This window comes from Perca fluviatilis, chromosome 9 (assembly GCF_010015445.1).
Source record: "Perca fluviatilis chromosome 9, GENO_Pfluv_1.0, whole genome shotgun sequence".
Lineage (NCBI taxonomy): Eukaryota > Metazoa > Chordata > Actinopteri > Perciformes > Percidae > Perca > Perca fluviatilis.
The window spans coordinates 39886352-39955897 of record NC_053120.1 but is presented as its reverse complement, the minus strand read 5'-3'; the positions used below and the strand labels follow the sequence as shown (position 1 = coordinate 39955897).

Sequence of the window (69546 nt, the reverse complement as noted above, 5' to 3'; positions counted from 1 at the left end):
CATTATGAATCAAAAGTGAGCCACACTTCAGCTCTGAAATTATCTTTCCTGTTCCCCTGATCAAATTGAATTACATTGCAATTTGGAAATAAGAGGAATATCTGAATGTTTAGCTATAACTATACTACTACTACTACCACCTTGGTGTGATGAAAAAAAGAAATGATATTCAGTATAAAACTGCTCCCAAAAGGTTTTTGTACAACTAGATGGTCTTTCCTCTGATCCTGAGCAGCCTCTGTTTGTTTCTGCTCATTAATAATGTTAATGACCCCAAATAACCTTACCTGATTAAAGGAATAGTTCAGATATTTTGAAGTGGGTTGTATGAGGTACTACTTATCCATAGTCAGTATTACCTACAGTAGATGACGGTCGGAACACCCCTAGTTTGGAGAAAAAGACTGGAGTACAGAGCTGAGCAATGTACTGCTGGGGACGGATCACCTTAAATAATCTATGTGCTATATTTAGAATATTTTCCCTACTTTACCTTGCCGCCAGACAGCCCTTTCTGACAAGGATGGATGCTCTTTTCAAAGTCACCAGACTCATTTGGCAAAAAAAAAAAACCTTTGGTGTTCTAAAAGGGTGAGGAGGTAACAAAACTAACTAACCAACCAACCTATGGTGGCAGCTGTAAACCAGTAACTCCCTATTCTGTGAGCTAAAACTACTGTTTTTGTCAAAGGAGTCTGGTGGCTTTGAAGAGAGCGATACAACAGCTTCAGTTCCCTGTCACAAAGGGCTGTCTGACAGCAAGGTAAAGCTGTGAAAATATTCTAAATATAGCATACCCCAAACTGGTACTGCTTTTTTAGGTGGGTCTTTTTTAAGGTGGCTAGAATACATCTTGCTGCTGCCCCTGTCCATGGATAGGTACCTCATACAACTCCATTTCAAAAGATCCAAACTACCCCTTTAAATTACTTTTGGTGAAATCAAACAACCTTTGGTAAAAAAAAAAAAAATGTCAAAGAAATGTTTCTTAAACATACAGCTTTGTTATTTATGCAGAGGTACTCGTGTGTAATGTACTTTTGTGACCGCTGCAAAACTCACTGGAGCGTTTGCTGTCACCAGGATACAAACGTCGATGTCCAGACGAGGAGGAGGAGGCGGAGGAGATGAAGCCGGAGGGAAAGGAGACAGACGTGTAAAACAAATCCTCATTAACGGTCACTTTTCTGACCTGACGCAAATAGAGCGCTGGCTTGTAAATATGGATTTTTTGTGACCGCTGGGTTCACCATTTCAATATTCAATACAAGTGGTGGGTCCAATGTAGATATACGTATAGTGTCTCTAATTAACCCTTGTGTTAAACCTTGTGTTATCTTCCCGTAAACCTTTTCCCGACGTTTTTGACGCCTTTTTTTTTTTTTTGCTTTTTCCAACGTTTTAAATTGTTAAATTTTTTTCTACACATTTATACATTCTACATTCACTTATTTCTAAGTCCCATATTTTCTGATATAAAACAAAAATTGAAAACGGGTCAATGTGACCCAAAGTCAACACAAGGGTTTAAAAAAAAAAAAAAAAACATCTCACAACTTCACCTCCTGTGAATTCTTCCATTTAATGCACACTCCCTTTCTTCTTGTTGTGGTGTTTAATAAAGATGTTCAAACCCATACCTGTTGCCTTTTTATTTAATTTGATAGATATCTTTATTGTTTTTGCCTCACGACAGAAAATGTGAATATTTCTTTTAGATTTAAAATCTCTGGTCCAACAATCAATTCAATTCATTTCACAAGCCAAAGAAAGAAACCCCAAAGGTTCTACTCCCAATACTACCAAATGGATTAAAAGATGTAGACTGTCACATTAGAGAAGCTCTAACCAGCAAATACTTAGTTTTACTTGGTAACTGATATAAACAATTAACTGCTTACCAACATTTTCTACTGCTCAGCCACTCATTTCAGCACCAGACACACAAAACAAAGCACAGTTCCATCCTTAAGAGGTGGGTGAGCATCGCCATGCCAACTGCATCTCTTCTTCCCTCAATTCAGACAGAGCGGCCCGTTGCTTCAGAGGGAGAAGAAGGCGCTGGCTTGGTGGCAGAGATCTGTTGCATAGTTTGTGTCGGTACCTTGGCACCTTCTTTCTTAAACGTCCCGGCGTTCAGCTGGATCCTCCCTGCACAGACGTCACTGCGTAGATGTCGTCCCGACGCTGCGCTGTGATCGGGATCTGCTGCCGGATGTCGGCTAAATACTGCAGGTCTGGGAACAGGTGGCACATACAGATACACACAGGTTTAGTGGAGTGCTGCAACTAACCATTACTTTTATTATCGATTAATCTCTTAAATATTTTTGCGGTTAATTGATTAGTGATTCGAAGGGCTGGGCAATATATCAATATTATATTAGTCTATAACCCGTCGTTCCACTTTTGGGATTGCTCCGTTGCTTCCGGAAATTCCGCCGGATGTCCGTTACCTTCCTCTTTCTCTGTGTTGGCGTTCTAACCTCCGGTGGATTTGTGAGGACTATGGTTAACTGCTCCTCAGATCTCTCACGATTGTGATTGGTTTAAAGAAATGCCAATAAACCAGAGCAGGTTTTTCTCCCATCCTGGAATGCTGTGTGGACTAGCCAGACCCTCCTCCGCAGCGCTGTGGAGTAAGGTCTGGCGATGCAAAACGTATATATTGATATCGTGATATTAGACGAGATATCGATATTTTGCATATTGTAATATGACACAAGTGACTGTCTCAGTTCTATTATTTGCCTTTTTACTGATGATTATCACAAATCTCATTGTGTAAATATATTGTCAACCCTACAATATCGTCACAATATCGGTATTGAAGTATTTGGTCAAAAATATTGTGATATTTGATTTTCTCCAAATTGCCCAGCCCTAGTTGTTTGGGCTCTAAAATGTCAGAAAATGGTGAAGAATGTGGATCAGTGTTTCCCACAGCCCAAGATGACGTCCTCAAATGTCCTGCTTTGTCCACAACTCAAAGATATTCAGTTAACTGTCACAGAGGAGAGAAGACACTAGAAAATATTAATAATTAATTAATAATAAGATTTATTTTCAGATATCATGCATAACATGAACAAATGGATGACAGGGTTTCCCCCAGTGTATTGCAAGCCTGGTGACTCACCAGGCCTAAGTTGCCCCCCAGCAGGACTATCTTGCTTGGAGGCGTCTCTCCTCCTCTCTCCCTCCTGTCTTGCGGGCTCTTTACACACACACGAGATCCAACCCCCCCCCGTTCCACTTCATCGTATGGTACAGTAATGCATACACTCACATTCCTGGACTTATGTGGTACTCAAAGCTTGAGCTAACTTTCTGTGTCCTGAGTCTAATACACACTCAGATTCCTGAACGTATAAGGTAATCAAAGCTTGAGCTAACTAACTGTGTGTTCCCAAGTCTATACATCTAGAAAATAGAAATATTTCTACAGCGGCTCGGTTGGAAACTTTTAATATTCTCAATTCTCCAGTAAGCTTTTAGTACTGATTTAATGTAATCTGTTTTATATATATATATTTTTTTAATTCTGTTTCACGATTCCATCCATTCCATTAACGCTGCTGTTAGTCTGGGAGTGGCCGGCACCGGGCCCTCGTCACAAAAAGACACTTGCCACTGGACTACAACAACTTTTCTGGGGGAAACCCTGTGATGATGTGGCACAGAGAGCAAATCAATGTTATTTTGCAACAACAAAGAGGCCAGAACATGGCTCAGTCCTGCAGTTGGAACTCTTTTGATCAATACTGTCTGCAGAAACAAGCAAACGGTTCTTCCACTCACCGATGTCAGCATAAATCACAGCCTCCTCTGGTCCAGCCTTGGAGATAACTTCTCCCCTGCAACGACACACTGCAACAATCACAAGTCTGCAAAACGTAACGCCGGAAAATCTTCACAGAAAACAAAAGAAAAGCTTTCAATATGACACCAATATCCATGGAAAAAGACTGCTTGTTAGTAGAAGGTCATCAAGTACATTTACTAAACTACTGTTCCTAATTTTGAGATTCTTACTATTACTACTCCACTACATCTCAAAGGGAAAAACTGTACTTTTAACTCCACTCTATTTACTTGACAAATTAAGATTTTATGAATAAAACATATGATCATTTATTAAATGGTATAGATTAGACTACTAAACATTTAAAGTAGTTAAACTTAGCTTCACCTTAACCAGTAAAATGTCAATTACATGTGAATGTACACGTTCTGCATAAAGAATGCTACTTTTCTTAGCGCTTTGGATATTTTTAGTACATCTTGCTGATAACCCGTCTATACTTTTTTTTTTTTTTTTTAAATGCAGGACTTTGACTTGTAATGGAGTATTGAATAAGCATTATGAATAATGTTACATTCCAGATTCCATTTTGTTTTATTTGTTTCCTATATTGCAACACTGTTTTCCTATCCGTGTGAACAGACCTCGGGACAATCCTTCTGCCCCTCCTGACCCGTTCCTATCTTACTACATGTCATCATGTCATTAGAGAATATGTATATCCTCGTGTGTCTCATTAAACCTTTAGAACATTGCGAACCAAACCCTGCTTTGTTCTCTGAGATCTTGCCACTGCTCTCAGAATCAACTCACAGGGGTCAAGCCAGTGTTGTGTCAAAATGTGATAAAATCTGGTTTATAATTAAATTATGGGCAAATATGCGATGTGTGTCAATGTGGTATAGACCGGTTACTTCACCAGAAAGACTGACCTGAGAAGTATCCAATTGGATTCTCAAACAGCATGTCCTGAAAACGGTTACTGGTGGATTTCTTTTGGACGACACTAGACAAAGGGATCTTCAGTAAGCATTCCGGAACTTACTCTGTTGTTTTGTGTGTTGAACTCTTTTTGAGCACATTAAACTCTTTTTACATCTGATTCTGACTCTGTGAATTTTTCTAAGACCTTTTGGGATTTTGTCATACTTTGAAGAGAAACAGGAAGCCGTTGGCGTTCAGGTCCGAGCCATTAATCGGGCGTGGGCGTCGGATCTATAATTTACTACGCTACAACACCAGTAGATGGTAGGATTCCAACCACAAAACAATCCTGCTCGGATTGTTTCACAACATAAAGGATCAAAATACTTTTGAGTGACACAAGTCATCTATCGCTTTCCTTTCACTGACTTATGGCTCCCTCGCTACCCCAGCGTCACTAACTGGTGTTCCCTCTGATTCCATTCACACAGTCACACCCAGTATGAGCTGGCCAGAGCGTGCAGAAGGTAATATGTTACTGCTTGGTACTGTACCATGGGTTTACAACAGTGCTGTGACCCCAGGCCACGTATGAAGAGGTTTCATCTCTGGCAGGAGACGCCGTGGCCACGTACACTTGGTTATCAATCGCCCTAAGAAGGAGACAATGAGACCATGATCAAAACATACAGCAGTAAATTGTTGCTTTATTTAGTTATTGTTGCTCCTGTAGACCAGGGGGCTGCAACTTGCCGCTCCCTAGCCCCCTCTCCAGTGGCTCCAGTTAGTTTTAAACATTTTAGTTTTCATTTATCATTGTTGTAGGGCTGAAGGGATTCTTACATTCTTCATTTACGTAAAATTTAAGTCAACTAAAAAGTGTGTCATAGCCTACGGCCTGGCGCCTTCTCCTGTAAGTTTTGCCGAACCTCAACAGCGGTCCTGAGTTTCCATAGACTAGCTATTATACTATTAAAGACATTTCAAGAACAAATACACTGCATTTGCTAAAAAGTATGTGGCTGGGGATTAGAGTGATTTCAGAACTGCTACAGAAAGCAGAGCAGAGCAAATGTACTTTTAAGAATTTGATCAAATGGTCAAAAGACAGGGCAAAAAAAATGGCAACAAACATAACCATATTAATAAATGCTCATATGTTTTGCGGCACCAGACAGATTTTTTTATTTTCTATGGCCAAAAATGGCTTTTAATAGTAAAGGTTGCTGACCACTGCTCTAGACTGCTCTTAAAACCAAAACATATAATAATTAATAATTATCACATCATTGCTCTGGATATACTTTAATCACAAGGTCTTTGGTGTTGCTTCTGTAATGCAAATCATTAAAAATACAAAATGTACCAAATAATACATTTATTAACCATAATTAGTTTGCTGTTTCTCAAGGTACTTTCCGTTTGTAATATCTTTCATTTGGCTTTTTTTTTATTATGATACGAGTATCAAGATTTTCAAAATGCATACTTTATATAAAGTTGTTCATGGACACAAAAAGCTACATTAGACATTTTACAAAAATGTACAGCATAATGGTGACTATGATTATCAGATGCATGTGATCTAATAGTCAAACTTTAGGCTATGGTTGCAGAAAATACTTCCTTTCTGTTCCTCTTCGTCCCCTCACTCTAAATCATATTACATGGTGTGGAATGTATTCATTCATGCCTCAAGTTTAGAATATCATGGAGTGACATAAATCAGCCCCTATATAGGGTTGGGCAATATTTCAATATGATAATGTATCGTCTTTCAATGGAATCATAACTGTTAGATTAACACTGTTTACCGCATTGTTGATGATTATTTATCTAAAATCTCACTGTAAAAAATATTTTGTGATAGCACCACTTGTCAACCCTAGAATATCGTCGCAATATCGATATCAATGTTTTTGGTCAAGAATATCGTGACATCTGATTTTCTTCATATCACCTAGCCCTATATATAAGATAGTTGGTATCAAAGTAAAATGTGTCTTCCCTAGATAATGAAGTGAGTGTGGACAGTGACTGGGACTGTGAGTCTGACCTCGCCCTCTGAAGCAGCTCCCAGTGAGCTGGACCTGTGGTCATGTTGAAGGCCCCAGGGTAGACCAGCAGCTGACAGCCTGAGGACAACAGGACAACCCCGTCAACCCCCCCGCACACACGCCGTTAAAAACAGCCCAGTGGACGCCACGTCTCATCCATAGACTGAATAATATTAATGGACAAAGCATCCGGTTCGGCGAAGTGCTGCAAATGTGGACGTTCCTTAAACCTGCATCCTATCTGAATTCCAGCAGGGGGAGACACGTGCGGTTACAAAAGGAGTTGGGTTTCTCTAGAAGTCTATGAGAAAGTGACCCACTTCTCACTTGATTTATCAGTAAACATTTTCATAATGAGTTTATGATCTCAATCGCTAGTTTTAAGTCTTGGCAACACAGAATGATGTTAATTTTTTGAATTATGGTCTTGTTGATTTTAAAATCGGCGATAAAGCGGGGGTGTTTTAGGGCGTGGCTATGATGTGATTGCCAGTGAAAGTGTGTAACGTAACGTGGCTCCTAACTCTCGTCTAAAATCGTCACATCCATAACCAGGATGGCTGCGCCCGTAACGGCAAACTCGACAACTCACAGCAGATCTCCACCAACCAATGGGTGACATCACACATGCTCTGTCCATTAATATTAACAGTCCATGGTCTCATCAGACACTTACCCTCCCTGCTGTAGAGCTGCGCCAGCTCAGCAAACCTGATGTCGTAGCAAATCCCCACACCCACCTTACAGAACGCTGGCGGAGGAGTTACAGAGAAAACAGATTCAGATGAAGCTCGTCCAGCTGTAAGGATGAAAACAGGAGTCGGAGAGATGTCACTTACGTGTTTGGAACATTGACAAACTGTTGCCTGGGCTCAGAGTCTCGGACTCCTGGAAGCGGATTTTCCCAGGAACGTCAATGTCAAAGAGGTGAATCTTCAAGGAGGAAACATGAAGAGAAAAACGTTGAGGTGGTCAACGTCCTGCTGTAACCTATGTGAGGTTGTTAAGTAAACAAATGACAAATAAAATAGTGCAGTTGATGCACACGTACCTTCCTATGTTTAAGAATCAGCTCTCCATCAGGCCCAAACACTGTACAGCTGTTGTACAACTTCCCACCGTCCTCTTCCGGGATGGATCCTGGGGAACAACAAGTCACACTGTTCATTGCTCCGCTGTGGAAAAACAGGTTTAGCTTTATATTTATGTAGCTTTTTGTATGATTTCACTGGTGATCTGTGCACAGAAACAATATTGTTGTTGCTGCAAGAAGAGCATACAATGTAACAAAGCAGGTGCAATAAACAGGCATTCAATGTATTCTGGAAGTTTTTTGTGATGAAGGTAAATGAACATTATCTACCTTTTGGCTGCGCCAAATTGTCAACTATTAGCCTCATTGACCAAAATAACTGACTTCCCACACTTCTCAGGTTTACTTCTAACAACTCCCAGAGAGAAAAGTTGATGCTTTTCCCACAGCATTTTGACATGTCATAGCAGCAGAAGCCCCAGTGTGACTAATGTCTCAATACATTATAATTTAGGTATGTCAGTTCCAGGGTCCTGCCCTGTATTGTGCATGCTCCATGCTTCAGCGACTTCACCTGAGCTTTACTGGCAAAATGTCTGTCGTTAAAAAGGCTTATTGTGGGTTATATGGAGCAAGATCAAACCTAAGTGATAGAGGCTATTCTGTGGATACATTTTATCAAATATTAAACATTGCAGTGGTTGTAAATGGTGCATCATCCACTTGTCAAACATAAACTGTTATAATTATTAATGCAGTTCAAATGTGACTAACATTGTAAACGTAAATGAGGAACAGTGACAGTATTGCCAGTTGCTATGCAATGCTATTGTCATTGTTTTGAAGCTGTTTCTTTAAGCTGCTCCCTCCGCTAAAAACACAATATTTCAAATGAGATCACTTATTAACTCTGCTGCTGGTGGAAAAGGTCTGTCAGCCTTTAACTCTGTGGCACTAATACCAAAACCTGATGTGTGCAGTACTGGTGTTCTAGATAGAAGGGAATGCTGGCATAACACCTATATATATATATACTACATGCAATTTAAAATAAATAAATAAAAACAAGAGTATGAGTAGTGAAATGGGCAGGGTATATTAAGGGCCCATGATTTTACAAGAAAATCTTATTTCAAAATATTTTCTGAAAAAAAGACAGTAGAAACAAAACTGACATAATATTATACTGTATTGTAAATATATTCATAATACTTCCAAGTTTCAGAGCAGAATTAACATTAGAAGTAAACATTCAGATGCAAATTTACAGTAGAGGAAAAATACTTCCACTACTCTATGGAGCCTGGTATGTATGGCAGTATAACCTACCTCCCACTAGAAACACCTTATTCTCCTTGGCTGCCTCTGACAGCACCTGAGTGGACTCTCCTGGGATCCTCTCAGCATACTCCGAGAAGAAGCTGGTTCCATATGGAGAATTGAAGCATTCCTGTATTAATGACAGGTGACAGACAGCAGGAAGTGAATGCTGACTCATGCACTGAGCACAAATCAGAATGTATCCCCTTGCTGTCCCCATATGTGTGACTAATACCACTAAATAATATTTGTGGTACTTACCATTATGGTTATAGGATGTGCAATGCCTGATAAGGTACTGGTGCAATATATATATATATAGGTTATATTGGTATTATGCAATTGGGCATTGTGTGCAATACAGAAGTTATTGACCACAGCATGAGTTAACGGGAAATGTGCAATAATTATCAAAATGAAGTGCAATACGAGGGGGAGGACGTTTTGTGGGTTCTCTTCTGTTCTTCTGTGATTGTGAGAAAGGGGGGTATTCTGTGAGGTTTATTAGATGTTCATTGAAGCATGGATGAGGTAATTATGTTTCTATAAAGGTTAACTCTATTTTTATTGTGTGTTTATGCGCGATGTGTCGCCATTTCGTTTCTCTCGAATGCCCAAGACGAATTTCTCCTATAGGAGACAATAAAGGCTTATCTTATCTTATATCAGAGACCCCCCCTCCCCCCCCTCTCCTGCTCACCGGCAGCAGCACCACTTTGCTGCCTTGTCCCGCAGCCTCCTTCACCAGCCTCCGGGCTCTGCTCAGGTTGTCCGCCTTGACGCTCGTCACCTGCAGCTGGACCACAGCCAGGCGGAACTCTAACAACAGTCAGGGTTGTTAACGGTACAACTTTAGAACTGGGTCAACACTTGGAGACATTTACAGACTGAATATGCATAATTAGCTACAACTTCACAGAGTAGAGAACTTTGTACTTACTGGACATGGCTTTAGCTAAAGTGGACATGAATGCAGAGTGGTCTTGTTTGTTGTCACAGTCCAGAGCAGCAGAGCACGTGATTCCGGATGGCTATGTGGTTTTCAAAATAAGAGTCTATAGTTAGTCGAAAGTCCTGGCCAGTGGCCAGTAACGGTTTTTACGACGTCAGGGAGGTCCGGTAAAACAAAACACATCGATCCAAAGGAATGATAATGAAGGCCTGCAGATGCAAACTGATTGTTCCTCTATCTTATCTATTAAAGGCACACGACGACACATGCTAGAGCTTATATTAAGTCCAGCACCATTAATGTGAAGTTTAGAGACGGAAGTTACGTCAGCAGGGGGTGGGTGTTTTGCTTCCAATACAGTGTCAGTCTCTTAATACATCCATGGTGTCAGTGCATGCCTTTCCTCATTGGTTAATCAGCAACAAATATCTTAAAAATTAACATAATTGACACTACAGGGGTTACTCAGTATGAACACAATTTCATTGTGCAATGTGCATATACTGTATATTTACACTATATAGAATTGCCACATAATTTACATTTTGAATGTTTGGACCTTTATTAAAGGTGCAGTAGGTAAGACTTAGAAAACTAACTTTTTGTCATATTTTCTGAAACCTTATGTTCCAGTAGAACTACATGAAGCAGGTAATACATTTTTTTTTTATCTGGCTCCTCTAGCACCACCTACAGCCTGTAGTGTGATTTGCAAAAATCAATCCCTGTTCAGAAGCACCAATAAGGGCTGGGGGTCTGTGTGTCAATAGCCTCGTTCGAGATGAACTGCGCCTCGCCTACAAGAGCAGGCGGGAGCAGCCGGGGGTGGTGACAAAAGTCTGCTGTCAAGTGGGACAGTTTCCAGACGATTCCCGCTGCCTTCAGGCTGAACAGGATGTCACAGAAACACTGTGGTTGCAATTCTGATTTAATAAAATGTTATCAGACCCATATATCAGCTCCGACACAGTCTCCAGTTGTTTTTATTATGACAGAGTAGCTCTCAAAATGCTCTACATGTGATCTGGTGCTGATTTTAATTACAGACTGTAGATGATCTGTAATCTGAACAGATTTAGTCTCTCTGACTTCTAAACATCACTATCAGTCACACGTGTTCTGTATAGAATAAGCTTTTAAATCAGACAAATCACAGTTAAAATCCCTCCAATTCAAAATCAATAAAAAGTTTTTATAAAACGTCATGTTGAGTCGATTCTGAACCAATCACTTGTTAGATCAGCTGAGAGGCCAGCGTTTCCCAGCGTGCCCTGCGTCCGCCTGGGTCTTGCAGTCGGTGAAAAGCAACTGCGCTGCCTGCGTCTCAGAACTGCGGCCGCCTTGATCTCGTGAGTTATCGTTGCCCACGTGTGTATGACGTCAAAGCATGTCGGGACCAAGTCGGACACAAATCTAACCGCCATACATTGGGCGGCGATCGATTCTACTCAGACCTGGCTCATCTCAAACGAGCCTAATCACTGCTCATGCACACAAGCATTCTCCCTTGTGGGGGGAGGGGCTTAGGAGACAGTTTTGGGCTTTAGCAGAAAGGGGGGAAAGGGACTAAGAAGGATGTTCAAATTTTTAGGCTAAGTCTTGGATCTCCACAATCCTTCCTATGACACCTTTAATTCTTATGCATTAAATTGAAAGTAAAGACAGAGAGGACTATACACTCACCTAAAGGATTATTAGGAACACCATACTAATACCGTGTTTGACCCTATCCTATCAATATGGGCCAACATTTCTAAAGAATGCTTCCAGCACCTTATTGAATCAATGACAAAGAATTAAGGCAGTTCTGAAGGCAAAAGGGATGCCCCCCCACCAGCCTGCCCAGTGGTAACAAGACATGACGGATCCATGTTTTCATTCTGTTTACACCAAATTCTGACTCTACCATCTGAATGTGTCAGACATCGAGACTCAGACCAAGCAACATTTTTACAGTCTTCAAATGTCCAATTTTGGTGCGCTTTTGCAAATTTGCCTCATTTTCCTATTTTTAGTGGAGATGAGTGGTACCCAGTGGGGTCTTCTGCTGGTGTAACCCATCCTCCTCAAGGTTGAGAGTGTTGTGGCTTCACAAATGCTTTGCTGCATTCCTCGGTTGTAACGAGTGGTTATTTGAGTCAAAATTGATCTATCCGCATGAATCAGTCGGCCCATTCTCCTCTGACCTCTAGCATCAACAAGGCATTTTCACCCCCCCAGGACTGCAGTATACTGGAGGTTATTCCTTTTTCAGACCATTCTTTGTAAACCCTAGAAATGTTTGTGGGTGAGAATCCCAGCAACTGAGCGAAATGTGAAATACTCAGACCAGCCCGTCTGGCACCAACCATGCCACGCTCAAAGTTGCTTAGATCACCTTTCTTTCCCATTCTGACATTCAGGTTGGAGTTCAGGAGATTGTCTAGACCTGGACCACACCCCTAAATGCATTGCAGCAGCTGCCATGCAATTGGTTGATTAGATAATTTCATTAACATGAAAGTCAACAGGTGTTCTAATAATCCTTTAGGTGAGTGTATTGACTTTTCATATTGCCACTGGCTGTTTGCCTTTTTGCAGGAGATACTAGTTTACCCATCTTCCATTTAACATTTCAAACAGAAAGCATGGTATTGCTGTTCCACCATGACTGGTTTACAATGGTCAGAAATAGGACATTAGTGTAAAGATTCTTGCTCCAATATTTAAAGAGTAATTACTCTGAAAATAGCCTTCCAACAGAGGAAAAATGTGAAATGTCTCCATCGTGTTGGAGGAGGACATTCTATCCTTTGCTCATACGGTATGAGTCTAGCATCGCCGCTCCCATCTCACGTCTCTTGGTCTTGGAGGCTTTGAGTTGCTGCCGCTACTGGTCTCTCAGTTCATGGCGGCACAATTGTTGGTTCAACTCCAGCTGCACTCTCTCAGCTTCTAGCATGCTTCACTGCCGCTTTGTCCTGCTTTGTCAGCCGCCATCTCCGTTTACGGGAGGGACGGTTCTCCCCTTCCCTACAGGGAGTGCTTGGTGAGCTGGAGGAACAGGTGGTTACTGTGCTACTCGAGGAGCTGCTCCTTCTGGGCGCTCTCTCACTCTCTCGCTTTCATCCTCTACTCCTTCCACAAACCATTTTGAAAGAAGGCAGAGTCCTCAGAATTGGGTTTAAATACAACACAGCTGCTCGTTCATTGGTCAGAGATTTAGCCGGATTAACCTATGGGTATTACGGGCCACGGATGCCACGCCCACTTGGGGGCTGGCTCTGGGGAAAGTAGGAAAAGCACAGCTGAAATTGATAACCTTAAAGGTCCCATGGCATGAAAATTTCACTTTATGAGGTTTTTTAACATTAATATGCATTCCCCCAGCCTTCCTATGGTCCCCCAGTGTCTAGAAATGGTGATAGGTGTAAACCGAGCCCTGGGTATCCTGCTCTGCCTTTGAGAAAATGAAAGCTCAGATGGACCAATCAGGAATCTTCTCCTTATGAGGTCATAAGGAGAAAGGTTACCTCCCCTTTCTCTGCTTTGCCCCCCCAGAGACATCATGGCTTTAAAACGAGCAAAGTGGCAGTTGGTCAAGGCCACACCCCCACCCTCCACCTTGCCCCCCCCCTCTCTCCTCCTCAAAAACTACAGACACAGAAATGGCACATCCTAAGGAAAGCTCATTGTGGGACTGGCTCTAGTGGCTGTAGTTCTGCACCAAGGCTGAATTTGGGGAAAGAGACTTCAGATACAGTATTAGGGGACCACTAAGGTCTATATAAAAGAGACTTCAGATACAGTATTAGGGGACCACTAAGTCTATATAAAAGAGACTTCAGATACAGTATTAGGGGACCACTAAGGCCTATATAAAAGAGACTTCAGATACAGTATTAGGGGACCACTAAGTCTATATAAAATAGACTTCACATACAGTATTAGGGGACCACTAAGGTCTATATAAAAGAGACTTCAGATACAGTATTAGGGGACCACTAAGGTCTATATAAAAGAGACATCAGATACAGTATTAGGGGACCACTAAGGTCTATATAAAAGAGACATCAGATACAGTCCAAAGACCTTTAAAGATGGCTCAACTCCATCAAGTCAATACACCTGTGCTTTTCCTACCATGACATGTCAACATGTCTGCCGTGAAAAAGGTCTATAATGACAATAGACTCTATTTGAAGAACACCTTTTATACAAGAAACCGCCTACAGCTAAATGCATATGTTGTTTTTCAAAATAAAAAATGTCACATTATTTAAATAAATTTAGTTTAGAGGCATCCAACAGTAGCTACATTCAATGGGAGTTTACCTGTATCATACTCCTCCTCGTCACCAATACTGAAAACAGGCTTCACCCCCCGGTAAGGTTTTCCGACGTGGTCGCTGCTGCTCACGTGCCTAGAGATGGAAAACAACAGGGCAACTTAGAGCGTCACATCAGCACTGAGTGACGGCTGTGAGGATACATAATGTAATAATGCCTGTGATGAAAAGTAACATTGAATACAAATAACAGCAACATAATGCAGAATAAGATGAGAAATAAAATGTTGATAGTAGTAATATTTTCAGCTGGTTTCCCATTTGGTCTGTGCAGGTAGCCATGGTTTCAAACTACTCTATAAAGGTAATCAGTATATTAGTAGAAAATATCCATATCAAAGCAGCTTTCATTTGTTCACACGTTTTATTTCCTTTAGAGTGTTTCAGTGTCAGATACCTGTAGCTAGCATCAGCATTTAACTTCATATTTTATTTAGCTTCGCGGAAATGTTTATTTTGACACCATGTATTATTTTCAACATTAGCTTGTTGTCTGTGATGTGGATTTACTTCTAACTAAAAATTTTTTAGTTTTTTGCACTACTCCATAAGATGATGAAGCCAGCTGCATTCACAGTGAGATGAGTAAAGCTGATGATGTGTTCTTCTGTTCTCTCCCAGTGTTGGTGTCCACACTGCTCGGCGCGCCTGTGTGTTGTAATATAACGATAAATGCACGATTTGAATTTTTGTATATGTCACATAATGTATGAATGAGTATACTTTCACAGGTGCATTTAAATAATCTCCATTTATTATAAACAGAAACACTTAGAAAATAATAGCAGTACAGTAAGGTGCAAATTACACTTGAGACATGTTGCATTTCGACTAGCGGTGACATCCTCTGCCAGTGATGTTAGAGTAATTAAAGACTCCTGAGGATGTTCCAGTCAATACTCACAAATACCACAAAATAACAACACAAAGCATGGATTACATGGGAATGCTATGAAAGACTGGAGTGAAGAAAGACCAGACTCTTTGATTCAAGTTTTAGTTTTTGTCACCCATATTCTAAATGTGCCATATGTTTTACTCCGGTTGACCTCTCCCCTCATTTTGTTTTAACAGATGACTGGGATAAATCCTCTCTGGACAAGTGGAGCGGTCAGGAAGGTGCTGCATCACTTTAAACCCAGGCTGCTTACACAACTCGACTTCTAACGCAAATTAATAAGTAAGCAAGAACAAAGTGAGGAAAAGATTAGAGGAGAAGCAGCGATATACTGTGATATGTTGCCACTGCTGGAGCCAATATCACACATCGCAGGCATGAGGCCGAAGGCAACAGTGGCAAGAAAACTAAAGCTGCTTAGTTTCGACTAAGACAATGGACAAGACACACTTGATTTGAAAGCATAGATATATGACTTTGCTTTTTTTTTTACAAATTCTTTTTCATTGCTTTTAAAGCTGTGCCTATAAGTGCAAAGCACAGTCCTTGCTACAGCGATCTTTCTTTCTAAGCAGGTAGAAGTTAGCATGGTGTTGCTTCAATTACAGTAATAGCCTTTCAGATGCTAATATAACCAGAGATTTATTTCACCTGGGCATTTTTTAATCAGGTTAACTGGGGGAATAATAATTTACATACTGAATCTGAATGGGATGGAAAAAATACTGAGGTGCTCAGAGTCTTAACTGCAATCACCAAAGCTCCTGTTGTAATACCAATGTAGCCCAGAGGGGCTGTGAATGGTGCTTTCTGAGAGCTACATCAGACTACTATGAGATAAGGTTAATTCATTATTAAATGTATAAATATCTCCCAGAAACTCTGTAAAAGGCATACTTCTTACTCTAAACAGAAAGGATACTTCAAAACGTGAGCTGGCTTAGAAGCCAGTTTTAAGTTTAAGCATATTCTAACCATCAGGATATGCTTTCAAAATGACATTGCAAAGGTCTGAGCTGATATAGAGCAGTTTAAACATTATATATACATATCACATATTTATAAACATCCTCAAATAATTTCTATTTAAGGCGGCCTGCTGGAAAATCAAGTTATCAAAACAGTTGTCGGGTTTCCTAACGCAACCCGACTCGTGCATGTGAGCAATGCTTTTTTGAGGGGGTCTGAGAGGGAAACTAAAAGACATGACTGAGCTGCAATACTGTTCCCTACAAAACAGCTGGGTCAGAACTGAGATGCTTTAAGTGGAAAGGAAAAGGTCGGTCATGTAGTGATTAAAGAGCTCGGTCAGTACGCTACCTTAAGGCCAGAGGGAAGTTTGCCAAAGTAGAATTGTAGATCCCATGTTTTATCAATGATTAAGAAAAACATACAGTACAACCAATATTGTTTTTTTAACTTAGTGAAAGAGAATGGTTGGACGACCGTGGAGCACCTAAGTATTTCAACACTCACAGCCTGTGCCACAGGCCCCGCAGCCAGCAGTGTGCCCGCCATGTCCCAAACACAGACACACAGGGCTTCACAGTCAACACTGCACTGGTGTGTCCAGCAGGGAGGACACCCGAGGGAGAGCGGGACAAGGTTTCACTCTCGGCAGACAGAGACTCTGGTTACAGTTTGTGTTACAGCTGGCCGTCACGACCCCGCCGTCTCCCTTTACGAGCTCTCCAGAGCATCTAGGACTTTCATGATCTGCTGCTTAATGACTTTGGTGGCATCGCCTGCGTTGGGTATCAAATATCTGACAGGAGGCAAAACAGAGGAAACAGGAGTGAAATGAACAAATAACTACCAACAAACAATCTCTGTCAAGCTTCTGTCAAAGAGTTTCATAATCATAATAAAGTTTTAATATCCTAAAAGAATGAATAGAGATCTAATTAAGGCTGTTGCATTTGATCTTCCGGAATCATCTCTAAATGTGCCCTATACAAATGTGTTCATTTTGGGGGGTACGCTTATTTGCTTTCTTACCGAGAGTTAGATAAAAAAATTCCTAACACTTTTGTGGCACTAGTATGTCTGAAAAAAAAATTAGCAAGTTTCAAATTACAGTTTGAGATTTGAAATCTGCGTTTGTAGACAAGCACCTTTCGACTGCTGATATCTCCACTCCAGCTGAGTTGTTGCTGCCAAACTTGAATGTAATCAGTTCTGGGTGCTTCTTTTTGGATGTGATCTTCACCACAGAGTTCAGTGCTTGTCTGGATTGGATGTAGGCAAAGCCTTTCCTCGAGGCGATCTCCCGGAGGCAGTACATGTGAGTCGCTGTGATCAACAAGTGGCTGAAAAGAACAGCAGATTGACAGAGTCAGTGTTACCATTCGCGGATTCCTGGCATGCTTCTTGTTCATTTTTAGGGAAGTGGGGATTAGTCACGTTTAAAATGCAACTTCCCCTTTTAGTTTCCAACCTTCGACAGCCGTGATAGCTGGGAAGGATGGGTGTCAGGGGGTCATGTGAAGAATATTCTTAGACACTTTAGTAAATTCATTCGGCCAGCAACTCACCTGGGGAACATGTGGCCAGTTTCTTTGACCTCATTACATGGAATGTGATGCTTTACATCTGGTTTATTTGTCCAGGTTTGAATGTTGACAATCTCCTTCCTGTCGTCGTCTGACATGGATGAGCTGTCGATCTCATCTGTGAGGTAAATGCATAAGTTGTTTTTCAAAATAAAAAAAGTCACATTATTTAAATAGATTTAGTTTAGAGGCATCCAACAGCAACCTTTTTATTTCCCCTGTAGCTACATTCAATGGGAGTTTACCTGTATCATACTCCTCCTCGTCACCAATACTGAAAACAGGCTTCACCCCCCGGTAAGGTTTTCCGACGTGGTCGCTGCTGCTCACGTGCCTAGAGATGGAAAACAACAGGGCAACTTAGAGCGTCACATCAGCACTGAGTGAAGGCTGTGAGGATACATAATGTAATAATGCCTGTGATGAAAAGTCACACTGATTACAAATAACAGCAAGGTAGCACACACAGCGATGGCATGAAGACCTCCTTAGCCCACTACTGCCAGGTTATGCTGTTAAATATAAAGAAAGAGGTTAAATGAGACATTTATACTCCGGAAGAGCTAGATATAGTTAGTGTATGATATGCAGGGATATTTGCAGCAAAACATATGGGTTATTTAGATGTTTTTATAGTGGATTCTGCATATGAAATGGAAAGACAGAGTGTTAAGTGCATCTCCAAGCAAACAGCAGTGACACTAAGGTTTAGGGCTGCACAACATATAATTTTTTTATAGTCATCGAAATACCAACTGGCGCAAGAAACACATTGCATAGGCAGCAACGTATCGCGATAGAGAAAGATTTTGTTTTGTTAGTTGTTAGAATTTATCAGTAGAAAACTGCACTTGAAAGTGTAAATGTCATTCCTTTTTTAGTGGTACCTTTTAGGTTTAATTCAATGTTCAATTTCTTCAGTAAAAGAATGTTAGAAATGACTTCATTTATTTGTTTTAAATTCAACAAGCAATTTGTTGTATTTAAGCAGAATACTGAAGCAGTAGAAATGCAGAACCGAGTACACTTTAATTGTTAAATTATCGCAAGTAATATCGTTAACGCACCGACCGGTGAAGGCGAGGCGGCAAACTGGTAATGATCCTTCCGCAGGTTCACCTACAGAAACCTTGTTACGACTTTTACTTCCTCTAGATAGTCAAGTTTGATCGTCTTCTCGGCGCTCCGCAAGGGCCATGACCGACTCCGGCGGGGCCGATCCGAGGACCTCACTAAACCAATCGGTAGTAGCGACGGGTGGAGTGTACAAAGGGCAGGGACTTAATCAACACAAGCTTATGACCCGCGCTTACTGGAAATTCCTCATTCATGGGAAATATTGCGATCCCCATCACAAGTGGGGTTCAGTGGGTTACCCACGCCTCTCGGCGAAGGGTAGACACACGCTGATCCACTCAGTGTGGCGCGCGTGCAGCCCCAGACATCTAAGGGCATCACAGACCTGTTATTGCTCAATCTCGTGTGGCTGAACGACACTTGGCCCTCTAAGAAGTTGGACGCCGACTGCATCGTAATAACATTCTCGCATATCGCATATTTTCCTCGTATCGTGCAGCCCTACTAAAGGTTCTACCTATAACACCTCAGTTATTCAGACGACGGCCTCAGTGAGTTGTGGATGTAAAGATGCTTCTTGAAAGGCCACAGCAGCTTCAGTAGTGCCGACTAAACAGCAGTGCTGAATGTTGTTAGTGAAAGCATGAAGACAGATCTGGAACTTCTGGTACGTGTAGTGCCGTTACATGAGTGAGCGGCGTGGGCAGAGATGCTGATATACTACGCATGCGTTAATGTGAAACAGGTTAACTCTCCTACAATCCCGCGCACTGGTGCAGGTCTACAGCCAGTGGGCATGCTGGTGATATCATGGAGCTCTTACCGATCTGGAATCACCTTCTCTGGCCAGGGCAGATTGAAAGACATTCTAGCATGGAATAAGGCACAAGGTATGGTAAACTTAAATTTGAAAAAAATAAAAAATAAATAAAAAGTTGCAAAACTAAAATGTCAGTTTACAGTTATCAAATGACCACAGTTGTCTGATTTGATTAGTCTAGCTGCTGTTCATCAGTCCAGTGTGATAGTTAGTTACAGACTAGATAGTTCACACCTGATATCTGACTCAACGGATGTACAGTGCTCAGCATAAGTGAATACACCCATTATAAAAGTTGACTAAAAAGAGGAATTAAAAAAAAAATCATCTTTTGAAAATTTATCTTAATGCCTTAATTAAAAAAATGAGGAAAAATCCAACCTTTAAAAAGGACCCTTTTCTTTGTGATTGAATAATGTATAATGTAAAAATATGCCTGCCTCTATGGGAATTGAACATAGGGGTGTACTCACTTCTGTATTTTAAGGAAGAACATTTATTTATTTACGATACATTATTCATTCACAAAGAAAATTGGTGTCCTTAAAGGTTGGACTTCTCCTAATTTTTTTAATTAAGGCATTAAGATCAATTTCCAAAAGACGATTTTTTTATTCTTCTTTTTTGTCAACTTTAGCATGGGTGTATTCACTTATGCTGAGCACTATACATTGCTGGGATAAAGCCATAAAGACATCCGGCGTATCTCTCACACGCTTGATTACCCTCCCCTCTTGCGTTCTGCGCCATCAGGGCTTAGTGCCGGACGGTTGGGATTGGTTTGAAGAAATACAAACAAGCCAGAGAGTTTCTTCCGCTATCCCAGAATAGATAGGAGGTGTAGCCAGACCATAATGGAGTATTGCTGACACAACAATAGGTGTGGTAATGCAAGACTATGTCAGGTTTAAACATGTATCAAACCCTAAAAACAAATAGCACCTAATAAATTTGTTTTCTGGATTGAGTGATTTCATTGTTTTGTTCTTATTTTTTTTGTGAGAGGAATGATACATTTGAAATCTTGACACATTAAATTGAGGCCTTACAATTTAAAATTGTAGAAAAATTATAAACCCCTAAAAATGAAGAAGCAAAGTATAAGAGTGGGCTGTAGTGTGTGTTTGAGGGATGTAGAGGAGGAACTAGGAGCTCACCTGTCTACAGGGGTGGAGGTGTTCTCGATGAAGCTGATCATCTTCTCCTTTACGTTCACTGACTTGGACTTGAGAGCAAATGTCATTTTGTTGACCAAAGACTTGACGCCTTTGCCGTCTCCAGGGCTACTTAGTGACTCTCCCTGTATCAGGAAAAAAAAGATTATCTGTTTGAACAAGTAAAACTTTATTCAAATGCATGTCCAACGTGGAGCTAAAGACAAACTGGCAACATATTGCCTCAGTGAGTCAAAGTACTAATTTGTGCGTTCACAAATGTTTCTGACCACTTACATCGGCAGAGCTGAGGCTGCTGTGAGATCCGGACGTGCTGACGATCCAGTGGATGTACGAAGAGTCGAGACCCTCAATATTCATGTCTACCAGATGCTTTTGGAGGGCTGAAATCCACACAAATCTCAGTGAGTTTTTTTGTTTACTTCTCACTAATATTAAACCTGCATTTGTGACCAGGGGCCAGATATATAAACGATGTGTTCGCACTAGGGTTGTGCCGATGGACGATATCATCGTCCATTGTGATGGTTGACCGGCATCACGATGGAGAGACGCCATCGTGATGCCACGCCCCTCACTCTGTCAGACAAACGCTACCTGGACTAGTAATGCATCAGCATGCGGTAACCATGCTCTGCGCCTCGGCTTGGACACAGCTGTCTCGAGCGAGAGAGAAAAAAGTGTTAATGTGGAACGCTATCACACTTTCCTTTATCCCCTCATTGGACTAACTTTGTGGATACTACTGTGTGCGTGCATCAGTAAGTAAGTCTGATGACGATGTTATGTAGGATTTATGAATGTACGTTAGCATCAGTAGGCTAATTCACGAGGGTGCTATTTAATGTGTGAGCTAATACTGCGCATCTGTTCATGTGCAGAGTTATGTTTCAGTTTATTGAATGCGTTATTCCGTGCTAACATAACCGAGAATGTACTTTAAACTCAGTAATGGTATATTAGGTTATTACTGTCGCTCTGTTAAAAGGCAAACGTTCCACTTTACTGTCGTTAAGCAGATCACGGACATCTGATTGAGTCTAGACTTACGGCACTGTAGTTAAGTAGGTCAAGTTGTTATTTACTGCCCCTATCAGCGCCAGCATTTAATACTGTCTATTTACAGAGGGCATTTAAATGTATGTCAGATTGTTTCTATGTTAATTGTTAGCCCATAGTAGTAGAAACTAATATTTATGTAAAAAAGAACCCCCCCCCCGACAATGACGATATCATCGTCCATCAAAACGTTTTACTGTAAACATCGTCAACTGCCAATTTAGGGGACATCGCCCAACCCTAGTTCGCACAAAAAAGATGCATACTCCACTTCCTATGCATAAACTGGTATTAATAACAGAAGAGTGTGTGGTGAGAATGTGAGTTTCTAACTAATACATCAGAGCATGTGTACATGTTTTCTTTAACGTGGAGATGAAACACAAGGTGAAAGACGTAATCTTGTTTAGGTTATTTTTTAGTCTTTATAGCAATTTGTATGTCGATACTTTATTTCAATAAATTACTTTATACATTCTTTTACTTTTTCTTTGACATCGTGGGGATCATTTTATTTGCCTATATTGATGTTCTTCTCATCTCATCATTTAACATGAAACACTTTATAAAGTCTGTTTTGATATGAGTGCTGATAATGACAGCTGCTCGGTGAGAGTGGAAATGAGGCTTATGCACCCAGTTCCACAAGGTTAGGAAGTTATAAAACAGAACCAGGCATACTCACAGCTTTATAATTCTGATGAAAAGAAAAAGTGGATATTTCGGTCTGTGTGTGTACAGTGTTTTAGTTGTGAATCTGCACAGTTTAATGGTTCTGGCACCAGGGGTCTCAGTATTCTCATACTCACCCATGAAACCTCCTTTAGCAATGCTGACATATTCTTTGTTTTTCTGTAACAGAAAACCTTTAATTAGCTAAAATGTTAGCAAGGAACACATACATAGGGAACACACATCGTTACATGATCTGTATTTCCCAAACAGGAGGCAAATCACACTGCAGCAATGATGTTAATTCTTTACATGTCCCTCACCTGCAGGAAATGGGCCAACACCATGTTCATGTACATGTCCTCCTCCTCCCTACCGCTGCCCATGAAGCACAGGTGCTCTCCGCTGGCAATGGAGCCCGACTCTAAAGACTGCTTCTGAGCCTCCAACAGGGACTTCACAGATAGAGCAAACTCAGAGGGGGTCTGGAGCATCTGTGAGAACAAAAGAAAACACGTTTATTACTCCGTTATTAGGGATGTCACGATCAGCATCTTTGACGCCCCCCCGATCCGATTTTAATATCGAGTATCTGCCGAAAACGAGTCCCAATCCAATACTTGTGGTTGCTCAGATAATAGAGCTGCACACCGTTTTTGTTGTTTACACAAATAACTAAGTAAACAAAGTAACTCAAATAGTTAAGCTTAATACATTTAACTTAGTGCAGCAAATGAGTCTTTTCTCTCAACAGCAAAACAGCTCTCTAGGGATAGGGACTAGTGGTGCAACGGATCATCATTGATCCGTGATCCGTTTGGATAAATATCTTCGGTTCGGCACACACGTGATCCGCGGATTGATTTCTGAAAAAAAAAAAAAAAAAGTTGTGCGCATGTTCAGTCCCTACACAGCGTGGTCATGGTGAGCGGAGGAACGGAGGAGCTTGAACGGCCCGCGTCATTTAAATCCCCTGTATGGGAGCATTTTGGCTTCAATGTCAAATATAATGATGAAGGAAAGAGGTTAGTGGATAAAACCGTGACGGTGCGTAGGCACTGTGGCACAAGAAAGCCATATGACAGTGGAAGCACGTCAAGCTATACGCATTTGAAACGACATCACCCCGGTGTTTCACTGACAGGATGTGAAACGAAAGCTGCTCAACAACCGCTTATTAATCACCGCAGCATTTAAGGCAGCCCCTTGTTTCACAATCAGACCGGGCTAAAGCCATCACAAATGCTATCGGTGCGTTTATAGGTGCAGACGCTGAGGCCATATTCGGTTGTGCAAAACGAGGGCTTTAAACACAAGCTGAAAGTGCTTGAGCCCCGTTCACGACAACCCGCGGGACCGGATAGCTATGTGACGATAACCGCTCACTTCATCACAGCAGACTGGGAGATGAGAAGTCCGGTGCTGCAGACACGCCCCTCACGGAGTTCACAAGCACTCATCCTTTGGGCGCTTAGTGTACGAAGCAGTGGAGGAATGGAAGATAAAGAGGCCCAGTACTAGTAATATCACAGTCACAACTGAGAATGCCAAAAATCAAATAAATGCAGTGAGTGAGGCAGGATTTTTTATTTGTCTTGTCTTTTTTTATTTTTTTTGCTGATCCGAGAAATGATCCGATCCGTGAGTTTTTTGATCCGTTGCACCTCTAATAGGGACAACCCTATCCGTAATAATTCATACACTCCATACATTTCAACACAGAATCAATATGGTCTACCCTCACCAGGTCGGAGTCCAGGTGGAAGGCCGTGGACAGGTGCCCAGCATTGTACTGCTCTGCAGGCCGACAATCCACCACAAAGAAACGTACCCCGTCCTGGAAATAAAATCCATTATTATCACATTCATCTTCTCTTTCTTTCTCCCACATGGCTAAGTGAGTGTTACCGACCTGCTGCAGCTGGTTGGCCTGCAGGATCTCAGGGACAGACACAGGGAGACACAGTGCCTGACTCAGGTCAGTGTCCTCTTCTTTCAGAGCCACCAGGCTGCTACCAAACAGATTCTGGTTCATCTACCAGGGCAGGGCAAAGCAAACACACAATGGCTTTGAAACAATGACTTCTCTTGTGCAGCTGCCTTTGTCTCTTTGTTAGCGGTCTCATCACAGTCTTGGTTCAGCTCAGCACTACTCTGTGTCGATCAAACACAAACACATACATAGTGCCTTACCTTTCTGAGAGACAGAGGGGTCTTGCTCTGGTAATACTGGGCCAGAGAAAACAAATCTTCAATGTCCTCCGATTCCAGGTGAGAAGGAGACGCTTCCAGCATTTCTGTGACAAAGAAAGTCTCGGTTAACTCCGGTGTTTAACAAGCGATTAAATAAATGTGTAAATAAAATGGCAGCAAGTCAAACTTACTGATGATGTCCTCTTTGCTGCCTCCTTCGTCTGAAAGGATGGCTTCCCTAAGGGTAAATCCAACAAAGACAAATCAAAACTTACATTTAAGGTTAGTTATGTTGGTATGATCATGTATCTGTGTAGCTTCCACTAGCGGTTGCCTACTTGGCATTGACGAGGATGATGAGCATGAGGAAGAAGATGAGGAAGGGGTCGGCCTGCCGGAGGTAGCAGTCCCACACAGCCTGGGTGACGTCTGGAGGGCAGTGGCTGGAAAACAGACTTCCCATCTATGGAGGAAATACAAACGCGCACAAAGACACGTACAGTAGTTCAGACGTGGTCGGAATCACTGGGCAATAACATGTCAGAATGACACGGACTGAAGACAGAACATACCCAGTTGATGGCGTAGGAGTCAGGTGTGATCTTTTTGGTGTCCAGGAAGGAGCAGAGCTCTGGCTCATGGTACTGCAGCAGTAGTCTGTACAGGTGGAAGGGCCGGCCGTTTGGCACGCAGTCCCTGAAATGGACATAATTCAACGTTTAAATTCAATAAAATTTTATTTATAGTATCAAATTTTATTTAATTAGTTTATTTGTCAGGGACAATGTACAAAATACATTAATCTTACGAAAAGATGTTTTGTACCAGAGTTAGCTAATGCTAGTTTCCATCTGCAGTCCCCGGGCAGGTGCACACAATATTAAAACATTACATTACAAATAACTGTCAGCAGTACTAACAAATACATGCAAGATTAGTTAAACACTAATCAGATATTTAAATGAAAAACTAATCAAAAAACCATCACAGCCTAAAATATATACAATATAGTCAAAAACATTTACTTCAATATTACATTTGTAAACTTTTAAGTGTGCTGATGCTCACATTGGTGGTTATCGAGGATGTATTTCTTTAAGTTTCGAGAGAAATTATTCAAATCTACAGACAACTTTGCCTGGGAGTTGATTCCATTGTTTAATGGTTTTAAATGAGAAGGCTGTCAAAAGGCATTAAAATACATAAAAGATGCTTCAATTGTCAAACTATTCCTAATGTGTCTAAAGATAGAGATATTATATTTAATAGAATTACACATTCTTTTAATATGTTTTTTAAAACTTAGAGTTTGGTCCAAATGGACACCTAGATATTTTATCTCTGTCACAATGTTAATTTTTTGTCCATTAAAAAAGATGTTAGGCATATCTTTAACTTTGTTGGACTTAGAAAAATACATTCCAACAGTTTTTTCAATATTTAGTGTTAAGCAAGAAGATTTAAGCCAATTACTTATTTTGTCCATGGCTGAGGACAGTTTAGTGGCTACTTGCTCCATATCCCTCTAACAAGAGTTATCTCAAGACGCTTTACATAAAGAGTAGGTCTAGACCACACTATAATTTATAACTAACGTCTCCATGTGCTGTCTATTAGTAAGAGGAATGTAGTCCTTCATTGCCAGACCTATCTCCACAGCACTGCGGAGGAGGGTCTGCCAACAGGAGCATAAAACTCCGGGAAAGGAGAAAAGATGGTCAGGGGTTGTTTGCATTTCTTTAAACCAATCACAATCGTCTTGGGTGGCGCTAAGCTCCGGACGCAGCGACAATGAATCTGTAAAATGGTCTGAAGAAGGAACTTGTTTTGGTGGAACATTTGCACACCGCAAAAGAAAACACCACATACAATATTAAATGAAGTTAACTTTTCACACAATACAGTAATGTGAGCTATTTAAATTAGCTGATACATGGTTAAACCTCATTTGTTCTTACCAGTGTAGCACCGTGTGTATTTTGTCCATTGCAAATCTCACCAATAGGCCCTAAAACGTCCCAGTTAGAAAGGAAATGCCATAAACGTATTCTTTCATATTCTCAATCATTCCCCGAACGAACCAAGCAGGCCTGCCTTGTAGCCAAATCGATAAAAATTTTCCTTAAACTTGCCATTTTCATCGTGTGACGTTGCTCAGAGGCTTCGGTTAATGTTGTTCGATCTGACGGAGTTTAAAGTTAACACAAAGTAAGCGAAAGGGAGGGACATCTGGCAGAACTTCAGGTAACACCGGAACTAACCGGTAAATTAACCTTTGTTGATATAGACTAGGTGGAATGTAAAGGATTGTTAAAAGCAACAGCTCACCTGGGGATGTATTTGTTCATGACAGCGTAGAAGCAGTTGTAGAGGTCGCTGCGGGGAAGCTGAAGCCCCAGCAGTGGTTTAAGCAGGTGCGGCCAGCTCAGCTCTGGGGTGAAGGAAATGTTGCGGGACTTGCAGTAGAAAGTGATGACTGACTCAACGTCAGACACCATATCACGTCTCTCTTCCTCCGATACTTTCAGCTGGTCTAAAAATGGGAAACAATGCAGATTGTGCCTTAGAAACCCTTTTTATTAGAAACATCACAAACCAAAGTTGCCACCCACATTCAAAAACAAGAAGCAGAGAAACAGAATGTACACGTGTAAGTCATAGGTTTAGCCCTACTATTAAATAATATATGAAAAGAGCACTTTTTCTGTATGCCAAGCTTTTCTGGCCATCACTCGTACAAGAGGCTTTCTATTTTGAGCACTAGATATTGTTTGTGTACCAGATCTTGTTGTCAACTTGTCAGAAGAGAAGACTAATAAAAGGCATTTGTTCTTCTGAAATCCTGACGTTCTACTTCAGATACTGGCAGACCCAAAATTAACACAACCCTGTCTTTTTCTCTCCCGCTGCTTCGTGAGTGAGTGAGTAACTTAAAAGAGCACTCCACCGATTAAGCATTACTCTCCTTTAACACTATGGGATTAACGATAGACCGTTAAAAAAGGATTAAAAATCCATGCAGCAGAATCAGAGATTCGGTTTATTAATTTCATACATTCTTGTTGTTCGTCTAAACCTGGCACCTACATTAACCACAATGCAACTCGATCGGAAACAGTTCGTCAGAGATCCAGGTGTGTTATGCTAGTAGCGGCTAATGTAGCTGCTAGCCTCAAGCAGAGATGAGGACGGGGGCTACACAGGTCTGGTAAACTCACTTCTTTCTGACTCCACACCCCCAGATTTTTTTTCATTTTCAAACTTGACTCAAGTGACATCACATGAGGCAATAAAAGAAAAAAGCTTTATACAGTAAACAAACTTTTGATGTGTGAAATCAGGAGTTCCGCATTAAAGTAAATGACACAAACCAGATCATCTCCATGTAGTTTTCACTCAGGGCTAATCCTCTTCTAAATAATCAACACCCTAGAAATATTGACTCAATAATAATTGTATTATTACTACTATTTTGTACTTGGACTTTCTCATACCTTATGGCTTGGTTAAATTATGTCTGATACCTTTCATGTTGAGGGGAATTCCCGTCCTGGGCCTGCACAAACTGCTAGTTGCTGAATTCATCCTGTTCATTGTTTGGTGCTGACTATGTACTTTTACTGCAGTAATTCCTAAATCCAAGGATTGTTTCAAGGAATTACGGGCACATTCTTTTACTCACCAATCAGCTGTTGACTGCGGTTGTGAATGAGGGTCTGTTCTGGTAAATCGAGGACGCCGTCCCAGGGAGACAGGCTGTCTCCTTTTCCAGAGACATTTAGAGCGATCTGCCGACACAAAACAAGAAATCACTGCTCAACACGCAGCTAGGAAGTGATGAAAGGACACTTAATAGAACACGTCATAGACAGACGGATCGGTAATCGGGGACTCGACTGCTGCTCCATTAATAAACAACTAATCTACAGAGATATAGCTGTATGGCTTGATTTATGAATTTGTTATATTTAGAGACAAACGCAAAGCAATCTCTGCAACCCTAGTAATATCGTTTTTATTTATTTAAATCTAGCCTTAGTCATTTACCAGATGAGAATGATTACAAGCTATGCTACACCATCTGTAAGAGTTGATTGTTTAGGTACAATGCATCACATGTTGATGTACACAGGAATAGTTGCAATTACAAACACATTAGACAGATAGATAGATTCAAGATTACAACAGATTAACAAATCAGAAGATGCTGGATGGTACTCTTGGCAAAATGGTACTATGATTCATACAAACTCAACACAAACCAAGATGTTAAAACATTAGGATATGTCCTTCAGGTTAGACAGTGTCAACATTATAGCCAATGACACCAGACAACACTTGCATCTTTTTTATTGGGCATTGCTTGTGTCTGCTATTTGTAAGTAAAAAGATAATCTTGCCAGGCCAATAGCTTGCCAGATTTTTTGAATGAATATAAATGGGCTAATAACAATAGTACCACTCAACTTTCGGCCCAGTCTTTCCCTTTAAAATGTGTCCCAACTGTATCTATTCATCTCGTACAATTTAACAACTCCATCAGTCTGTAAATAAATGGGAGAATGAAGGTTTGGCGAATCATTGCTCCTAAATTGCCAAGTTAATGCACGCTCCATTCCAGTTGGTGACGTGATGCCTGTTTGTGGCCAAGCAGCAAAAAAAAACAAAAAACCTTGTTCCAAAACTAAAGAAGAAGAGGAGGAGGAGGAAGCATGATAACTTATAGCGTCATGGAAGCACCTGGTGCAGGCTCTGCCGCCATGGTAACTAATTCATGGTGTTGAATAATGGCCAGAAAAGCGTTTTGCAGAACATTATGATGTCACAGTGAAGTTGCCCTTTTAAATATTAATTGTCATCACATCATGTTATACTATTAGACATTTGTGTGAAATGTATGCTGTCATAAGTAGAGTAGGAATTATTGAGTTATGGCCAAAAACGTCACAGTAACATTGACATTTGACCTCCAAAATCGAAATCACTTCATCCTTGAGTCCAATGTGAACTTTTGTGCCAAATTTGAAGAAATTCCCTCAAGGTGTTCCTGAGATATCACGATCACAAGAACGGGAAGAACAGCCCGAAAACATAATGCCTCTGGCAACGGCTGTCACCAGCGTGGAAGCCTAAAAATATGTCGCTGGTATGTGGTTTCAAACAGAACTGACGCCTTAACTGTGGGTGTGCCACAAAGACCTTTACATTGTTAGATACTGGTCTTTCCTGTCTGTTGACTTGTGTCTATGACGAGAGTAATTCCTTTACATCATGTGGACTCTAATAGCAGAAGCATTACTGACTTCAATTCAAAACACAAAACACAGACAGCACAATTTTTTGTACATTGCTACTAATCAACTTTTACAATAACGTGTTTTAAACTACAGGGACAGTCATTATAAGCAGTCCATATTGACGACGTTTCACTTCCGGGATTGTTCAGGTGCTGCCGGAAATTCAGCCGGATGTTCGTCACCGTCCTCTTCCTTTGTGTTGGCGTTCTAACCTCCGGTGGATTTGTGAGGACTATGGTTAACTGCTCCTCAGATCTCTGCAGGGTAAATCCAGACAGCTAGCTAGACTATCTGTCCAATCTGAGTTTTCTGTTGCACGACTAAAACTACTTTTGAACGTACACGTGTTCCACCAAAACAAGCTCCTTCCTAAGACTATTTTGCAATGGCACCGTGGTTCCGTCAGGCACTTAACGAAGAAGAAATGCCAATAAACCATAGCACGTTTTTCTCCGAATGCTGGGTGGACTAGCCAGACCTTCCTCTGCAGCGCTGTGAAGGAAGGTCTTGAGACTACATTAGAAGTGATACTGCTTTTTGTAATTGGTGGTCAGCTTCAGCGTGTGTGGACTGACTCCTGTCATGAGTCTCACCTTCCACATCTTGGCCCTATGTTGAGCTGAATGCTCCTGGACCTGGATGATGCCTCTCTCCATCTCCATGTCAGAGCTGCCCGAGTCCAGAGCCTCAGCTAGATCCTGGTCCCTGAAGAGGCACGAACAGCACACACAATGACAAAAGTTAACAGATCAAGCAAAGCATAAATGTTCATAAAAACAAAGATATGATTTCTTATGTGTGACATGTATTACTGGTTTCAAAATGACCCTTCTTTGTAATAACTTATTTGCAGTCATATCTATTTAAAATACTGTGTGAATCATGATATATTTTTTGTGCTGTAATGATTAGTGGTTTTATTAGGTAATTGAGTATTTAAACTTTGATTATTTTGACAATCAATAATTTGAGCCACTTTTCAATTTAAATTACCAAACATTGAATGTTTATAATTCTCAGTCGGACATCAGCAATTTTCCGCCATCACTTTGGTCTATGGCAACCTGTACTGAGCACTTGTAATTATGTTATAAACATTTTGGTTACAAAATGTCAATAAGATAAGGGTATACGTGCAGTTTAATGTCCCAAATTTCCCACACAATGTCCTTAATTAATTATGAACCTGCTAAACCACCTGTACTACCCTAACCTGTCTCAAATAAGACACTCATCAGTTGGGACACTCAGTTTTTGGAGAAAAAAATTTGGGACACTAAACTGCACGTATACCATTTAACCATTAGTTCCAACCAATGTAATTGTTGTTCTAAAAATACCACCACAACGAAATGACACAGTGAATATTAACAGGTGATTTTCCATTCCAGGCAGATATCACGACACATAAAGATAACGTTATGGGAATCAATATATGATGGCATTTATCTCCATACGCCCCGCTCGTTGAGTCTTGACAAGTCCAATGCTTACTGACAATTGCACAATGTCTTTATTATGTAATACAATTTAATGATATTGCACATATAGCTGGCTAAAGTGCGAGGAACAAACTGGAGCTAAATTTAGGGCAACGGTTGTGTTCTGGTTAAAGGGAAGCAGAAGTCGACAAATACCGGCTATCTAGCTAGTTATTGTTAGCTTGCTGGCTAACACGCTTTGCCTATAAACTTGTCAATGCGAGAAAGAAAGTGATGATACTATAAATACTTTGACGGGTCTTTCTGAAAAGCTCTTTGAGTTATTTGTGTCCGACATAACGACTGGGCTGCTAATTTATCAGAACCAACTTGGCTAGCTAGCTAGCTAATTAACATTAACGTTAGCTAGCCGCCGAGCAGTAACGGTAACGTATCAAACTGGTTAACGTTACAGGTTAGCATCCACCGTCAGCAGAACAGATTAACTACGCAAGCTCATGTTTAGTTACTAGCTATACATCAAATACTGTCAGAGGAAACCCACACTATTGTTTGACAATCGAAAAAAAACGTCTCTTATATTAGTCCGACAACAAATAGTCTCACCAGCTGCCCTGAAGAGCTTCGTCTACGGTATCCGCCATTGTTGTGACGGGGACACGTCAAATGCCGTCAACACGGCCGACGTGTCGTTCAACGCTAAAGAGCAACTGCGATTGTTAATATATAATCAGAGAGGATCTTTGATATAATACATCCATGGGATTGTCTTGTGGCTGCAACCAATCGCCCTGGTTCGGATGTCAACTCTTAAAGCTTTTATGTGTGGCGCTTGACAATGAACCAGCTATACATAAGACTATAATCTTCATTTCAATATTTGTGAGCGTGATACGTTTTTAACAGATAAACTTTTTCACAAGAGCTAATGTCTTCTACATTTGACATACTACCTCTTTTAATATCAAATATTCCTTTTTAATGAGCCAGTAGGTGCTGTATACTGTTTATAGCCTCAACACCAGTTTTTATTTTCCTAAACATTCCTGCAGCCAGTGCTTCCAGTGTATTTAGGGGTTTGGAGAGCAGAGAGCAATTAAGGAAGCCTGTATCAACACATGCAGACTAAGTTGTGTCTTTAAACATTAAAACAATAAACCTAGGTGTTACCATTTACTTTTTTTGTCTGAACACATGGACTTTTCATAGCACTTCAACTTGTCATAGTTGAAAAAGCAGTTGTGACTGATACCATTAAGGATAGTTATATTCAATTGTCCCAGTAATTTACCCAACCCAGGACCCAGAAACAGGCGTGGCTAAATGGAATTAACCCATCATTAACTTACACACGTGGTTTTCCTACTGTAACGTGAAAATTACTTATTTTATTGCACATATTTACTTTTCAAATAAACTGCCTGAGAAATCTTAATACAGTATACAGCTAAGTGTATATCTAAGTATCCACTGAGGGTTAATGTGTTTACGAATGATTTCATTTTATCTTACAGACAAGTTTAAGTCTAAAATGCCAAGCATCAAAAACACAAAAAGCAGAAGATATAAAAATTGCAGTAACTCATTGCTTGCAGGTGGCACAAGACCTTCTTTGCATGTAGGTGGCAGCATCAAGATGTCTATTACAAGTATTGAGCAGCATAATTACAGCATATTTACAATATTTTACAGATCACGAAATCAAACACTAAATAGCAAGAATATTAAGAAAATAAAGTTTCAAAGCATTAAAACGGAGTGCAGTTTTTAACTAAGAGTTGTAAGTGTAGGCGCCTGGGTTGCGCACCTGGTAGAGCGCGCACCCATATACAGAGCTTAGGCTTCGCCATAGCAGCTGCGGGTTCGGTTCCGACCTGTGTCCCTTTGCTGCATGTCATTCCCCCCCCCCCCCTCTCCCCGTTCATATCTAACCTGTTCTATCAAATAAAGGCCTGAAAAGAAAATATAATTATTGAACATTGACTTGCAGAATGTAAGGCTGTACAGCCTAGAAGAAAATTGCAAAGGTGAGATTCATTCCAGGAATTATAACTTTATTAGGATTCATTTTCTCTTTTACTTTGGTCACCATACATATCCGTGATGAAGAATGTCAGTGTCATTTCTATTAAACAGCCAATATTTTATTGATATCTACTGACGGTTACATCAATTTCTCTAGTTTTTTTCTGTAAGTTTAAGACAGATGATTTATGCTGAGAAGTCCTCACCAGCGGCAGCTGGAATGCACGATTTGGTTCCTTGGTATTACCACACATTCAATAAAATGTAGCCATAACTGCTGCTGGATAAATGAATGTCACAGAACATTTATAATTTAGTTTTTTAAAAGTTGAAAATACTCCAAACATACAAACATTCAGCAGTGGTGGCTAATTTTATTTTTTTACAAAGTACAGATGTTACTTGAGTACCACATCATACACTGGACCAAGATATTCTCAGGGATGCATGTGGGTTAGAAACAATAAGGCTTGGGTTGTGAGAATAGAATTTGAAAAGGACAGAAAAAATAAAACAACTGTTTTAAGGTTACTCTGTCAAAAACTGTAATGTAGCATGAAAAATAATCTTTTTACAATAAAATAAAAAATAAATCATGTTTGATTAAAGTGAGCTAGGAAAAACCACTGAATAGCCCAATCCCTTGTGACATCTTCTGAAACTAGAGACAATTCAAAAATAACATTTTCAAAAAACCAAACATGTTGGTTAAGTTTTTCTAATCCAAAGTGTTTTGCCCAAAGTCTCTTATAGTTGGGGTTTTCCTAGTGTTCAAGACAGCCCGAGCATTGCATTTACATTTATTTATAAAGTGAACATGCTGCACAAAGTATATAAAAAAAGAAAACAGGCAATCCCATAATTAAAAAAAAAAAAAAACTAAAAAAAAATCATTCCGGATGCTAAACTAAACCTCTCTGTAGCCCAGTATCCGTAGGATCAATTCCAGCATTACAAACACAGACACTACACATTTGACTAGACTTTTAACCTTGCATTCGGAACTGATAGTGTATGTTTAGAGACAACACTTCAGATCAGCATAAATTAACAATGTGAACAGTCCATTAGAACTACATAAAGCTCTCACAGTATTTTCTGTAGATTTTAAGTGTCGCAAAAACCTTAAAGTCAGTAATTGGTTCGACGGACTGCACACATCTCAGTTCACTTACATTTCACATAGTTACTATTAATTTAGACAGGTATACATGGCCATTCATGTATGTTTTTCTCTCTAGATTACACTATCTTTCTCTTTATTCTGAGCAATAAAAAGGTTTGATGACAGTGTTCTTGTTGAATTGAAAGTGTCAGCAAAGGGCTGTGTCAGTTAAGAGCCCCCACCCTGACAAACCACCAAGTCAACCAGAAGCCTGGATCACAGCCTCGGCTCGATTGTGAATAGAAATCCTTCTTAACAAACCCCTTTAATTTAATGAAACAACGTATATATTCACATTAAATTAATAATCAAATACAGTTGCATATACCACAGTTAGGTTCAGCAATGAAAATTGAGATTGGCGATGGATTGGCAGAGACGTTACAGTGTTGGAGGTTTCAGCCCATACTTCCTTGCCACTTCTGTCTGGGCGTACGCTGCATCACATAACGAGTACAAATGGGCCATCTCCATCTCAGACTTGGCCAGGTTAATTGCCTTGTTGAACATTTCGATTGCCCTGTCCAGATTTCCCCTGAAAAGAAAAATGCTCTTGTTATGATTTCAACCACTTCAAGAAGTGTTCTATGTGAGAACTGAGTCAAGTTATTTATCTCACCTTTGAACTTCAATGGTTCCCATAGTTTCATAGGCAAAGTCACATTTGTTGTCAATTTCAATGGCCTTACTGATGAGCTCTAGACCCAAGTCAAGGTCTTGTTTCCATTGAAGCTGTAACAAACTGGATATATATTGAATTTTTATTAACTGGTGATTAATTACACATACAAATCACATGTTATATTAACAACAGGCCTTCCAAAAAGGGAAAATGCCTACCCCTTGTGGACATATGTGGTTGCATTGTCTGGTTCTAGTTCAATGCACTTGTCATACATCTCGTCTGCTTTTCCAAACTGCTGCTGGTCGGTCAAAGCCTGAAAAAATTCACAAACGGTCATGTTGAACACATCAACAAGACCTATAGCTGCTATTTTCTGTCTAAATCAAACAGAAGATGGGCAAAGCGAATGAGAACTAAAGCTCCCATTGATGTGTAAATAGAAAATCAAGTTTTGGATTCTTTACCTGGGCATAAAGAGCGTAGCCCTCAGCACACTTGGGGAACCTTCTGATCACGTCCTCAAAACCGTCCATGGCTGTCTGTACTTGTGACGGGTTGTTTCCAGTATATGCTTGTCTGTACTGAAGAGCACAAAAAAGAAAAGAAACTCAGCAGCTAATCTCGAATTGTAGCAGCCATTAACGCAACCGGCAGCAGAACTGGTTGAAATTAAAATTAAGTTTATGTATTTGATAGGTTAGATAATGGCATGCTTGCTATTTTGATGATCTTTACCCGGAACTTACAAGAGCGAAGCATTTCTGAGCCTGGGCGAGAGCAGAGTCAGGCCTGAGCAGGATGCACTCATCAAAGTCTCCCACCGCCTCGTCCACCTGGTCCAGCAGGATTTTCAGCTGAAAGGAAATAGAGACTTTAAATAGAGCACTATAGCAAGACATTTCAAACGTTAACTTAGTAGTTGTCAACCGACAGCTAATCAGTTAACAAACGTTAAATGTTGTAGTCTCCAGTCTAACCTGGTATTAACATCTGTCTGAGTGATATGATCACAAGTAGACGGCTCTAAGTACAGATGTGAAGACACCCAGGAGGCATTGAGGATGCATAGAGATCTGATCACCCAGACCACATGTGGTGCTGCCGGCTCTCTGGAGCTCTGTGCCCCGAGGTTGCCTTGAAAAGACTGCTGAGCTGGCCCCCACGGACTGCCGGTAGACAGTAACCTCATTTTTAGTTTAATAAACATACCCAAATTAACAAATATGTAGGATATTACTACAGCCATTCCTTTTCTTACGTCGCAACGTCTGCTGGTGCTATGTAGACGCCAGTGAGTGGCTGTTATGGTGGATAACGCGTTTCATTTCCTATAAAATCTTCACAATAAAAGTCTGCGTTATTTTGTTATTTAAAAGCTTTTATTATGAAGCAACAAAATCAGGAAACGTTGGGTCTTCATCAGCAGTAACTTAATACAACTCCTATAAAACAAGGATGAAACTAAACTTACTAAACAATAGAGATTCAATCTACAAAAGTAGGCTGCTGAGCTGAACACAGACTTAACACTAAAATCGCCATAGCCCACGCCAATGAACGTTGTGATTAAAAAAATTTCATGATTCCCTCATTATTATTGATATGTTTTATGTATTGAGACAAATATAAATATTGAGGGGGACATATTGTCGTTCTCTATTTACCATTTAGTTTACTTGCCAAAATAAAAATTCTGAAATTGATTTCAATGTTTCAGCATGTGTTTCATGCCTTTTAGGTTTTACGCTGCTTACAACTCAAAACAAATTCAGACAGAACCAAATAGATTTTTTTTTCATAACCACAGAAACCTTCGAGATTTCATGTTGACACACACACACACACACACACACACACACACACACACACACACACACACACACACACACACACACACACACACACACACACACACACACACACACACACACACACTTACTGCATCAGGTGGCAGTGAAAAAAATAGCACATTTTGGTGTGAGTTGTGCAGTTTTGTGTTATTTCAAGCTGTTGGATAATATGGAAGCCTATATGGGACTTAATTCAAATGATAATGTAAATGTGAAATTGAAAATGTAATTCCACAATAGCATTATCATTTTCCACAAATGTATGTGTTTTTAGAGTCAAAATTAAAATTAAAATGTAAAAATCCAATTTTCATTTTCACATCCTTGTATGGTCATTATATGACTATATTAAAATGATAATGTATTTTGATATCATTTGAATTAAGTCCTATATAGGCTTCCATGGGATAAGCTATCTGGCTGTGAATAGTGTGTGTGGGGGCTGTGTGTGTCCTTGCTGCTTTAGAGATTAACGCAGCACTATAGAGATGGAGAAGTGTGATGAGTCAATGGCCCATCCGCGATAACAAAAGGACGTGGACATTTGTGCCAAATTTGAAGAAATTCCCTCCAGGGGGTCCATGTAATCGCGTTCACAAGAAAGGAACGCACGGACGTAAAGTACAGACGGATGGACAATCTGAAAACATAATGCCCCCGGCCACGACTGTCTCCGGCACGGGGCATAACAATTATTTATTAGGGGTGGGCGATATGAGGAAAATCAAATATCACAATATTTTTGACCAAATACCTCAATATCGATATTGCGACAGAATCGTAGGGTTGACAATTGGTGCTTTCGCTAAATATTTACACAATGAGATAAGATATATAATCATCAGTAATGTGAATATAATGATTACGTGGTTAAAGACAAATAATAGAACCGCTGGAACAGTCTGGTAAGTTCAGAAAATCACATCACTTTACTGTAATGCAGCCTTTAAAACAAGGAAAAGACAACACTTATGTCATATTACGATATTCAAAATCTCAGACGATATCTCGTCTCATATCACGATATCAATATAATATCAATATATTACCCAGCTCTACTATTTTTCACTGTAGCCTATATGCAAACAGAAATGATCTAGGTGTTTATTTGTATAAAGAGCAGGGAAGTGATATCTGATCACAAGTGGTCCCTCAAAGACGCATGTGGAGACATTCTACGGCCAGGTCCACTGTCAACTTGGGATCGGATCACTCAGGACTGATATAAAAACCACATTAGAACGGGGCTAAACTTTTTTTTTTATTAAACAATTTAACCACTCTTACCTGACCCCTGTGGTGATAGACATCAGGGTTGCGTGTGTCAATCTCAGCTGCCATGTTGAAATCTTGTGTAGAGAGCATAGGCTGCTGCTGCTGCATGTACATGCTTCCCCGCTTGATCAAAGCATTGGCTCGTAGCTGTAAAAATTAGACCACAGTACAGAGTGAGAACCTGTCAGGTTCAAAAGTCCTTTGTAAAGGATGTCTTTGTGTACGTGTACAAATCATTAGATAAACTGGGAGAAAATGGATGAATTAAAGTCAAGACTGATTCAGTGTGTTCCACTCCATGCCTCTTTTGGGTATTTTTCTCCATATTTAGAGACCAGGCCAACTGTCCCAGGAACTGCACTGAAATGATCTGAGAACCTCATGGGATTTATTCCCCACATTGGTGTGTTGCACAGTACCTTTACTTAAATCCTAAGGATAAATGGCAGATACGACTGAACCTTAACATAGGCTACCAGAAGTTAGCAATAGGCTATACAATAAGTTTGTAGTCCCTTCTTACTAATCCACTTTCCCAGTACTTAACCCTTGTGTAGCCTTCCTGTCGACCATGCACTTGTCCTCCAACAAAATTAACTCTCGGTCTATTTTGCCTTTTTCTAATTCATAAAGTATTGTATCACCTAATTCTACTGTACACCTTCTAGCCAACTTCATTGTAACTTATTACCAATAGTTTTGCAACTTTTTTTTTTTTTTTTCCTCTTTCTGTTAATTTATGGCCAATAAACCACATTTACTGTACATAAAATTAGACCTAATTTTGGAGTAAAATAGGCAGAAATTATGAATTATTTTCACTATAGTGAAGATCAGATGAATATATGTTGATGGATTATCACAGACACATACGTGAATGTTTAGTCAGGAAACTGTTTTGAAACCACTTCATTATTATAAAATGGCAGAACATATTTCCGAAAACAACAACTGTGAAAACAGGTCAAATTTGACCCGAAGACAACACAAGGGTTAAATTGTCCTGGTATTCTTGGCTAAGAACAGGCTAATCAAATAAACAGAGCGTACCTTCACATTGGCGTCCTGCATGTTGATCACCCGGTCCAAATCAGGCTGAGCAGCTGTAGCGTTACCAATCAGCAGGTAGAATGTAGCACGCAGCAGCAGGGCCTCTGCAGTATATCGGCCACCTGACTCGATCTCCTTGGTGCATTCGCTGATGATTTTGTCATAGTTCTCCTCCTCCATGTACTGCTTAGCCTTCAGGTAGCCGGAGCTAAAGAGGAGAAAAAGATCAAAACAGACATGTTTCAACCGTGAAATAAACGGGAATTTTACTCCGGCTCCAGAGGCACCTGGAATCACTCCTCTGACTTTGAAACTTAATTATGTCTCTTTTAAGTACTTGTTTAAATCGCATGAAAACATTTGACCCCTGACAAACAGATAGGTTTTACACCCACTGTCCTGCTTGTCATACAACTCCTTGTGCTCAGAGACACTAAAACTATCAGCTAGTGAAAGCCAAAAGGCTGCATAATTATTAAAAACAAAAAGGTTACTTTTTTCTTCTCTTCTCCCAATCGATTCAACACAAGGACAAAGATCCCTGTGAAACATTTCCAGCATCTTACCCTATGCCAGCAGCCCCTCCGTCCCTCCTGGTACAACCGGAGGGTACCAATTTAGTTGCTACGAGTAAACATTCTCTAACCTCTCAGTGATGTCGGCTGCCTCGCCCTCCTTGTCCTTGTCTTCATCTTTCTTCTCCCCCTTCTGCAGGGCCTGTGAGATGATGTCATCAGTGAACGAGCTAAAGTAGGATTTGATGAACTGAGGAGAGGGCATCATCGGTTCACGGTTCTACAGGAGAGGGGTAAAAAAAATAAAAAAAAGAATAATTGTTAAATTCAGAGAAATAAAACTGAATCAAATATCTCTATAGTGTGGCCAGGTTGGCTCAGTTGGTAGAGCAAGCACACATATACTGAGAGGTTTATGCCTCAACGCAGAGGTCCAGGGTTTGAGTCCAACCTGTGATGATTTCCTGCATGTCTTTCCCCTCTCTCACCTAGCTGTCCTGTCCATTAAAAGGTGGAAATGCCTAAAAAAAGAAAATGTCTCTATAGTGGACAAATACCTTGTATTTATCTTTGGCCTTCTCTTTTCCCAACTGTTTCAGAACCTTGTCTGCTAGCAGCATGCTCTGTTGGTTCTGGAAGGCCTCAAGAATACACACTGCTGTGACGTCTGGAGGATACACAGGGAACAAAACGGACTGTAAATAATTGTCACACATTTTAATTTTGACTTGTAAAAGAACACTTTTATAAGAAGAGGAGTGTCTCACCTTCTAGGCACTCCTTCTTGTTGTCTAGTTTTTCCAGAGCTTTGGCCCTCCTGAACAGAGCCTTGATATAACGTGGATTCATTCCCACAGCCTGCGAGCAGTCCTGGACCACTTCTGTCCATTTCATCTGAAATGACAGTTATGGGCTGGTTATCTTCCAAAACGTATCTGCATCGGAATATACAGGGGTCCAGAGGACTGTCCACTACCCAGAGAAGGCTTTGAAGTGGACCTAGAGACCTATAGTGAACATGATAGCTGAAGACCATTTAACTCATCTTTACAGACAGAACAGCATCTGTATCAAAGTTTCAACATTACCCTTTAGGAACTACAACTAAAAGTGTTTAACACAAAAGCCAAACTATGGCTTAAACAACAACAGAGATGTGAGCACTAATGGTGTCCTTTAGCGACACAATTTTACTGTAAATTCTGTTTTTATTTGATTTTATTCTTTGAGAATTTAATAGACTGTTTGTTGTGATGTGTTGTTGCTGTGATTGTTTTTGTAAAAGCCTGACCAGGGACAAGGACTGCAAATTAGCGGAGGCTAGACGTCCTAAAAAAACGTGCATATCTCACATTTGGTTTCGATAATGTTATAGGTAATGTCCCCGATAAATAAACAATAAATAATAAAAATAATAATGTGGAGAGCTAATGCATTTACCTTTGAGAGGAAAACTTTTAATCAAACATGAGGGTGGAAAGATTTGAGAATGTTGATTTGCATAGAGTCTGCTACATATTGACCAAAGAGGAGTAACAACTGTTAGCTGCCGAGGCATGCTGGCTTTAGGTTGTGAGAAGAAGTTAGCATGCGCTGAAGCCTTTTCAGGTATATTTCAAGTTCAGTGAAGAACAAGAATTATTGACTTTTCTATCTACAAGCACCTGGGGACATTTAGAAAGGGACATGTGCCATACTGCAACATACAACACACACTTGTAAGCAGGGCACAAAATTAGCACCATTTGCCAAATGCCGGTAAAAAATGCAATTGGCTAGTAGATTTGCGTCACTCACCAGCCAAAAAAAATCTATTGAGTGGTTGGTTAAATTTGAACATTCACTAGCCATTTGGCTGGTGGCCAAAAAAAATAGATGTTGCTCCCTGCTTGCAATGATACTCTAAAAAGAGCTACATCACAGTTTACTGTTAATTTCTGCAAAAGAATCAATGTCATTACAGCAAGGGAAATACATGATATTGAGAAACACTTTTTCCCTCAGACATAATGAAGATATTTCAAAATGTAGCTTTTTTATTGTTGCACACAAGGTGGGTCTCTTATATTAACAACAATCTCTGCAGCGATTTAAAACAAGGTGTTGCCAACCTGTTGTTCATAGGCTGCTGCTCTGTTCTGGTAAAATGTTGACAAATCCGTCTTTTTCTCTGTGGGGCAGAGAGCAATGGCCTCTGTGTAGCACTGGATGGCGTTCTCATACTTGCCAGCCTTGAAGTACTTGTTGCCCTTGTTCTTTGCTGCTTGGGCCCGATCCAACGGGCTCTAAATGAGAGAGGAAAATGTAAGATTTATTGATTAAATGGACTCCCCTGTGACTCGGTGGACTGGTTTAAGGATTAAAGAGACTAAAGACAGTTTTTCTAAGTAATTAGGTTTTCCCATAGCATCTCACACTGCAATAGGCTGTGCAACTGAACTGCAAGCATGTGTAAAGGATTGAATGCCATCAAATTGACAGGCCAAAATTGCTAATTATCAGGGCAGCTGTGACTCAAGAGGTAGAGGGATCGTCCAATAATCACAAGGTTGGCGGTTCAATCCCTGACTCCTCCTGTCAGCAGGTAAATTTTTTCCAGTGGTGGACAAAGAAGTATATTACACTGACATGGCACACACAGTAAAGACATATAAACTTGGCACAAGTGATAATGTCCATGTTTGAACTGTGAAGTGGTTTACAGAATAATAGCCTAACAATATGCTCTTTTTGTTTTTACCTTAACACTTTCAATGAATGATCATGCCTGCACAATGCTCTATGATCTCAAACAAATCCTGTCGGTTTTGTCAAAGGGTGACAGCTGTTAAATAACATTTTCCCTTTCTCACAATTATGAAATAATGGGCTCATACTTACAATATAGGTCTCTTATTTGTGAGTTAACCTCATACTAATTAAGTTCTCGTAATTACACATTTCATGACATTAGAAAGCCAAACTTATAAATGGACATCTGTTTAATCTCTTTAGTGAATGCAGGAGGGATTTAAAACAGTCACACAAAAATATGCCGGCCCAAAGACACCTCTTACTGACAATATACCTGTGAGTAAACTGAAGCTGGATAAATGTCTAGTTGTTTAGTTATACTTTAGCCCGAGTGTAGCTTAAATTTTGTTGAAAATGTTTTAAAACAATTTGGCAGAGTACAATCACTCCAAAAGGTAGACTCTGGCCTCGGGACTGTAAATAAACTACCAGCAAGTAATACAGGCTACAAAAGCTAGCTAGCGTTTCTGCACATTAACTTTCCCCATGCATGATACCGCACACTGAATAAGGTGACAGGCAGCCAGTCACCTACAGCCTGATACTATCTAAGAGAACTGCCTCTGCCCAAAACAGGCTGAAGAAGTGACAGCCATCCCCGCCCTCTTGACTTTCTAAGTAGATAACGTTAGCTAGCATGGCCAAATCATTAAAGTTAACGTTACAAAGCCATGCTTAGTTCTTGCCATTTTGTTCATAAAGGTGTTTCAGCGCATTATTTAGCTACCCGCTGCAAACATTCAGCTATGTCGCTCATGCTAACCGGGCTGGTTCGGCTGGTTAACCCAGCTAGTAGCCATTAACATTGGCTAATCCACCACGGATGAACCGGTTGCCATTGGCCTTGCTCTGGTGAAGGTAGCTGTCACTGACAGTGTCGGTAACGTTAGGTGTCCTTGACGGACGGCAATGACACGTTTAGTCAGATAAGTGTACGCACTGCACCAAGGCAGATAATGCTAATGTGGGGAATGTTACATTAACTTCAGAGGAAAGAGCAGTATTTAGGCAACAGTAACATTACCATGTTCTCCTGCTCTCGGCTGGCTGGAGCTGCGCCGTCTTGGCCCTGCACGGGGCTGGCGCTACCTTCTGGAGTTTTCCGCTCCCCGGTCCCTTTTCTTTCGTTCGTCCTGCTGCGATTCCAGAGGTAAACCGCCCCCACTCCCAGCACTATAGGTGTCCCGACTAAAAGTGCCAGCTGCCAGCGGGGTAGTCCAGTCCCGGACTGTGGCTCGACTGGCTTAGAAGCAGCCATGATCTACAACCGAGCAAATTAGCAGCCAGTACAGTACCACCACCAGACAGCGTGAGCGAGCGCCGCTTCTTCTTCCTGTGCTCTGCGAGGTCACAGACACACCGAGGAATCATGGGATACTGTCGGAAAAGCCACGGGGCCGTGTGTAGTTGTAGTACGACAGTAGCATTTGTAGTCCAAACATCAGATGCGGTAAACTGAAAAGTATGATAAATGGTGAATCTGGTCTACAGCAGCCCATTTTAATAGTTATCTGGGATTGTGCCGATGCTGCACTGTAGTCTCACTCATAGTGTTCAGTGAAGTGTAAAATTAGTTTGAAATGTGCGTCACTCATACATGTCTACACACGAGAAACATATTTAGGCTATCTGATTTAATTAACCCGTTAGTGAACAAAAACATGAAGGCTCCTGCTGATGCAGCTACCTGCTTTTCTCGGTCAATGTTTGAATCCCTGTTTTACATGTAATAAGGCAATGTGACAGTCAGTTTGTGATCAATCATTTAAATCAACATCGGACCAAAGTAATGATGTTTTTTTAAATATATAACACAGATCAATTAAGTTAAGTTAATTAATTACTCATTTTCCGGTATGCAGGTTGACTGCAGCCACTAGGTGTCAGTGCTGATACTTTTGTCAACTTTTTAGTTTCAATACATTGTGGAAAATGCTTTTTGCTGTCATAAAAATACTTAGTGTTGACAGAGTACCGCAGTGTAGTCATAGTTTCAAATAGTGAAGGCTATTTTCGTTTCAAATTGCACAATTTTCCAGCCCCAACACCAACACTCTAATTTTATCCGGATCAATGTGGATTTATGATATGACTTGGAGTGTGTATGTGTGTGTGTGTGTGTGTGTGTGTGTGTGTGTGTGTGTGTGTGTGTGTGTGTGTGTGTGTGTGTGTGTGTGTTTTGTCTCTTTGGCAAGTTCAGTCACCTGTCTGTCCCATTTTAAAGCCTTGTGTTGGTCTATCTGGTCGGTGCTGGGGCCTGACTACTCAATTTGTCCCCAAGGCCATCTGTCCTCACAGTGACCAGCACTGAACAGTTTTCAAAGTCAACTGTATTCAGAGGAAAGCCGGTGTAATGAAGAGTCCTGTCCTTGCAGCAACATAGACCTTTGATAGGACAACTATTCCCACATGTGGTGTTCTATAATTTAAGGACATGCTGTCAATTATGCTGCAACTGAACAGTCGGGCACATATCGTTTTATTCTGTTTTTGCATTTGTACCAAATCAAAAAGCAACATTTTTGTACTTGATAAACAGTTTTTCAAATTCATACTAAATTAATAATACAGTACGTACAAATAGTGTACATTTTAAACTGTCCTGGTGGAGTAGCTTAAAACATGTTGCTGCCCTCAGAATAATCCATCACTGACACAGTAGCTTGTTTTGAAAAGTAATAAAATCAATTTTGCCAGTAAACTCCAACACGTGATCAGACACAATAACCTTCGATATTCCATTTGTGGTGCGCGTCTCTTCAATGACCCTGCTGATATTGTTGCTTTAAAGAGGGGGAAGTGACGCTACGGACAGAGGTTACAATAAGGATGTCTGATCTTCTAGCTATTCCTGACTCTCTGTCTGTAAAATGGGCCTGCTATTGTTAGCACAGCCTGGCTTAGTTTACCGCCACTAGATGTTTGGTTCTCTTTGACCACTGAGACGTGCCTGTGCTCCTATAATGCTGGGAAGTAAGGTACTATGAAAATGTAAATCTTAACAAATCAACTACTTAAATATCCGAAATGATTCCAGTTAGATCACTGAATCAGATTATCTTTAGATGCTCATGCAGAGTACATTTTATTCATGCAGTTTGTTGTTGTTCTCTTATTCTCTGGCTTATTGGTCTGGGTTCCAAAAACTATTTAGTAGATTTCTGACACATACTAAATCCAAAACAAGTTCAATCAGTTGTAGTCAATAGGATTTCACTGAGTGGCAGCCTCTCAAATCTGATCCTCTAGTTTACAACACTGTAACTTAAACCACTGTATTATTTTACAGTCATTGAAAAATATTGGGTCATTTGCATGTCAGATTTGTATATTCTAGTATCATATAGGAATATATAAAGAGCCTGTAGGGCATAATTTTCACTGGGGACAGGAGGGACATGTCAATAATATCAAACTAATTTAAAACCCCACACTTTTCAAAATCCAGTTTTAAATTAGTTTGATATTATTTTATTCATAAGTCTCGGTGATTGGCCCCTATTTTAAGCAATAAAGAAATTAAGACATATTTTTCTTATGCATAGTTTAGTACTATTCTTTCTGGCATAATTTATCATTATGGTCAACTTACTTATTTCCTGGATTTTGTATCACCGCAGTCCCTATAAATGTATGTAGAAATGCAGGAAATGGGATTCAAATCAAAAACCTTTTTCATGTGGACGACCCCTAGATCCCCTGTTTTGTGCCCCCCCACATTTACAAATTTATAGGACCACACAAAGTATTGGAGTGGGATAACACTAAATAGCATGTTCAGTGCACACCGTGTGTCACTTTCAGAGCACTCTGATGACTCCAAGTACTATGACTCCACTATGACTCTTTAGCATGTTACATATTTAATCCTGGTCAAAATATGTTCTCTCTTAAATTCATTAAAAGTGTAGAATAAATAATATGTTATAATATCTGTTTTTCAGAGTCAGAGTTTCTCACCTGAAATTAATCTGCACAACTTATCTTCGAATTATACTGTAAACTGTGTCTTATGGGTGATACAGTATGGCATTGTATCAAAAGTGAACTAATGACATATACTCTTTGGTGGAAAACGTAAACCTATTGTCCGGTACAACTTCATAAAATGTGTGCTTATGAATATTTTGCTTCCAACTTGTGCCAATGTTGCTTTTCCAGTTGCTGTATTGTGCATACACAGTTGAATTTCTCTTATATCACAAAGGAGAATTTTGAAACAATTGGAGGCAAATATAAAGAAAATATAGTATAGTAGTGCGCAGTGTAACATGAAAAGATATGCTCCCTCTCTGTCCTGTATTAAACAAGCCCCAGGCGCACAGTGCACAGCGGTAGACAGGGTAGCCTGCACTCCATAATTATTGACAGGTTTGATGAGTGGAAAGTATGGGGAAATTGGACTTTCAGTTGTCTACCCCCAGGCCCATGACTGTAATGGAAAGATTAAAAGCAGTGTTCACATCACCCACCCAGTTTGAAAATACTAGCTGCTCATCTCTGCCTTCTGCCTCCCTGTTTATTCCCATCATCTCCATGTTTACTTTCTACCAGCCACGTTAAATAGATTATAGAGGATTCACTTATTTAAAGACTGCAGTTTATTTTTGGCTCATCCAAGAATAACAAAATACAGTGTTTGAGGGCTCCAGAAGGATCAAATTGAAGTCTGTTACCTTTGCCCCGTGGGACAGTGTTGTGTAGCAGAGCAGCAAGTCAGCCGGGGCTTAGTAGGTCAGCTCAGCATTGTTTTTACCCTCTGTACCACTCGGCTGGGATCACACTTCTATCGGCTGTGCTCAGAGTTGCTACACCAAGAGGCTCCCTGCACAACTCCCATCATGTCTCTCAGGCTCCTGCCTTCTTCCCTCATGGTCGACGATGATGATGATGATGGTAACTTCACAAAATGGATGAGTAGTTACTGGGGTCACGGAGCAGAAGGTGGACACTCCAGAGACAGGAAACGCAGTTTCAGAAGATCTGCAAAAATACACGGTGATCGAAGAGCATCACTCCCGACTGTGGTAAGGACCACCAGCATTGCACGTCTCTTTGTTCAGTGTACAATATGTGTTTGTATTGACATACAAACAGCCGTAACACACTTTCTTTCTGCCATTAAGAAAAACAACCTTTGACCACAGCACAGAATGTTTTTAAACTGAGGTAAACTTGTTAATATCAATGTCTTTAAAGATAAACCTATAACAAAAAACTGTATGTACCTTAATCAAAATCTAATATGTCAGCGTGGGGAATGTATAGACTTATGTAAATAATATATAAGTAATAAAGCATGAACCCATTTATATTTTGGCAGACAATGACAGTAGATTAATGCATGTGTACACTGTGCAGATATTGGAAAATCAACAAGTTGGTATGAGCACTATGCAGGCTATATAGGTCTGTTCTAGTGTTTAGTAATAGGGTGTTCTGACTATAGGGTTGGGTACCAAAACCATTGGCACCAGTTCCTATACAACTGGTATCTACCGGCCAAATGGCAAAGCAGATTTCGGTGCCTCATTTTGGTGCTACTTAAATTAAATTAAGTGGCACAAAATAAATTATTTAAAATTGATCATATGGCCTTAGCAATAAACAAGCCGGTCTTTAATGTCAAAGACTGTCGTTTTGTGCTAAACTTTTTTTTATTAAAGTAGTGAATCAGGCACCATTTAGGCACCGTTTTGAAAGTATTGTTTTAGCACCGGTATCGGAAAAAACCAACAGAACAATAGTTCTGAGTAGGGCTGGGTGTCGCCAATGATTCCCCAAATCGATTTGATTCCGATTCACAAGGTCCCGATTCGAGTAAATTTCTGATTTAATTCAGTATCAATTAGGTTAGGAACATTTCAGTTACAATACCAGTTTTGCTTGGATATAAAAGAGATTCTCAGAGAACTAATGCTGTAAATTGTACAAGCAAGAAGCAACGCTCACATATTATTTTATGATGCACCAGGTTATTGTTTATATTAAGAATTGACCACCAAAAAGTTAGTTTAAAGTACTTTTTACTTTATATATATATATATATATATATATATATATGGTGAAAAGAAGTGAAAAAAAGTATTAAAAGATTGATTTCTGGATTTTATTAATCAATATCCCATCACTCAAACAAAGATCGATTTTAATTGGAGAATTGATTATTTGAACTCAGCCCTAGTTCTGGCCTGTAGTTTGCCTCCACCAGGCTTACATAAATAATGTCTGCTAATGCACAAGTATATGACGCTGCCCCAGCACACACTTAAACACACACATGCACAGATACATGTGTTTATGCAAAGTAAAAAGTGCATTCAACGATGTTTAGTCATTGACTGTTGCATGTAAGAGCTCTTACGCAAATGTAGGGCATTTACTGTATAGAACAGTGCACTACTTTATTCATTGCCATAAGGGAATTGACTTATCACTTGCCTCCTGTCATAGGGAGGTCAAAGGTCAGTGCCAGCTACACAGCAGCACGGTTGTGGCTCATACAGTAGGTACTCAGTATGGTCAAGGACAATTTAAAAAGGTGGATGTGGACCAAACTGTAAACAGATACCCTGTGTACTTAAGATGGACTTGTGCAGATGGACTGCGTGCACGTGCTTCATTATGTTTTTATTTTTATAAAAGAAGTTTTGTGGCATATTCTTCCAGGATTAGAGTTGCACTTATATTTTGTATACATTTGTAGTTTTATTCCTTGGCAACCAAAATAAAATTGATGTTTTACAGGTTAAGTGAAACAAAAGCAGCTGATAAGAGATATGACGACACATACTCCTAGAGATCGGCCTCTAGGTGGTGTCAAGCAAAGTCCTGATGGCTGCAGCTCGGCAGAAAATCAGATTTTCTTTTTAAATGTGAATCCTGAGCTTGCTTCTGCCAACACAGATCAATTTGAACATTTAATCCAGTGAAGGCACGAGCCAAATGACCATACTATTAATCCAAGAAGATAGATGTGTACTGTAATGCAATCTTTTTAGACGCTGTTTTTTGTCTTGCATTTGAGTTATTAAAGGGCCACTGCACTGATTTTACACATATCTTAGATTTAGCTTGGAGACTTTAGATTTATTGAAGAAAATCTGAGTTACAAATTGGGGAAAGTGGTGGACCTTTACTAGGAAGGGAGGATCTTACTAAAAGATGCTATTGAGGTGCACTTTGGGAAATGTAGGAGTCAAGATAGCCCGGCGTCTGCTGCGTCAGGTCTCTTGTGAGTACCCCAAACTTTATTGAAATCAATCAATCAGTTCTATTTGTCATATGAAATTGTACAAGGTACAATTCCATTGAAATGTTATACCAACATAGTGTGACACATCCCTGGAGTACTCTTAATTAATCCTTACTTTTGTAATACAGTCTTTACAGCATCCAGGGACCCTCAACATACCTGTTTTGCAACATATAAGTGTAATCATGTAAATGCTGTTGTGTAAATCATGTAAATCAATGACCTGGGTCGAGAAGCCAACTATAATCAGATGCTACAATCATGTGCTTTGCAAACATGTTACTTAAAAAATTTAGGGCTGATTAATTTAATTCACAGACAAAATCTTAGCATGGTCATCTGACTGTCTGTCTGTTTCTCTATGAGAGTGAGTCTGTCCGTCTGTCCATCTGTCCATCTGTCCGTCTGTCCGTCTGTCCGTCTGTCTGTCTGTCTCACATTTTCAGCTCTAAAGGGAAACATAGAAATATTACACTATTGTTTCCCTTTGAGTTGAGCTTTAGCACGTATTGTCCTTCTCTGTGTGGTCCACAGTCACAATTAGATGCCATGAAGTTAAACAGGCTCCACACAGTGACAATGGCAGCCACCCCGAGCCACATCAAAATGCGAGAGGAGAAGGGGGAGGTCCGGCCTCACCAGAGAACTCGTTGTACCTCCTCAGACGACAACAGCCGCTCCAAGTCAGCCATCCCAGAGAACCGCATCACCACTATCCCAGAGCTCACAGAGTCTTTCCAGAAGAGACTTTTTCTCCGTGATAAGAGGACCATGTCTGCGGTGAGTAGAAATATTATAATGCTAATGAAAATGTAAGCAGTTTTTACAGTTTTCTTTACTAGCACTGCATCTTTGGTGATACTACTGTATAGATATTTCACATTTTTATTAAGGGCTAGATCAATTATGTATTTTGTATTTGGGTATTTAAAAATTTTACATTACATCATTTGGAGGATTTCTGGATTTCAAATCCAACAAAGCTTTCAAAATAAAAGCTGGATTGTTGTGCATTTGTGTTTGGTCATCAATGTCAACTTCAAGCTTCATATCTATTAGCCCTTTCACTTTTTTAACAGGACACAAGTTGTGGGAGTAAAGTGCAACCAGACAATGTTAATACTGTAAATATACCAGATACAATACTCAAAGGAATACTTTGCAGATTTTAAACCATCTCTGTGTCATCTTAGTGTGGCCTCTCGTCGTGTCGCTGCTCTCCACGGAGCGGAGCAGCACTTCACCTCATCCGGTGGGCATCAGCTGATCTCGGAGCCACGGTGGGCAGCCAAACACCGCTCATCTGCACACACTAAGATGGCACAGAGCTGGATTTCATACAACACAATATATCTTTAATTATTGTAGTACTACAATTGATTTTGGTCAGAGGTTGAGCTTTAAAATGAAAGTTGATTCTTTTTTTTTGCCAGAATGGTGACGACAAGTTGTGCCTGATCTGTTATGACGACATGCGGAAGGGCGGAGAGGGAGTTCAAGAGCTGCACTGTGAACACCGCTTCCATAAAGAGGTAAAACATCTTCTCACTGCATGTTTGCACTACACTATGTTTACCTTCCCATTGCGTGTTCACTTGTTCACTCCAGTCCCAGCATGTCAAATATCAAATCAAGGGTGCATGATGGCAGCTCATTCCTGGATATGCATGATGTGGAGTGGTCTGAAAACAATCTGCCTGCACCTGAAACCTATCTGTGTTGTGGAAGCATGGAGCACTCTAACAGTTGAGGACTTGACACTTAACTGATCATGATGTCTCCGTCTGGTGGGTGCTAAAGGAGGCTCAGAGGTTAGAGCAGTGTCGGCCCCGCAGCGGCAGTGAAGCAGTCGCTTGTCAGGTGAGGAGACTCTCGGATGAGAGGAGGTATTCATCAGACGGGCCAATCTCCATGGAGAAGGAGCCGCACACACCCTGCCGTCAACTTTCCCTGCGTAGACATCGCTGATATCAGTCGGTGGGAGGAGGTGACTCGTTGGTGTAAAAATGGAGGATTTTGCACCCATGGGCCAAACATCAGGATTGTCTCCTGAACTTTTTACTTCTACATGGTGTGACGTTCAAGTGTTAAAATCTCAGGGCCTTGACTATAGCTGACCTGAACCTGTAAAGCTGTCCTGTGGGCCCCTTCGCTATGTCTGCTTTGGAGTGATTACCACTCTTTCTCCTAAGTGTCAAAGGTCAAATTTAGGAGGATCTAGGAATCATAATTGTAAAAACATTTTAAAAAATATGAATTTTTGCAAGAATATTTTTTTGTGTGGAATTTTAGGAAATTCTTATTAGGAAAAACCTAAGGTAATATTTGATTAAAATAAATGACCAATGCTTAAAGTTTCCTGCTTGTAATAGCTTTTATTTACCGACTGCCATATTGAAGTATATGCTACTTGAACACTGGCAAAGAATATGTGCCTCTTTTATAAATAAGATGTATAAAATATTTGCTTTATAGTATTATAAAATGCATGTCAAGTTGTACACAGGTCATGTAATGGTATACTTTATGTTCATCTATGACGCAGGTTGTTACTGGGTGACAATCTAGCCAATATATTTCTGGTTATTCATCAAATTATTATCACACATGGAGAATATTGTCCTTTTACCACATTTAAAAAGTCTTTCAGCAGAACTACAATATAATTTAGTTTGAAATGTGTGAAATGTTGTTACAAAAGACATTTCATATGGCACATACAGTAACTTGCATTCATTTGTCAAGGTTGTGATTTGTTTACTGTTTCCAGTAAGTTGTGACTATTTTTGTCATTTTGAATGACAAAGTTGCATTAATGAAGTCCAAAATGATTTGTGTTTTTGAGTTCAGTCATAACTTTAGTGTTGTTAGTACTTGAATGTACTTTAAATTACCTGCTTTATAACTTCCTTATACCAGAGGAAATTGCTTGGACTCTTTTATAACTGCACTCCTTCAGGAATACAGTGAATGTACAATCGAGTAAAGCATAGAGTGTTTATCCTGTTGTGCATATGCTTACTCTAGCATGTTGGAAATTAGCTCCTGGCATCAGTGAGGCAAATCAATACCTGCAGAAATCATACACAAACAACAGATGTAATAAACTCTTTTAAAATGTGTTTCAGTGCATGGAGCGGTGGCTGTGGAAAAAACAGACATGTCCCGCATGCCGTGTCCACGTGTTCATGCAGAATCCCCTCTACTGGTCTTCATCCCGCATCAAAGTCCCATAACGGTCCTTGTACCTACACCTGCCATGCCTGCATGTCAATGAGACCCACTGCCCCCCCCCCCACCCCGGAGGTCCACCACACCTTGGTCATTCTGCATGAATCCACTGCTCCTTGGTCAACCTGTGTGGATTTCCTCAAACCTGTACTCGATGAGGAGATTTTAGATCATCCTCTGTCTTGGGAGGGCTGTATGAGAGTTAGGGGGCCCCTAGTCTATATCCACGATGTTCCACTTCCGGGATTGCTACAGTGCCTTCGGAGAATCCGCCAGATGTCACTCTTTTCGGCCAGATGTCCGTCACCTTCTGCTTTCTTTGTGTTGTAATTTTAAACTCCGATCAATTTGTGAGGACTATGGTTAACTGCTCCTCAGATCTCTGCAGGGTAAATCCAGACAGCTAGCTAGACTATCTGTCCAATCTGAATTTTCTGTTGCACGACTAAAACTAATTTCAAACGTACACATGTTCCACCAAAACAAGTTCCTTCCTGAGACTATTTTGCAGAGGCACAGTGGCTCCGTCAGGCGCTTTGCACCGCCCATGACGATTGGGATTGGTTTAAAGAAATCCCAATAAACGTTTTACTCTCATCCCGGAATGCTGTGTGGACTAGCCAGACCCTCCTCCGCAGCTCTGTGGTGGAAGGTCTGGACCCCTTAATAAGAGAGAGAACTTGTAATTTGGTGGCGTCTCACACTCTAAATATAAATAGTTATATAAGATTAGAAAGTTATGTTTAAATTATTCCCAAAATATGAGTGGTTTTGTCTCTTTGTCTACATTATGTTAGCGTCAAAAGAATTTCCAGAGATATTCTAAACTCTGCATTGAACCCGCTATTTTTGAAGCAAATTTCCTCAAGTTTCATTGTGTTTTTTTAAAATTGTTAAATTTTTCTTTTTGCATCTTTGCACATCTCATTTACCTTCAAGGAATAATTTGTCATTTTGGGAAATTCGTTTATTTGAGAGTTAGATGAGAAGATTCATGGTCACTGAGATTTCCCTTTTATAAAATAAACTTCTTGAAAAAACATTTTTAACTCAAACCATTTTCTACACCTCTCCCTTGTCAGACAAGAACAAAGGTTATGTTCCACAATAACTTGCAGAGTGTCAATAGAATGTTGAGTATTTGAATATTCAAACTAATTGCGGCCAGTATTTGTGTATGAATTGTAGACTCCGTCCATGCTGATGACACGACTAAATCTTGTGGAAGTATGTGATAAGAGCATGGGCAGAGATAATAATACTTCCAGCTTCACGATAAGCTTGAAAGACCATCCGCCTGTGTTATGCCTGTGTTAATAATCTTTACTCTGAAGTTATAAAAGCAAACTCCTCCTCCTGATACAGTGAGTCTGTCTGTCATGTATTTCCCTGCTTTATCTGCTGTTTTGCATGTGAGGACTGTCGTCTCTACACTGGTGAGCTTTCAAGCATCTCCGTCGTGTTTTTGCACTGCCAAATAAGAGTTTACAGCGTGTGATAAATGTACAACAAAATCAGGCCGCCTGTATATTAATGTATACATATACAGTAACTATGCAATTACATAAATTAGATTTTATTTCAAGATAGTGACAAATGGTTGTATTTCCATGTTTAGGATGTACATCACTACTTTACTATTACTTCATGTGACACATGTTTACTTTACATTCATTAACTAACCAATAGATCCCGGTCTATCAAATCTACTGTGATCTGGCTTGGATTTATGTCCAACCAAAATGAATGTTTTATATAGGGGAAATGATGTAAGTTATATTTAGTGTCCTCTCTGAGTTACAAGTTTGTTTTTTTGTCTTTCATACATGACATATTCATATACATTTTTAATCAGAACTAAAAATACATAACAGCTGTGTAAAGCCAACCTCACCGTGCTGGTGTGACTGTGATCAACACACAACAAGCCACAAGCACACACTGATGTGACACTCCCTTGCTAAATGCGGTGTGCTTTCAACAAACATACACTTTTCAGTGTCTTAATGTATCATCAACAGTTGTTCCATCGTTTATTGTTTGGATTATTACACTGCAGCCCATAAAAAGGCCAATAATAACAAGTATTCAAATGTAGTTAAATCCCATAATAACAATGGCAATACCATAATCTGCCTTCTCAAGGCAAACACTTTGACTAAGCTGGGAAAGCACAGGCGTAACCAATGATGTTACTGGAATGATGGCTCCATTCCATAGGTGTGTCAGTAAATCAGCATGTACAATATCACAGCCCTGTCACTGACACACCTGACTGGAATGCAGTCGCTATGAATGTTGTAAGTTACACCTACAAAAAATGTTAATGTGGCTGTGTCTATTATCTATTTTACACACACACACACACACACACACACACACACACACACACACACACACACACACACACAACACACACACTTTAGGAAGTGTGTGTGTGTGTGTGTGTGTGTTTGTAATTCTAAAGTTGAAATGGTGTTTGTATCTTATAAGTTGTAGCAAATTACTGATTCTCCAGGATTAGTGGAGAGTATGGAACGAGAATAACTTAAAAACAATGCCTTCATTGTTTTTATGCAAACAGTTTTATAATTAATACACATTTTAAATTCATATTGCTTTGAGGAGTAAAGCGGATATTAGGGCACTATTAGTGCCTTGCCTTGCCTAAATCCGAGCAACAGGTGAAACATTAAATGAGTGGCTTTATTCTGCCCTTTTTGCCTATGTGGTGAGACTGTATATGGTGGTGAGCCAATATATTAATCAATTTCAGCACTTGTTTCTAAAGCCTATAACATATTATTGTTCTGACCATCCATTTCATCAAGGGGAGGGGACGTGGTCGTGAAATGTTCTTCCTAGGGGTATCTAAAAAACTAAAGCTCTTTGAGGGTTTGTGTCTGTAACTGTGCCCCCCCCCCCTCACCTTTGGAATCTAACTTCCGCCAATGGGCGACAGCTGTGACCTGTGGAGCTAGTTTCTCCTCCTGTTTGACCCTTCACAGATAGATACATTCTGAACAGACAGTAGTTCTACACCGCAGTAAAAAAGCTAAAATAGGGCTAAGTAAACTTACAATGTTACAATGGGTCATTCATTTACTATTTGCTGTTGACGTTGCTAGTAGTTTGCCTTGTAAATCCTGAATAACGCTAGAATTCACTTTATGCTTCCATTTTCACCACAACACTAACTGCTCCTCGGTTTTGGAGTGAATAAAACAACTAAATTGAGGGAGCAGCAAGATCCTGCCTGAAGATAAGAAAGGAGGTCTTCCAGCCGCAGCAGTGTACGTGCCGGAGGTCTTGTCCCGGCCCGGCCCGGCCCGGCCCGGCCCCTGCCTGTCCTGCCCTGCCCTGGCTGGATGGAAAGTAGCGGTTTCCTCCGAGCCGAGAGGGAGCAGGCGGAGTGAAAGTGCACACGTGGACAGTAGACACCTGAGACTGACATGGACGTCAGCCAATCATAGCACGGACTGATGACGCGAGCTCACCTCTGTAATCCAATGGGATAGTTGATTGGGGGGTAAAACCCTAAACTGTTGTTTAGAGTCGGGAAAAAAATCGAAAAAAGGCTGTGGAACGGGTCTGGTCCGGAGGCGGCTGGGAATCTGATTTGGAGGAGATAGCTGATGTTTACTGGATACTTTGTGTCTTACCGAGGAACAGAGGATCTCTCTCCTCTTTGGAAAAATGATTTGTTTTATAAGAAAATGAAGATGCGTTGATATTTCTGGCTAAACATACTTATATGTAATAACTTTTCATCTCCAGTGACGAACATACTTGGGTAAGACCCCCTTTTTCTTTCTACTATAAAGGAATTCTATAGGCTACTGTATATCTGTTCAGTAGTTAATATTTATGTACACAGCCGCCTAGAACATATTACTGTACTTCCGAAATAAAACGTATTACCTTTATAAAAACATTTTTTTTCAGTAAACCACAAAACTCATCTTTTGCTGATCTTTACACCCAATAATCTCAGATTGCAACTTGTCTTACATTGTAAGACATTCAGTTAGTTACTCTTTATGTTTGTATCTATATCTCTTTTCATGAACATTACAGCCTCTGTCTGCTCAGTGGTGTAGTCTATACACAGGTATACCAGTATACCCACTAAGAAAGTTCCAGGATTTCCATATACCCACTTGTGCCCAATGACACTCAACAACATACTTTCCATTATATTTTTGATATATTTTGAATTGTCATCTGTGTTTTTCTTCTTCACATAGGCCAAATAAAGGGATTTCCACCGTAAATTGGTGCATAAAAGTGTATCCGAATTAAGGAAATGAAGTCGTTGATGCTCAAAACTTCCTTGGGGGAGGACACCCAGCCCCCAAAAAGGCATATTCTTGCCAATATATATAGCCTACAGTACAGTATACCCACTACAATACACTAGACTACACCACTGGTGGCAATGTCCTTACATGGTTATTTTTAGGTTTTTACAGTTAAAGTCTTTTCTAATAGTCAGTGGTTCCTAAACTGGAATCTATACCTCCATGAAGAATCTCCATGGTGTCACCAACTAATTCAAAAATACCCAGGCAGTTTAATAATTCCATATTAAATCAAACAAATACGTACAATCGTTACCGAATAAGTATCATCAGTGGTGGAGGAAAAAAAACAATCCCACATTATAAAAATACTCAATTACGTTAAGTAAAAGTCCTGCATTTTTAAATTGTAATTAAGTAAAAATAATAGCAACAAATATCGGCCTTCTTAAAGCTTCATGGAGTATCATAGCTAATAGTACTCATCACGCAGAATGACCCATCTGGATCATTATTATTGATGCTTCAACATGTAAGTGGTACTTTAATGTTATAATTGGTCAAGGCGGGGCTAATTTTTGTTTTATATACTGTTGGGTAGAGTTATCTATAACAATGATGGCCTCCTCTTAATCTGAAAAGTCACTGTTAAATAAATGTAATGGAGGAGTGTTACGACACCTCTGACACTATGTCCTGCATGTAACAAGGAGAAAGTACATTATTTCCCACTGAAATGTAGAGTTGAAGTATAAAGTTGCATAAAATGGAAGTACCTCAAAACTGGACTCAAGCACCGTAGCCTACTTGAGTAAATATTCATAGTTACTTTCCACCACTGAGTGTAAGAACGTATATTTGACAGAAGTGTGGGAACAATTGAATCTGGAGACGAAGCTGCACAGATGTTGTCGTTGATTAGGAGTAAATCAGCCAAACACTGAAGAGTCTTGCAGCAGCTCTCCCGACACACGACGGAGTGATTGCCATAGCGACTGCCGAAGTGTTTTCCTCAGTCTGTAGAGGATGCACGGGGAAAAAGGGGTCTCTGACACAGATGAGCTCAGCTTAACATCTCAAACAATCTGTTTGTATTCATTGTCCTCCTTCAAAAGGTTCTCTTTGTTGCCGGGGCGGAGTACTGTCGGTCATCTCCATCACAAAAGAGAGTACAGCCATGCACCTTATTCTGATTCTCTGCTCGCTGTTAATGTCACTCCTGCTTTGCTCTCGGAGTTTATTATTTATTGCTGAGGGGACCGAAGTCAAACAGGTTGATGAAGTTTCTTTATACTCTTGATTTCATGAACAGTGAAACCATAAGGAGGCACACAATGGATAAAAGAGTGCACGGCACATGGCTGACTTTGAAATGGTAGCCCTGTTTGTTTTTGATCATTTCTCCGGAATCGTTTGTTCCCTTTCAGAATAAACGTGTAGGGGTAAACAGCAGGTGATGACAGCCTGGTCTGCAGTCACGAGCACACATCATCCACAAATGATGGCTAGTCATTACCAGGGACAGCATCCGACTAATGTGAATTCATGAAGTGAGCTCAGTCCGCATAACCCAAAGGGAAAAACTGCAGACAGGTTCACATGCTTAAAGGTAAAGGAGAAAGCCTTAACTGGTTTCTTTCCCTTTCTAGACACACTTCTACTGAGGTCAGCTGAAGGCGCGCGCGCGCACACACACACACACACACACACACACACACACACACACACACACACACACACACACACACACACACACACACACACACACACACACACACTAATTATGGCTGCTGATTATGCTGTTTAACTCAATTGCAGCCACTCCTCCACTTTTCCCTTCCCATCTTTTATTCCTTCTCATTTGCCAGTCATGCTAAAAATACTGTAGGCTTATCCCCATGCTACTGGAAGACCACTTCTAAATTGCGTATGAGGTGAAATTATCTTGTTTTGATACATTAACTACATGCTTTTAAAAGAAAGCAACATATTTTTCTTTCTGATGTAATATAGACGCAATATTGAGAATAAAACCCTGATTTGTGCTAAATAGACATTTTCTTTTTTAGTGGAAGAAGAAACAGGGTTTTCTTAGACCCTTGCGATAACAGCAGTCATGTTTCTCCTTGGTTATCACTCTGCAGTGATGCAGTCATCCATAACAACTGCTAACAGATTTGTTTCCTCCTACGATTCAGGGGCTCAGAGTCATGGGAAGCTTCAAGGGCCACGCGCTCCCTGGAAGCTTCTTTCTGGTAGCTGGGATCTGGTGGACAGGGAAGCACTCACTCTGGCACGCCACCCGCAGGAACAAGAACATAGGCTCCACTCGGCTGGCCAGCAGAGCCTCACAGCGCCGCCTGGAGATCATCGAAAGCTCGGTCGTACTCTTCTTTTCTTTAGTTGGTAAGTAGGTCTTTCTATGCAGAAACTGTGAGTGATATGAAAAACAGCTGATTTCAAATAAGCCTTTCTTTGCATCCCTTCATTTTTAAACTTTGGCTACTCAGGAGTCATCTGCATGAATCCAAAGCAACTTAAATAACTTTAATGAGTACGTACAGTGTGAGTAAAGTATGACACCAATAGACATTTACAGTGTTCACTCTTTTTTTTTAAGGCTTTTATTTGATAGCACAGCTTAGACATGAAAGGGGAGAGAGAGGGGGAACAACATGCAGCAAAGGGCCGCAGGTACAGGGGGCCCCCAGTGTTCACTCTTTAATTAAGGAGATTGTGTTTGAGAGTGTTTCCTCTGCTGTGCTCCCCAGGGATGCTGTTAGAGCAGTTTGCAGCAGGTGGGCCGAGACTCCAGCTGTATGACTTTGCAGAGAAACACTGGGAATACCTGATGAACTGGCAGCATGCCACCATGTATCTGTTCTTTGGCCTGGCTGCCACTGTGAATCTGATTGTACACACCACAGAGGTTGCTCCACTGGCACTGGATAGATTAATGCTGGCTATTGCTTTCTTTAATGAAGGTAAGAAAAAGTTATGATGTTATTTATTTACTATATTTTGTTGCCTTATATAACCCTTGTGTTGTCTTCCCGTCGACCAACAAGCAACGTTTTGTTTTTGTGGGCAAAATTTAAAATTAAAACTTTTTGGTCAATGTTTTGGTCGTCTTTTCCGACACTTTTGTCGCTTTTCCCCCGATGTTTTTGGCACTTTTTTCAGCGTTTTGTTTTCACTTTTATCCAAGTTTTGATACTTTTGGCACTTTTTCCGATTTTTTTCAACATTCTTTTGTAATTTTCTTTTCAAATGCCATAAAATACACCCAAATTCAATGAAAGTAGTGAACTGATCATTTTAATTTATGATATAGAAACTTTTTGAAAATGGGTCAAATTTGAGTTATATTTGCATAATTCATTATTATTTTCTTTTGCCAACATTAGATATTTACACAGCCAAAAGACATATTTAGCAATAGGAAAGTTAGTTTTGTTTGGGCGTCTGTGAAGGTAAGTTGGCGGTAGCTTCTCTTTGTTGCCAGATCTCGCGAGAGTTTGTTCCTGAGACAGAAACAGGTCTCAAACACAGTTCATTTTCTCCTAATTTTTTCCGTCTGAAAAATACCATTTTAGTGTCCAAATGTTTGGGAGATACTATGGGAGATGTGAAAAATGTGTCCATTATTTACTTTAATGACTATGGGGCGAAATAATCGTTTACTTCTCTTATTGGGAGCAATAGACTCAGGACCTGCCTCTGGTCTCCTAAAGAGGCGTGGCAGTGGAGAAAGAAAACACAGATACAGGAAGTTACTCTGAGTTGGGGCGTCTGGGTTCTTAAACGTCTCTGGTTTGGCCACATTGCATTTGTACTTCTAGTGGCAGAAGCTGGAAATTTAAATCATTTATCCATTACTTTTGGCTAACTATTTGAGCCGTTTAGCCATTACTTTTAGTCAAGGTTCTTTATTTGTCACGTGCACAACAATGACAGAAGTAGTCGTTTGCAATGAAAATCTTAGGTCTCAGGCACAGAAAAAATTAAATAGCTAACTATTTGAACTATATATTTACTATTTTTAGCAACTTTTTAATCATTTGCACTTTTTTTTTTTCTTTTTTTTTTTTTTTTTTTTTTTTTTTTTTTTTTTTTTTTTTTTTTCTTTTCATTTGCAATACATTTTGTTCAAGTTACTGCATACTCAATACATGGATTTTTTTTCTTCAATTTTCTAATCAAATTGTTATTTAAATTTTTTCAAATTAGTTGAGCTGCACTACAATATTTCCATACACCCTCTGGTGACTGCAGAAGTACTGCCACAGTACAAATACCTCTGGTTGGGAATCACTGATTGAGACCATGGACATACAGTATATCCTACTGTACTTTAACAGATTGTATAGTAGATCATAGGAGACTAGTCAATGGAAAACAAAAATGCAGTCAAGATGCCATTTGATCAAAGTGATAAATGGGTAATAATATATTTTTCTCCACCTTTCTCATGTATTTTTCCATTGACGACTGCCTCTTGTTTCTGCAGGATTTCTTTTCTTCTACCACCTCCATGGCAGGAGTATGCTGGACGTCCATGTGCACCAGCTACTTCTCTTCGCCATCTTTGGCGAGGCTGTTGTTGCCTTCCTGGAGGTCTTCCACCGAGGTAACATCATCCTGGAGCTGCTGCGCTGCACCCTCACTCTCCTGCAGGGAAGCTGGTTCTGGCAGGTAAATCTGAGTGTGTGAGCTGACGTTTATGGATGTGCCTAATAATATCCTCACGTTGCCTTCTCTTCGGCCGCAGATTGGTTATGTGCTGTACCCTCCCCACGGCCCTGAGTGGGACCTAAATGATCACAACAACATGATGTTCGTCACCATGTGTTACTCCTGGCACCTCGCCTTCGCCATGCTCGTCGTGAGCGTGCTCTATTGCACCGTCAGCTGGTAAGAACATGCTCCACACATCCAGACATCCCATAAGCTGCTGCTTTTTGTCCTGGAAGTCTTGCAGATTCATCCACACCGGGAATAACAACTTGAGTGCCTCTAATGCTGCTCTGTCACAACAGTTTATGTTATGCGTGACTGTTTGTTGTGCTTTCTCTGTAGTGGGGTTCGCTCCAGATTGAGGAGGACTCCTCCGATGGAAATGGGACTTCTGAAGCCGAGAGATCCAGAGTCAGAAGATGAGATTCTGTGAAGAAGACTGTTGTACGCCTACATTGTGACTCATGTATATCACACTTAAATCAGGGATATGATGTCTGCAGTTCCAGCAGCAGTACGACTAGAAGCAAAGTGTGCAGACAGAAGAGGGATAAGGACAAAGTTTCTGGATGCTTTACTTTAGAAATATATCTCTACCTCTGCCTTATTTAATCAGCTGTAAACCCCTTTAGCCTTATTCTCATTGTTCATTGCTAGTTATTTTACTGTGTCCTAATACCTTTCATATACTCGGCCATGTCATTTTTGCCAATTATTATTTTGCACATACAATATAAGTGAACATGAACTCATAAGGGTAAGCTTTTTATGGATTGCATGCTTTTAATTTGACTCGGCAAACCTCTGTTGTCAGACATATTGGTTTTTGGTGTAACGTTATCTTGTGGCTTTTTTGTTTCATATTGTTTAAACTCAAACCCAAATGCCAAAAAATAAGAATTTTATTAAAATTGTTTAATTGTTAAGATTTGGCTATTTGATGTTATTATAGATTATATTATGGTTGATACTGTTGTTTATGCATGTCAGTATATTCAGTGTTATCTTAAACAAATATCTGTAAGGGCTTATACTGTTTGTCAGTGTTGCCTAACAGAGTTTATAGTAACACTTTCATATAATTTAAAAAGTGAAAATAGCACTAGCTAAAGAATGTCTGCTTTTTTGAGACACTATGATCAAAATCTGTCACTAGGAATATTTTCTATTCCTCACTGAGTAAAATCACAGTGTATCACTTTAACATCAACTCATCATCATGCGTCATAGAATCATGCAGCATGAGGTTTTAGTATTAGTATTTTCGTTAGGACAGCACAACAAAATTCATCTACCAGCAATATGCTTCAACAAAGATCTTCTGTGCTGAAGCAGACCAATCACTCAGTTCTTAAAAATGTGTCCTGCAAATATTCTTACAAATATCTAACAACTATATACACTCACTTTAAGATTATTAGGAACACCTGTAAGATTTCTTGTTAATGCAATTATCTAATCAACCAATCACATGGCAGCTGCTTCAATGCATTTAGGGGTGTCGTCCAGGTCAATCTCCTGAACTCCAACCTGAATGTCAGAATGGGAAAGAAAGGTGATCTAGGCAACTTTGAGCGTGGCATGGTTGTTTGTGCCAGACGGGCTGGTCTGAGTATTTCACAATCTGCTCGGTTACTGGGATTTTCACGCACAACCTATTCTAGGATTTACAAAGAATGGTCTGAAGAAGGAAAAACATCCAGTATGCTGCAGTCCTGGGGGGGGAAAATGCCTTGTTGATGCTAGAGGTCAGAGGAGAATGGGCAGACTGATAGATCCAGCTGATAGAAGATCAACTTTGACTCAAATAACTGTTACAACCGAGGAATGCAGCAAAGCATTTGTGAAGCCACAACATGAACAACCTTGAGTCGGATGGGCTACACCAGCAGAAGACCCCACTGGGTACCACTCATCTCCACTAAAAATAGGAAAATGAGGCTACAATTTGCAAAAGCGCACCAAAATTGGACAGTTGAAGACTGGAAAAATGTTGCCTTGACTGATGAGTCTCGATTTCTGTTGAGACATTCAGATGGTAGAGTCAGAATTTGGTGTAAACAGAATGAGAACATAGATCCGTCATGCCTTGTTACCACTGGGCAGGCTGGTGGTGGTGTAATGGTGTGGGGGATGTTTTCTTGGCACACTTTAGACCACTTAGTACCAATTGGGCATTGTTTAAATGCCACAGCCTACCTGAGCATTGTTTCTGACCATATCCATCCCTTTATGACCACCATGTACCCATCCTCTGATGGCTACTCAAATAATGCACCATGTCACAAAGCTTGAATCATTTCAAATTGGTTTCTTGAACATGACAATGAGTTCCCTGTACTAAAATGGCCCCCACAGTCACCAGATTTCAACCCAATAGAACATCTTTGGGATGTGATGGAACGGGAGCTTCGTGCCCTGGATGTGCATCCCACAAATCTCCATCAACTGCAAGATGCTATCCTCTCAATATGGGCCAAAATTTCTAAAGAATGCTTCCAGCACCTTGTTGAATCAATGCCACGAAGAATTAAGGCAGTTCTGAAGGCGAAAGGGGGTCAAACACAGTATTAGTAGGGTATTCCTAATATATAATATTAAAATATATATATATATATATATATATATATATATATATATATATATATATATATATATATATATATATAATTAGAGCTGCAACCAAATCATCATCGATTGCTCTGCCAATTCTTTTCTTATGAGGTACAAAATGTCAATTAGATGTGCTATTTTTATCTAATCTAAATGATTTTTTTTAAAGAGAAAAAACACATAAACAAAATATCTAAAATTAATTTGAAATATACTGGGCTGAATTTTAATTTGCATAAGAACTCTTATTTTTGTCGTTGTGCTATAAATGTATTCACGTAGATCGGGGGGGCGAGAGAGAGAGAAGATCAGAGTGAGACGTCACGTCTGTGCTGCTTCTCCGCTCAGGTGTAACAAACCTGAAGACGTCATCCACCTGCCAGAAGCTACCTGACGACTCCTCCACGTGACGTTGTTGTCCATCCACGCAAATTTAAGGAAACCGGCAATTTTGTCTCGCGCTCCGGGAAACAACCAACAATCTTCGCCAATCCAGTGGACCTTTGAGGGCTCTTCAGTTATGGATAAATTAAAATCAGTTTTAAGTGGTGAAGAGGCTCGCAGAGATGACCGAACCGTTTTAGAGGTAAAACTAAACCCAAACTTCAGCATAGGCCTACACGGCTTCAAAGCTGTGAATGGATCATTCAATCCGAACTCTTTTGCCGCAGACTGTCAATGAAGCCTCGACTCTGGGCTGGGGCACACGTGTGAAGGGATTCATCGCCTGTTTCGTGGTCGGAGCCGGCTTCACAGTTTTGGTAAAGATCTGTAACTTTTCTAAAATAATCTGCTTGTCGTTTTAAACTCCACACAATAAGGAAGCTGCAGGGAGAGCCGATGTGGCCGTACTGGTTCTTCTTGCTCTGAGGAATGTGGAAGTTGTTAATTCACTTGGCAGTCCTGAGTCCTGCCTTCAAGTGCTCCCCACTTTAGAGCAAAATGTAAAAATGTTAATGTCAAACACTTAATTTTCTGCATTCTGGTGAATCTTTCTGCAACAATTTGTGCCTTTTCTGCATCAATTTATGGCGCAAACGTCTTTATTTATGTAAAGGAAATTATAATAGTAAGTATAATTTTTTACAACAGTTTTGATTGGGGGGGGGTTGTAACCAGTGGTGTAGTCTAATGTATATTTAGGGTATACTGTTCTACATAAATATATGCACCAGAATGGATATATCAAAGGCGTCTGGGTCTGCTCCCCCAAGGAAATTTTGAGTGTCAAAGACTTAATTTTATGCATTTTGATACACTTTAATGCACCAAATGTACAGTGGAAATACCTTTTTATTCAGCCTATGTGAATGAAACCACAGATGACCATTCAAAATATATCAATCAAATATATCAAAAATATAATGGAAAGTATGTTGTTCTGTGCCATTTTAGGTATATGGAAATCCTGGAGCTTTCTTAGTACCTGCGTATTTCATAGACTACACAACTGGTTGTAAACCCCTGTAAATTACACCTATGCTGCAGGTTAGGTGTCACCCACAAAGTCAAAACTCCACCAATCACATCTCTTCATGTCTGTCTTGCAGGGAGTGGGAATGCTCTGGATCCCCAGGATCGGGCTCACTATCTTCATTGTGTTTTACACTTTAGGAAACATATGTGCACTGGGGAGGTCAGTGTTCACAACAATAAGAACTAATCAGATTAAAGCAGCTGGTGATGAAATTGTGGTGGTTTTATTCACATTTTTACACATTTTGTATGGTATGATCCAACAGCACCATGTTTCTGATGGGGCCGATGAAGCAGTTGAAAAGGATGTGTGACAAAACAAGAGCGCTGGCCACCGCAATTATGATTGTGAGTGCACCACTGCTGGTTTTTCATTCTGCTAGGTTACATGCCTATACTGCCCAATTTACCATGCAGGCCTCAGTCTATAGACTTCTAAACTTTGTGTACTTGTTCCTTATTTATCCAGGAAATGTACTCAAGCACAATCACAAGTATGGAGAGAAAATGTGCCAAAAGTTGTTATAAAAAAAAATTGTTGAAATTTAGAATCCTACTTCATCATCACTGATGAAGGATGAGGGCCAAACATCAACTAGCATGTTGTGAGTTACATTTCTCCCATTCATTGCTTTAGACTTGCCTTGTGTTGACTCTCTGCGCAGCCTTCTGGGTGAGTATAAAGAGTTCTGATCACGTCTACTGAATTAAGAACATGAGACCGTATTGATTAGCCCATAAGTCCGATCTCCCTTAGCCAGCAGTTGTATTTTTTGTCTTACAGTGGAAGAACTTTGGACTGGCTTTGTTATTTTGCATCTTGCAAGTCTTGGCTTTTGCCTGGTGAGTCCCGATTTCTACTCATGGATTTGGTCTGAAATGATTATTAATTTGTGACATAAAATGTGCTTTGTCTGCAGGTACAGTCTGTCGTACATTCCGTTTATGAGGTTTGTCATTTTAACACCATTTATTTCAACATCAGCTGCAGAAATGTTCAGAATCAAAATGCCATTATAACCATGTTGATGTCTGATTTGTGTGAATTTCTTTCAAGGGAGGCAATATTGAAGTTGTTTGCAGTGTGCATGAAGTGAGCCCCGTCTGTGTTCGGAGGGTTCGGTCTGGATGAAGTGTTTTTTGGAAAGGGGCCGGTCTCTTACTGAAGTTACTGAAACGGCGTCCTCGTGGCTCGGCTTCAGAGAGTCTGAGACTCTTCCTGTTTTATCTCCAAAGGTGTTTCTTTTTCTTGTTTATGCTTTGTTCATTGAGCTGATTGATTTTTGGTATGTATTGATTACTTATACCAATTTTAATGAGTGTGGGCTTGGTTTGTAATATGTGTAAATATCTGTAATAAATGAATGTAGTATTGGTTTTGTAAATGAACACACAACAGCCTCATTATTTCCATTACTGAGAGGACACAAACACTTGAGCCAGAAAGATTGGAGACGGGTAATATGAAAGCTTGGAAATTGACAAGTGTGAACTGAAAGAGATTTCCGATATTGGTAGTGATACCGATACAGTGACTTTGATACCGTTTCCTGAACGATACTTTTTTCGATACCAAGTTTATAAAATCCCATTTTAACATAAACAAATTATAACATTACGGAACAGCCCCCCCTCTCCCCGCTCCTTTACACCTATGTGACCCACACTGTAGTCAAGGCTCTCAAAATACAACAACACGCATGAGCCAGTCTCTGTGCTTAAAGTAATGTTTCCTACAGGCCTCTACAACGTGTAGCATTAGACAGCCAATCGGCAGCATTATAAGATCTTGGGAGAAGCATGCTGCATGCTAATTGGCTCACTGACGATGACATCCACCAGCACCTTGGACCAATCCCTCACCTCAACATCTCAGTTGACTTTCACCCATCTACACACTCATTCTCCTCCTTTCAGCTCCCCGCTATTTCAGAAATCACAGAACTCACCCGGATATCCAAGCCATTGACCTGTCAACTTGACCCCCTTCCCGCACAACTTGTTAAAGCCTGCCTTCCCTACCTGGTCCCACTCATTTCTGCTATCATCCACTCCTCTCTCACCACTGGAACTGTCCCTACATCCTTCAAAACTGCTGCCATTACCCCAATCTTGAAAAAACCTGGTGCCGACCCCTCCAACTTCAACAACTTCCGTTCTATATCCAGTCTACCTTTTCATCTCCAAAATCCTTTTAAAAAAACAGTTGCCTCTCAACTCCATTCTCACCTATCCCACAACAACCTGTATGAACAGTTCCGGTCCGGTTTCCGCCCACTCCATAGCACTGAAACAGCACTTCAAAATCACCGACTACCTCCTTATGACAGCTGACTGGACTCCTCACCATCCTCATCCTCCTCGACCTGAGTGCAGCCTTTGATACCATCTGTCACACCACCCTCATCAACAGGCTATCTTCCATTGGAATCACCCACATACCGTTAGATTAGTTCACATCTTACCTCTCTGGACGCACTCAGTTCATTCAACTCAAGTCTTTTAAATCCATTCCCTCTGCCGTCACTTCAGGTGGGCCCCAGGGCTCTGTCCTGGGGCCCCTACTCTTCATCATTTACCTCCTTCCCCTCGACAATATCTTCTGCAAATTTAACATTCACTTCCACTGTTATGCTGATGACAACCAGCTATCAGTGAATACTTGTGTTATGTAACAATGCATACATTGTGTGGTTAGCTTTTGAAAAGGAGAAGAATGAAAGGGACATTCTCCTTAAAATTGAAAAGCTAAAGAGGTTAAGGTGCGATTCTACTTTCAAATAATAGTCAGCAAGAACAGGTCCATATTTTCTATTAACCCTTGTGTTTCCCTCAGGTCAAATTTGAACCGTTTTCAAAGTTTTTCATATAAAAAATATGGGTTTCTTTCAACCAAATTACCCAAACCACTCTGTGATCCACTCAACAAGCTCTGATCTTGACTATTAGTCAAAATAAGTCAATTTCTGCTTTTTTTTTAAACAAAAAAATTAGGTATAATGTCAATTCAATTAGGTTTATTGACCATGAA

At 40.3% G+C, this 69546-nt stretch overlaps 7 protein-coding genes across 11 annotated transcripts in view; 4 read left to right on the top strand and 3 right to left on the bottom strand.

Moving 5' to 3' along the window:
* LOC120566023 (T-lymphocyte activation antigen CD80-like) overlaps nucleotides 1–1637 on the top strand; it is a 3940-nt gene extending 2303 nt beyond the window's left edge. Inside the window, exon 5 of the mRNA XM_039812223.1 lies at nucleotides 1084–1637. Coding sequence (XP_039668157.1) covers nucleotides 1084–1160 — 77 coding nt within the window. The 3' untranslated portion in view covers nucleotides 1161–1637. The remainder of the gene's footprint in view (nucleotides 1–1083) is intronic.
* A 6-nt stretch (nucleotides 1638–1643) lies between these two features.
* On the bottom strand, nucleotides 1644–10211 carry nit2 (nitrilase family, member 2). Its single transcript, XM_039812224.1, has 10 exons — nucleotides 10080–10211; nucleotides 9840–9958; nucleotides 9149–9269; nucleotides 7838–7926; nucleotides 7626–7719; nucleotides 7463–7537; nucleotides 6786–6864; nucleotides 5284–5382; nucleotides 3802–3857; nucleotides 1644–2237 (listed from the first exon to the last, which is right to left on the bottom strand). Exons 1-10 carry the CDS (start codon nucleotides 10105–10107, stop codon nucleotides 2137–2139), a joined length of 861 nt encoding a protein of 286 aa, XP_039668158.1. The 5' UTR covers nucleotides 10108–10211; the 3' UTR covers nucleotides 1644–2136.
* Nucleotides 10212–16490: 6279 nt separating this feature from the next.
* tbc1d23 (TBC1 domain family, member 23) lies at nucleotides 16491–32340 on the bottom strand. Of its 2 annotated transcripts, XM_039810496.1 has the most exons (19): nucleotides 32211–32340; nucleotides 30756–30867; nucleotides 28548–28653; nucleotides 27194–27398; nucleotides 25438–25561; nucleotides 25204–25328; nucleotides 25057–25103; nucleotides 24866–24969; nucleotides 24585–24707; nucleotides 24417–24509; nucleotides 22996–23166; nucleotides 22810–22852; nucleotides 21218–21324; nucleotides 20924–21066; nucleotides 19770–19814; nucleotides 18115–18203; nucleotides 17852–17987; nucleotides 17432–17626; nucleotides 16491–17082 (listed from the first exon to the last, which is right to left on the bottom strand). In XM_039810496.1, exons 1-19 carry the CDS (start codon nucleotides 32246–32248, stop codon nucleotides 16998–17000), a joined length of 2091 nt encoding a protein of 696 aa, XP_039666430.1. In that variant the 5' UTR covers nucleotides 32249–32340; the 3' UTR covers nucleotides 16491–16997. The 2 variants fall into 2 exon arrangements, with proteins under 2 accessions (XP_039666430.1, XP_039666431.1); XM_039810497.1 differs by lacking the exon at nucleotides 19770–19814.
* Nucleotides 32341–35107: 2767 nt separating this feature from the next.
* tomm70a (translocase of outer mitochondrial membrane 70 homolog A (S. cerevisiae)) lies at nucleotides 35108–44268 on the bottom strand. Its single transcript, XM_039810495.1, has 12 exons — nucleotides 43927–44268; nucleotides 42221–42394; nucleotides 40877–41003; nucleotides 40667–40776; nucleotides 40241–40389; nucleotides 39595–39802; nucleotides 38557–38691; nucleotides 36166–36273; nucleotides 35884–36000; nucleotides 35635–35732; nucleotides 35414–35536; nucleotides 35108–35329 (listed from the first exon to the last, which is right to left on the bottom strand). The coding sequence occupies exons 1-12, from the start codon at nucleotides 44158–44160 to the stop codon at nucleotides 35176–35178; spliced, it is 1737 nt and encodes a 578-aa protein (XP_039666429.1). The 5' UTR covers nucleotides 44161–44268; the 3' UTR covers nucleotides 35108–35175.
* A 3088-nt stretch (nucleotides 44269–47356) lies between these two features.
* Nucleotides 47357–53737, top strand: lnp1 (leukemia NUP98 fusion partner 1). Of its 3 annotated transcripts, none has more exons than XM_039810493.1 (5): nucleotides 47357–47929; nucleotides 50692–50937; nucleotides 51351–51437; nucleotides 51591–51689; nucleotides 53286–53737. In XM_039810493.1, exons 1-5 carry the CDS (start codon nucleotides 47744–47746, stop codon nucleotides 53391–53393), a joined length of 726 nt encoding a protein of 241 aa, XP_039666427.1. In that variant the 5' UTR covers nucleotides 47357–47743; the 3' UTR covers nucleotides 53394–53737. The 3 variants fall into 3 exon arrangements, with proteins under 3 accessions (XP_039666427.1, XP_039666428.1, XP_039666426.1); XM_039810492.1 differs by lacking the exon at nucleotides 53286–53737 and adding an exon at nucleotides 51958–52515 and having other exon boundaries at nucleotides 47358–47929; XM_039810494.1 differs by lacking the exons at nucleotides 51351–51437; nucleotides 53286–53737 and adding an exon at nucleotides 51958–52515.
* A 2562-nt stretch (nucleotides 53738–56299) lies between these two features.
* tmem45a (transmembrane protein 45a) lies at nucleotides 56300–63352 on the top strand. Of its 2 annotated transcripts, XM_039812535.1 has the most exons (7): nucleotides 56300–57181; nucleotides 59117–59298; nucleotides 59888–60095; nucleotides 60461–60673; nucleotides 62200–62384; nucleotides 62461–62603; nucleotides 62769–63352. In XM_039812535.1, exons 3-7 carry the CDS (start codon nucleotides 59900–59902, stop codon nucleotides 62857–62859), a joined length of 828 nt encoding a protein of 275 aa, XP_039668469.1. In that variant the 5' UTR covers nucleotides 56300–57181; nucleotides 59117–59298; nucleotides 59888–59899; the 3' UTR covers nucleotides 62860–63352. The 2 variants fall into 2 exon arrangements, with proteins under 2 accessions (XP_039668469.1, XP_039668468.1); XM_039812534.1 differs by lacking the exon at nucleotides 59117–59298 and having other exon boundaries at nucleotides 56302–57181.
* Nucleotides 63353–65370: 2018 nt separating this feature from the next.
* On the top strand, nucleotides 65371–67904 carry sft2d2a (SFT2 domain containing 2a). The gene is made up of 8 exons (XM_039810321.1): nucleotides 65371–65625; nucleotides 65711–65800; nucleotides 66590–66675; nucleotides 66782–66863; nucleotides 67153–67188; nucleotides 67300–67358; nucleotides 67436–67465; nucleotides 67573–67904. The coding sequence occupies exons 1-8, from the start codon at nucleotides 65560–65562 to the stop codon at nucleotides 67610–67612; spliced, it is 489 nt and encodes a 162-aa protein (XP_039666255.1). The 5' UTR covers nucleotides 65371–65559; the 3' UTR covers nucleotides 67613–67904.
* Nucleotides 67905–69546: the final 1642 nt, after the last annotated feature.

Bases quoted from the DNA above. Each gene is read 5' to 3' on its own strand.
- nit2 (XM_039812224.1), bottom strand. From the start codon at position 10,107: ATGTCCACTTTAGCTAAAGCCATGTCCA. The intron at 5,383-6,785 runs GTCAGACTCACA...TCTCCTTCTTAG, and splicing joins GAGCTGCTTCAGAGGGCGAG to GGCGATTGATAACCAAGTGT. The intron at 2,238-3,801 runs GTGAGTGGAAGA...ACCTGTTCCCAG, and splicing joins TGTGATTTATGCTGACATCG to ACCTGCAGTATTTAGCCGAC.
- tbc1d23 (XM_039810496.1), bottom strand. From the start codon at position 32,248: ATGGCGGATACCGTAGACGAAGCTCTTCAGGGCAGCTG. The intron at 28,654-30,755 runs GTGAGACTCATG...TTGTGTCGGCAG, and splicing joins ATAGGGCCAAGATGTGGAAG to ATCGCTCTAAATGTCTCTGG. The intron at 24,970-25,056 runs GTAAGTTTGACT...TCTTTGTCACAG, and splicing joins CAGCAAAGAGGACATCATCA to AAATGCTGGAAGCGTCTCCT.
- tomm70a (XM_039810495.1), bottom strand. From the start codon at position 44,160: ATGGCTGCTTCTAAGCCAGTCGAGCCACAGTCCGGGACTGGACTACCC. The intron at 38,692-39,594 runs GTACGCTCTGTT...TAATTTTTACAG, and splicing joins TGCAGGACGCCAATGTGAAG to CTACGAGCCAATGCTTTGAT. The intron at 35,537-35,634 runs GTAGGCATTTTC...ATATATATCCAG, and splicing joins ACCACATATGTCCACAAGGG to TTTGTTACAGCTTCAATGGA.
- lnp1 (XM_039810492.1), top strand. From the start codon at position 47,744: ATGTCTCTCAGGCTCCTGCCTTCTTCCCTCATGGTCGACGATGATGAT. The intron at 50,938-51,350 runs GTGAGTAGAAAT...GTGTCATCTTAG, and splicing joins ATAAGAGGACCATGTCTGCG to TGTGGCCTCTCGTCGTGTCG. The intron at 51,438-51,590 runs GTGGGCAGCCAA...TTTTTTTGCCAG, and splicing joins CAGCTGATCTCGGAGCCACG to AATGGTGACGACAAGTTGTG.
- tmem45a (XM_039812535.1), top strand. From the start codon at position 59,900: ATGGGAAGCTTCAAGGGCCACGCGCTCCCTGGAAGCTTCTTTCTGGTA. The intron at 60,674-62,199 runs GTAAGAAAAAGT...TTGTTTCTGCAG, and splicing joins TATTGCTTTCTTTAATGAAG to GATTTCTTTTCTTCTACCAC. The intron at 62,385-62,460 runs GTAAATCTGAGT...CTTCGGCCGCAG, and splicing joins AGGGAAGCTGGTTCTGGCAG to ATTGGTTATGTGCTGTACCC.
- sft2d2a (XM_039810321.1), top strand. From the start codon at position 65,560: ATGGATAAATTAAAATCAGTTTTAAGTGGTGAAGAGGCTCGCAGAGAT. The intron at 66,676-66,781 runs GTCAGTGTTCAC...ATGATCCAACAG, and splicing joins AACATATGTGCACTGGGGAG to CACCATGTTTCTGATGGGGC. The intron at 66,864-67,152 runs GTGAGTGCACCA...TCATTGCTTTAG, and splicing joins TGGCCACCGCAATTATGATT to ACTTGCCTTGTGTTGACTCT.